This window comes from Azolla caroliniana, unplaced genomic scaffold, assembly GCF_043228905.1.
Source record: "Azolla caroliniana isolate FFs.n. ecotype wild unplaced genomic scaffold, voAzoCaro1.0.p SCAF_14, whole genome shotgun sequence".
Taxonomy (NCBI): Eukaryota; Viridiplantae; Streptophyta; class Polypodiopsida; order Salviniales; family Salviniaceae; genus Azolla; species Azolla caroliniana.
This window is the reverse complement of record NW_028230449.1, coordinates 9,700,946-9,761,893: the sequence shown is the minus strand read 5'-3', so window position 1 is coordinate 9,761,893 and position 60,948 is coordinate 9,700,946. Positions and strand designations below refer to the sequence as shown.

Genomic DNA, 60,948 nt, shown 5'->3' with positions numbered 1-60,948 from the left:
ACGGTTGTTTACCTGGAGAATCAGACTTCTGCAAATGGAGAAGTATCACCACATGAGTCATACTCAGGAAGAAGTTGAACTTGGCACACTTAAGGGTTTTCGGCAGTATAGCGTATGTAGACATGCCGAAGGAGAAACGAATGAAGTTAGATGCGAAAGCCAAAAAGTGTATCTTGTTTGGCTACTCAAACGAACAAAAAGGTTATAAATGTTATAACCCGCGAACAAAAGAGGTCTGAGTGAGCCGAGATGTCATGTTCGACGAGTCAGCTTAGTGGTACTTGCCTTCACCACCTACCCCCATGCACTCCATTCCGAATTCTATGGATGAAGCTAGTGAGGCGAAGATGCCTCCGCATAGTGAGGAAATCGGAGCTCTGAGAGAGAGTCTGATCTCATTTGGCTAAGTTGGCTGAATGAAGGGCTGAACCGAGATGATCAGCCGAGTGAAGAGTCATCGAGTAGTGAAGACTCGACTATATAGCCCCGCGCAAGGAATCGAGGAGACGGTTTACGCGCAAGGAGAAGGGAAAGAAGAAGATGCATGAGTACGATACTGGACGTGCTGAGCAGATCATAGTGAATCTAACTCCAAACCAGTCGAAAAGGAACCTCCGAGGAAGAGGTTGAAATCGGCCGAGAAGGCCGCAAAATCGGCAAATCAAGAATTACACTGATCCACCCACCTAAAGAACCCCGTCAAGAGATACGGGTATAATGAGTATATGGCACATCATTACACGTATATGGGGAAAGTGGCTGACGTGCATGAGCCGAAGAACTATGTAGAAGCAGCAAAAGACGCTAATTGGCGTGCCGCGATGGAGATGGCTGCTACGGCCAATAGTGTCAGCGGCACTATGGACATGGCGTTGCTATATCAGGCAGGAGTAGGCGAGCAGTTAGTCAACTACACGGATGTTGATATGGTTGGAAATGCCGGCGGATCGCAAATCAACATCTGGATATGCATTTTCATTGGGAAGTGTTGCGATCGCATGGAGCAGTAAAAAGCAACTGTCAGTGGCACTGTTGAGCACGGAGGCCGAGTATCGAGGTGTGGTTGTCGCTACATGGGAAGTCATTTGGCTAAAAAGGCTATTACGAGATCTACATGTGGAGGTGTTCGAGCCAACAGTAATCTATTGTGACAACCTCAGTAGTATCCAATTAGTGAAGAACCTTGTCTTCCACGCCCGGACAAAGCACATCAAGGTGCACTATCATTTTGTCCGCGAGCGAGTCCTCTCTAGAGAAGTCGAACTAGTCCATGTTCCGACTAATCGGCAGGTTGCCGATATCTTCACCAAACCTCTCGGTTTCGACATGTTGCGACATTTTTCAGGTATGCTTGGCCTTCAACATATAGAGATGCCGAACTTGAGGGGGAGGAGTGAAGAAGGAGCAGAGAGACACAAAGTCCAAAAGCGCGAGCCTGATGATGAATTCAATTTCGGTCCGACTGAAGAAGTCAGTATGTCCAACTAGGCCAAAGAAGTCGTGGACGTGTGGACAGATGGAAGAAGACCGGCTAATCGTAGGATAGCTAGATGCAGGAGGAGGCCAAAACAAACCGAACCAAGGGGAAGAAAAGTCATGAAGGGCAAGAACTAGCAATGGGCGCGGTTTGGTTTCGATTCGGTTCGATTTCTTGGCCTTGAAACCAAACCAAACCAAACTGTTTAAATTTTATGAAGCCATTTAAACCAAACCAAATCAGTTTATCATAAATCAAAACCAAACCAAACCTATAAACCTTTAAACCTTCAAAACTTTTAAACCTTTTGCTAGCAAGAACGGTGGCAGAGTCGCGGAGGACAGAGGCGACCGAGTGAAGACCAAGAGCAAGACATGGGCAAATGTCGTCAAGGGTCTGGAAGTGGACGAATCGGAGTCACCCGATTCGATAAAGAGACGAAGTGAATCGGAGTCATCCGATTCAATCGAAATGTTCGATTTGGAAGAGCCGAATCGATGGGCCACGCTGGAAGAAGGGTAGTAGAAGTTGACATCAATACGAAGGAGCCAACGTGTCAAGAGGCACCTACACGGCAGTAGCGAAGAAGCAGATAAGGGCCAAGACAGCAAACAAACCGACCATAGAAGTGGAGGTGCACAGAACTAGACGAGTCGAGGAGCGTCAGACCGGAAGAGTCGTGGTATGCAAGATCAAACGGGACGAGGAGCGCGAGCGAGACATAGGAGCGCCAAGAAAGGATGTTGGAGTGATGAACCAGTTGAAGCTGACACGGCGGAACCTCAAGTTCAACTTGAGGGGAAGTGTTGAGCGAGCAAGCTCAACTCGGGTCGAGCGGTTGAAGAAGCCGAGAACCAAATCGGTTGAAGACCGATCGGGGAGACCCAAATTGTCCATAGGATTGAGAACTGAGAACCGTGTGGTGAGCAACTCAGGTAGGCCGTTAATAGACTATATTCCTAGTATAGTAAATAGGAATATTGTACGCAAAATTAGTGCTAGGCTCCCTTATGAGCATTCAAGTACTAACAGTGCTTGTGTCAACCCACTCGTCAGGGCTTGTATAAAAAGTGCTCACCGAGCACGAAGTATGTACAGAACGTTATTCCTCTTAATATAAGTTTGTGTCTGCTCTCTCTCTGTCTCTCTGTCTCTCTCATTCTCTCTGTTCTCTGCATTTACCGAACTGTTGTGTTTCTGAACATCAACTATATACTCTGTGTCTTTTACGCACGCTTCCGCACATCATATTCTTTTACATAGACGCTCGGCCACAACCAAGCTGAACTTAATGGAAGATCTAAATAGAAATGGAGATTAATACACTTACACGAACAACAGAGAGGACGCGGGATGTTAACGTGGAAAACCCTAATAGGGAAAAACCACAAGAGCCCACAGACTCCAACTATCACTATGAGAAGAAAAGGTTACAACACGAGACTCAAAGCAACGACCTCAAGCTCTATGCCTTCGCCAAACAGGCGGTTACAACAAAAAATCCTTTTTGTATCTCTCTCTCTATCTCTCCACGCTCTTTACAACACATAATAACAACATATACAAAGTGATTTCCCTATGTCATATTTATATTGATATGACTTTAGGACTATTTACAAATATACCCATGACAGACACATCATAAACATATTTATAAATATGTCCTCAAATCTAGTTCACACACCGGATCCGTCTGGTCTGGTTCCTTCCTTCGGCATCATCCGATCCTACTCCTCCGATTCTCATCCGATCGAATCTCGAATATATCTGAGCATGTGGTCATGAACGCGTGACGCAATGCAGTACAACACACGGCTCGCGATCTGCTCCCACGCTATGTAGTCGGCGTGTGTCGGGTTGGGTTGCATTTCGTGGGCTCCCTCGATGTAGCTCTAGTAACCTTGTCCAACAAGGTACTGATGCATCTTGTACTCCCAAAATGCAAAGTTTGTTCTATCGAGCTTCTCGGTGGGAAGAGCGCTTCCCATCTGAGTGTTCAATGTTGAACTTCTTCTACTCTTGATGCGAACTATGCAGATCATTGCTACAACGATCAATCGTTTCTCTCTGAATACGAGCCTAAGCACAACACATATAAAGACGATCTTGGATCAAGCTACCACGCGCTCTAATACCATGTAAATAAAGGAAAGTGATTTTGTGCAGCAGAAGAACTTTGTGTGTGTATGTGCACGTGAGACAAGAGATAGATAGATTGATTGATTGATTGATTGATTGATAGATTATATTATCGTCTTCGGAGGTCAAATATGACCTATGAGACCAAAAATATTACATTTCACGTGATACGTGTCAAAGTGAGTAGTGACTCTCGATGTTCAAGAACTTTACCAATGAATGTTGCAATCGAGAGTGCACATTGTGGTTGTGAGAGGAATTCATGCAAAGATTGGGCTTGATCGAAGAGATGTGGAAAGCATGGTCAAATATGATCAAAGGCAGAGTATTGTATCAAAGTGTGATACTCAGACTCGCAAACTTGTTTAGGGCAAAGTGTGCATAGCCGAACACTCTCATCACTTGTGCCCCAACGCCCTGTTTCACATCGCAATGCATGTGAGCTAAGTCGCATGGAAGCAATGGTTTGAATGGAAGATAACGGTATGGGCTCTAACATGTATTGATGTGTACGATTTCCCCGTTTCGTAAAGAATATGGTTTTGTAGTTAGGTGCAACATGTGTAGTATGATGTGTGAAGCGCGAGCCTCCACATTTGTCCCATGTCATGATACATTGGCGTTGCAAAAAGTCCTCATTTACAGAGGAATCTAATGATGCATCATGAAGCAAGTGTCTCGCATCCCATCTACCAAACCATTTTTCTATATCTTGCATCCAACCGGAGCACAAAATTTTGCTTTTATGTGTCTTTTGGATCTTTTTGCTTCTTTCCCACGCAATTCTAGGAAGCCGATGTAAGGGAATCTTTTGAACCGTAAGCATGTATTCAACAACCCTTTCCATGGCCATGATCTCAATGGGAAGCAATCCCGTGTCAAGGAGGAGGAGAGAGAGAGAGAGCTCTAAACAAGAAACTGTATATTACGTCCAACAGTAACTAAGTTACAAAGGGTTGGTTTAAATACCAACTAATCTAGGGAAAGTGCCCTTTCCACTAATTACAAAACTAGCCTAGTATGTTGTCAACTGGCTAGTGTGAACACTGTCTCTATGGGAAGTTGAGTTCGATTCTCAACAATATTATATGAAGAACGATACAAGAACAACTAGGAGGCTTAAGACTGGCGTAGAACCAAATTGGTTCGGAATAATGCCTTATGCCTCTTTTTATAGTGTTGTAAAGATTACTCTTGAAGTTTCTAGAATGTTCCAGAGTGATCTAGAATGTACATGAATTTCCTATAGAAATAATAGATGAAACTAATATCTTTCGTATTACAATTCATGGTTTAATGGTAAGGTTTCATCCCATGTAACACAAGGTCATGGGTTCGAATCCCTTTGAAGCCATATCACACATACCAGAGTTCAAATGGAGTAAGGAAGCCTAGGGAGTGGCGGTAGATTGAATTTTGAATGTAGCAGGTTGTCGCAATGGCTTCTTCCCAGAACTTTGATTCTAGTTTTGCAGCATGTTACATGCTACGAGCAACGTTTAACATGATCTTGTTTTTCCTTTCTACAGTACCGTTTTGTTGGGGTGTGTGTGGGACAGACCTTCGATGGTGGATTCCTTGTGATTTGCAGAAATTTATGAATTCTTTTGAGTGATACTCCCCTCCTCTATCCATTTGTAAGAATTGACGTTTTTGGCTAGTTAGATTTTCAACAAGAGAGAGAGATAATTCTTGAATGCAGATAGAGCTTGGTTTTTAGCTTTTAGGAAGGTAATAATGGTGAATTTACTATAGTCGTCAATAAAACTTACGAAGTATAATGATCCACGAATTGATTTTGTAGGAAAGGGGCCACAGAGATCGTTGTGGACAAGTTGCAATGGTCGACTGCTTGTGGTTTGTCAGTGTGGAAAAGTATGTTGGGGCATTTTTCCAAGAATGCACGCTTCACAGATTTTTAGATTTGTGAGATGGGCTTTTGGAAGGCCTAATGCCATATTATGTAGTTGCATATTTTTTATTGCTTTTAAATGTGTGTGCAAGTCGATGGTGCCACAGATTTGTTAAAAGAAATTGTTCGTTTCTTGATGTATAGTGTGCTTCTAGTGTAGTGGTTGTGGGTATGCATGGAATGCAGTAGAGTCCTTCATCTAGGTGTTTACAGATGTATTTTGTTGTCTGTCCGTCAGGAGTTTTATGCTTAATCTGTGCATATGTTTCTTTGAATTTTATGGATGTGCCGGTTTTGGTTGCTTGACAGACAAATAATAGATTTTTTCTAATTCCAAGAACAAAACAGATATTGCCTACAATGAGGAGTTGATTGTCTTGTAGGAGAAGGTTCACATCCCCTTTTCCTAAAGCATTTAGGCTTCCATTATTGCCAAATACGACAGGAATTGGTGTTGGTAAGGGTTTATAATTTCTAATAGATTGTTTATTATTTGTTATATGATGGGTGGAACCGGTATAGAAGTACCAAGTGTTGTCTAATTTCTGTTTAGCATTGATTCCTGCAGTTAAAGCTTCTGTAAGAAAGGCTTGCATGAGGTTGTCATAGCCATCGTCATCTTTTTCATTGTTTGTTTCGGTTGGGTATGAGTCATCTTCCGAAACTTCTTTAGCTAGATGGACTTCTACTCTAGATAATTTGAATCTTTGATATGATTGTTTATTTCTGGTTGGTCTAAACCTACATTGATTGTTTGTGTGTCCAGATTTCTTGCAAATGATGTAGAAAATTTGTGAGAACTGGAGGCGTCCAATTTGTGGACTAGAGTTTTCAAGATAGTTTCTAGGCCTACATTTTGTTCTTTGGTTTTGATAGGGTTGTTTGCTATTGTATGCTATCATTGCTTATGTGTGTTGTGTCTATTCAGGTCGGCGTGCCTTTTTCATGGCTTCTTCTTGTCGTACACAATTAATCAAGTCAATGAGAGTTGCATTTATATTGAAGTTTTGGGTGGTCACGAAAGTGCTCCAAGATGGTGGTAGTGCACCTAATAAAAGGAGCCTTTGCAACTTTGATTCGATTTCTATTCCTGACATGAGACAACCATCTAATTTTTGTTTCCATGAGTTTATAAATGCATTCATTTCATCTTTCGCTTGCATTTTTAAAACGACTAATGAGTTTAGAGTCATGACGTGGTTCTCGTCTGTAGTTGGTTCGTATTCGTTCTTCAAGTCGATCCACATGGCTTTTGAAGTGCAGCAATTTCTGATCGCATCGGCTTGTTGGCATTCCAAATTCGACATGATTTCTAACTTTGCTGCTAGAGCTTTTTCTTCCCATGCAGGGTAGTTTGGGCCTGACGTTTTGAGTTGTGTCTTTGTGCCCTTAACTACTGCCCATAACTTCAGTTGTTTGAAAAGGAGAGACATTTTGCTACTCCAGACTCTAATTTTTGTTATTCAATTTGCTAATGGTTGTTTTTCTGTACATGAAGTTTTGGGATGAAGATGTTGCCTAAGCCATTGCTACGAAAGATTATTTGCTCAAAAAAAGGACAAGAGTTTGCAAGTCTTAGAAGGGGTAAAAGGTTATGGCCTGTTCTGTGATTTATTGTTTTTGTGCATAAAGTTTTATCTACGGGCCGTTCTGTGATTTTCTATGATTTGTTGTTGTTTCTGTGCAGAAAGTTTGATCTACAAGCCGTTCTTTGATTATTCTATGGTAGAATAGGGAACCTGCTCTGATACCATGTAGAATAATAGAGACATGGAGAGAGAGAGGGAGAGAGAGAGAGAGATATAAATTGTTTTTATTTAGAAATTGATTTTTTTCTCTACTAATCTCTAGAGAGGCGTGCATATCATTTTATAGGACAAGCATGTCCTTTAATTGTTCATGTGTATGAATCTTCATATCATACTTTTGCTTTTACAATTTATTTATTTTATAATATTATTTTCCTTATATTTTCCAACATCATCATGGCCCCAATTATACATAACCGTAATCATTTCAAGAAGTCCTTATAATCATCCGCAAATATCACCACCAATGCTTCTTCATCGTCATCATCTGTGGATATAAACCATGCTACTCTTTTTACAGGTTCCGATCATTCAGGCAACACCCCTGCTTCGCCTTCCTCTGTTTGTGGGCAGATTGAAGCAATCTCGCTTTGCTGAAATAGCAGTTACTACAACAATCAGATAATCAATCGCGCGGAGAAGCATCACCGCCTGATGATGGGGAGGCAGAGAAGATATTGGTGGAGGGAAAGGCTGAGAGCCATAAGAGAAGAGAGAGAGAGGCTAGCGTGGTCGATGGCCTTCCTGCATGGTCTTGTTAATGTGTCCGATCACTATTTTGTTCTTTTTTCTTTTAATGATATTTATTATTAGTGGTAGGTAGTAATATAAAACAAAACGAACGTTTTATTTCTTTAGTAATTATTACCCTTACATTATTTCTTGAAAAGGGTAAATGTAAGTTATGTTTTTAGTGTGTGTAAAGAAAAGAAAGAAGGAAAGGGAAAACAAAACGAAAAACGACCGTTTTGTTTTGAGAGGTATAAAGAGAAGAGAGAGTGGAAAGGAGACATGATGGTGAAGAGGAGAGAATGGAAAAATAGCAAAACTTGGTGCTCAACTCATCTACCTTCCACCTCCACTATTCAACATGAGATCTACACGCTTATTACTTCGACTTGTGGGCTTTTTTATGCGGGTTTCATTCTCTCTTCGCTTTCACTCATATGCTTCAGTAAGTTAGCCTCATTTCTGTGGATTATTGTACCATCTTTGTCAGTACAACATTTTGCTACACATCTCTACTTATCTCTAGTATATCTAGAGGTAGAACTTGTATTTGTGTTGTATCTCTTTGGTGATAGTCCGATTGGTTTTGGACTTTGTCCCGTGGTTGTTTCCCTCATCGAGGGTTTTTCCACGTTAAATCTTGTGTCATCTTTATTGTGTCATTGTGTGTGTTTTGTGGTCTTTTTATTCGATCATTACCTCACTATAACCGATCATATAAACGTGACGCATGGTACACCCTTACGTGTCTATACCTCAACCATGTCATGCACCAAAGGAGGAGGAGGCAAGCATTGGAATCATCATGTGGAGCCAATAATCCTATGAGTCCCCACACCATAGCTCACTACCTTTTCTCGAGTATGGAGGTGTTTGTTAGGGCTCTAGAGGTAAGTATCCATCGCATCTACAAACCCTTACTATCCATGGTCGTCTGTTGTTGGATCAGGATCACCATCGCCATCTCTGCAGTCGCTTTGATCATGTGTTCAGGCAACAATCATCATCATCATCATCATCAATTGTGTGCAGAGAGAGTTGCATCTCTTCCATCGCAATACCTGCGATGGAAGAGACAACGATGACTGTCAACGATTGCTTCTTCTCAACCAAAACATAGGAACAATCGTGTCGTTCTCTGCATAATAGGCGGATAGATCCTTCAAACCACCACACAGAATCTTTGGGTAGATTCTCGATCCATGCTAGTTGCATGGGTCCTCCTCATACATATCGATGTAACGGAGGATGAAAGAAGATTGCGACGACGAAGAAGAAGACAAGAAAAAAGACAAAGACAATGGCGCACACATAAAAATTCCGAAACGTGAGGGCATCCAAAGGAATTTAAAAAACTTGAGGGTAAGTTATGGAAAAAAATAGAAGGGCATCTTCAAAAACTTAAGGGCAGCTGTAGATTTCAAAAACCGAAGGGCATCATCAACACAATTTCAAAAACTCGAGGGCAGCAAGGAATAACATTCCAAAAACACCAAAGGGCATGGACAAAATTTTGTAAACTTACAACTCACATAACATAAAGAAAAACACACACACATATACACGACATCGTTTTAAGACTTAAAAGAAAGTACCGAAGTTCTTATATTCGCCGATGTGTCGACCGAATGAGAGGTTTGTGTCGTTGAAATATAAGATTATTCGTGTTACGCGTGTTTCGATCGAGGGAGTTCCGACCAACATGATGGGAGAAGACCGCGGCAATTTCGGTTGTAAGTTCCGGTCCTTGAGGACCGATGTTCATGTTTATTGACGGCATGTGGGTTCACCCATGCAAGGCACTGTCCCACTGGCATGTCATATGTGTTATCCGTGGGATTGTAAGTGTATGAGTGTATAGGCGATGGTACGTGGATAGATAAGTGAAGTATTTGTATTAAAAGTCATGTTCTAAGGGTATTGTCACAATCTAAACTCAAACCTCTAACTTTTAACACACACAATACATTGTGGTATGTTAACCATATGGAAACTCTTGTGAATTATCCGCATTTAATTGTGAACTTGTATATATTGTATAGTCCAATGTATAGTACATTCGAGAATATTCTAGTCGTTAGTATATTCTAGAATTATTTTGTGGTATATTCTAAACATGTATATTCTCAAGATATTTCTCAAGTATATTCTAGAGATATTCAATCTCGGAAATTGTATAAATACGTGTAATATCCTTGGTCCCTTTCAAGGAATTCAACTCCAGTCATTGACACATCAATCTAGTATTCTCGTTTCGCCTCATCTTTGTTTCCTTGATCTTTATTTCTGTCTTCATGCCCTCATGTCACTCACAACATCTAGAGTTCCTAGCCTCGTCACATCTAGCTCGAAGTTCATCCGTCGCTCGTAGCCCCATAATCTGTACTCCGTCCTAGTCCGCGCTTAGTGTGTCCGTGACAGGTATGTGCAAATGTGCACATAAGTGTGAGTATATTAATATGTGTAAACACATGTACATTTATGTGAATGTGTGCAAAAATGAGAGTGTTGTAAAGTGGGTCTAGGTTGTTAGAAGGTTATGTAACTAACCTAAAAGCCTCATTGGATGTTCTTGGATTATGATCCTCATGTAATGTAACTATATAACCCCACCCAAGGGGACATGAATGTTAGCAAAAGTTTTGCCTCTCAATAATTGTGTCTCTCTCTCTTCCTCACGCTCAACCCTCTTGGGAGAATGGCTCCACCCCCCACCCAACAACATCACCGCCGGACTGTTTGCATCGACCACAGTCGATCCTTCACTCGGATTTGTAAAATACGTTGGTGTCGTGTTGGTTTTGGTGGCACCAATGCCAATTTAAGACCTTCGGTAAAACAGGTCACTAATTGTAGTAATCGGCTAAGCAAAAACATGATGTGGCATTGCGTCAATGCCTGCCACGTTGGGCCCTCTTCTGCTATGCCCATTTCTTCGTCCGACTACTTGGCATGTTCCTGCAACATTTTGTCGATATTCTGTTGATCAGCTTGTTGCACCCATTCCATGGCCTCCCTCCGGACCACTTCCTATGTCTCCCATTTTGTGGTTTTCCCTTTCGACTGGGTCGTAACTTGTTGTACATCGGTGACTTCGGCTATAACCATATTTACCATCGACTGGTTTTCCTTAATCTTGACCGGGCATTGACTATTGTAATGCCCTTCTTATCGGCAATAATAGCAATATACTTTCTGGGCCCCGCTCAATTCGCCTTTATCTTCGCCTGCCGATTGCATATCAGGAGCCATTTGATTGATTTCTTCTGGTCTTCGTTGCTCCGGATGTGCTAGTGCTTTACTTGTTGTGTCAGGCCCCCGACGGTGTTCTTGTCCCATGTCTCGGTGCTCATTTCTCCGATTGTAATGCCCACAACGGTGGTTTTGATTGTGGCATTGGTTATAGTACCCCTGCTTGTCCGAGTACCTTCGTTCCGCTCCTCTTCTCTGGTCATATTCCAGAGAGTAGTCTATATCATATCGGTCCCGGGGGTACTCGTCCCTCCTTCGGTCATCATACTCGTATCGTCCGTCCAGTTTGTATCCATCCTCTCCAAAACCGATCATCTTATGGCCTCCATTCTTCTCGAGGCTCTATCTAACTTACCGGCGTTGCTTGCCGATTCAACAGGTTATATTCGCATCGTTTGATGGTATGTGCCTGTGAGTGGCACAGTGCACATTGCGTTCACATTGTACATTCTAAACTTGAATGTCTCGGATTGCAGCATGTTGTACATTGTATTTCCTGCCGGAACCAGAGGTCCTCTTCTTTGGGCAGTGCTCGTTGTAAGGTTCCTATCGCCATATGATTACCATTCTGGGCCCGATCCATGTCGAGCACCCGATCAATTATTTGATTGATAGTACTGGTTCTAAAATCCAAAACCACCAAAGTAGTCCGAAGTGGCTCTCTTAAAGCCGTTAGAAATATTTCTTTGACCTCATCTTCCGGGGGCGCCCACGTCAACTGTTTGTGAAGATTTTGAAATCGGATGATAAACTACAGTACTGTTTCATGCACCTCTTCATAGGTGGCGTAAAATCTTCTCGTTAATTCCCTTTGGGCGACCTACCGGTGAAATAGCCGTAGGAACTTGTCTTGCATGGCTTGGAATGTCACAAAGTCCTTTGGGTTATGTTGGGAGTACCATCTTGCGGCCTGCCCATTTAGGGATAGCCCAAATTCCACAATTTTTTATTTTTCCACCTCAAGTTCCGCTAGCCGCTAAGAGACATGGTTGGCTTCCCATGTCGTCAAGAATGTACGGATGTGTGCCTCAACGTCCGGCTCATCATTGTACTTTGGATAAGGGTATGACATTGTATCTTCTTCTTCGGCACGTTCTGGTGCCGATATGATTTCTTATGTTGGTAGTGTCGGCACCAAATTGGCTTCCTCTACCGATGGTTGTACCGAGATAACTTCTTCCGTCGACGGTGTTAGAACTAGAATTACTTGTTCTGTCGGGGGTGTCGGTGTTGTAGTGTCCGACTCTAGTGTTGGTGTTTTCTCAGACTCCTCTTCCTCCGGCTCTTTTGGAATATCGTGATTAGATCGATAATTAGAATGGGCACTTCGCTCATCGCCCGTGTCGTTGTCCGATCCCGACTCAAATGCTGAAAAGGCTTTTGAATCACCAAGTCCTATTGCTAAAGTCTATAATACTGAGCCGATGTCGACTAGACTAGTAAGGTTGTTGTCATCATCCAAATGGCATTGGCTCCGTCTATGAATTGTTTCTTCTGCGAGCCTCCATAGCTTTCTAGGGAACGACCGATCCTGCCGGATTTCCTCTGCTGCTTGCTGGTATGCCTCCCATCTCCACAAGCGTTCGACTAATCTCCTCGCTCGCACAGTGACCGATTTGTTCATCTCTCTAGACATCCATCCCCCAATGATCCTTGCTCTGTGCAAAAATTGTGGTCACCAAAACTGTGTTATTCCTAGGCTGGACTCGCCGCAAACACAAGGTATACTTTTGTTGATGGTGTTCATCTCACCTAATACATCACTGACACCACTCAATTATGGTATTATTGTAGTGTTAATAGACACATTTATTAATATGATGACATGTTTTCACATAAGAGATGGGATAGAGAGAGAGAGAATGGAAAGTGGAGGGATTTGAGTTTGGGATAGTGTAGCATTGTATGGGTGATAAATGGACTCTAGCTTCTTGTTTTGTCAATCATCATGGAATGTGCATAATTCTCTCCTCCGCCTTGAATGGCATGGTAGCCTCGATACTCCTACCTCTTCCTCAATCCTTCCTTTCAAAATAACTTCTTTGCATCCCTTACCAACATGCCCTTGCTTGCCATCAAATTTATTTGGTGCTTGTCATTAGGCAGTGAACTTTTCAGTGAATACTCTAACACAAATGAAGTACATTTTAAGTTTTCCCTCTATTAGTCTCTTGACATCTTATTTACAAGTTACAACCATGAATCCGTATATTGACTATTAACTTCCACATAACATACTGAGTCTTTTTTCCTCATTACAATTCCTGTATTACCCATTAGAAAATGGAGTGCATATTACACAATTAATCTTTTAATGTGATGACTGATTGGCCATTGCATAAGTTATGTGATATACTAGACGTTCTCAACCATACAATTAGTGTAAAATAAATTCTTTATTTTCAAAACCTTTCATCAAATGAACAAGGATGAATATTTCTACAGAACTATACAAATATTGTGCATTTTCCGAAGTATTCCAGTTCCGATATTTTGAGCAAAACATCAGTATTTACCGTTGTCAATGATAGTTGGAAAAAATCATTGACATCTAGTAAAGAGTCTTGGTCTTCGTCTTAGCCATAGTTAAGGAAGTTGATTTAAATGTTTCATGTTTTATAATACAACCACCATTTAAGAGAAAACAAAAACATGACAATACCGATCGAGTTAATTGATATCATGCCTTGGAAGATCATCCAACAATATTGCTTCATTGATATTCCTTCTTAGTTTGGTCATATAAATTTGGTTGCTACTTTCTTGCAATTTAAATGCTATGATCCACTGAATATGTACAGGTTGCATCCTGTATTCGTCAGCAAAGAAAATCATCCATTTTAACCTCAGCAAGTTTTTGAAGAAGTAAAAGCGGTTATGTCTTGCCAATCACTTAACTTTTAGGCCTTTGAAGAACGCACATGTATTATGGATGCCAATCAAATAACTGAATTAATGACCAGATGATAACTCAATTGGTAACATATATTACGGAAATCTATGTTTGGATTAATTGAAAACTCAAGTTTTCCATCTTTAAATGGGCATATAGCAAGAATAACCAGATGAAGATCAATTTCTAACCTTGAAATGACCTTATAAAGAATCTTAACATTCATACAAATATGATATTACGAGACTCGCAGAGATCAACAAAGAAAAGATAAAGCACCTCAGTTTCCTTTCTAAATCTGTGACACGACAAGACATGGACATTCAGGCATATACCATGATTTATTTTTTCCAAAAAATCATATACCATGATTAGTTTCTTTACAAATATACGAACAAACATCTTCTTAAGATTTTGGACATACTAAGACTTAATTTCACACCAAGAACTAAATTTCTCTTGAACAAGGAAGTTGATACCCTATTGACCCCAAACACTAGCATTCCTTTTTGGGTATTTCTTTATTGATAATTAATGGAGGAGGAATCAATAAGACACAGCCTAAACCCTAAAAACCCACATCTAGAGCTTCAAAGGTAATCTCCACTGAACGTAGTAGAAAAGACAACAAATCAGTAACAAGACCTACAGACCTCAGCACTTTAAAATGGCTCACCATAGCTCTAAAACTAGATTTCCTGTTCATTATCGAAAGAGGTTTGTTTTGCGTAAGCATGAAGTCTAGCTAATGTTGTTGAAATGTCACACCATCAAAGATAGCTTAGATGTTCTATGGACCACGGACAAGATTTAAACACTCAAGTTTCTTCCTGGATATGATACGTTACAAACCATAACAGATAGAAAACATGCAGACTTAAGAGGAACAAAGACCAGGGTCTGTACTTCCTTGGACATACGAATATGAATAAGCCTAAAGTTTTCTTTGTGGAGACAGACTAATGATGTATATTATCAAACATTTGAGAAACAAAAGGGTACAAAACTGAGAGTGCAAAGACTGGCCTGTGCACTTAATAAAGACAGATATTGTTCTCAGTTTCCATTCTAAACATGCAAAGACATAATACAACAAACTGAGAAAGATGCAATTCTTTCTTTGGAGTACTTACTTACATTATGGAGAGAACATTCAATTTTCTTTTCGGATATGTACTGGTTGCTTCCACATGTCCCAGTAACTGTATCCGTCTTTCTGCAAATCTCCTCCTCTTCCTTTAGATCTCTGAAAGGAACCAAAGAGAGTTGAATTCACTTGAAAAGAGAGTTGAATTCACACGAAAATGGTTTAAAAAACATTTCAAATAGCTTTGTTCAAAAACAAAAGTATCACATGAAATTGAGCACAAATAGTTCGTATAACTGGATACTGGAGATAACCAAAGAAAATTGAAATCGAATGAGAAAAAACATGACAATGGTCTGAAATGCTTCAAATTTTTGTGTTTGGATACCAAAAGAAAGCATATTAAAATGAAACAGAAATATTTTGCATAATTATGTTCAAGATCTCCCCAGTTCAGGATTTTTGCGAGAAGATGGAATGATGTTGTTCAAATAATTGTGATTGGATCTTTGCGAAAAAGGGTGAAGTACCCTCGAGAAATGGAGTGTAAAAATTATTCATCTAAATTTGTTTATATCTGCGAGAAACCATTGAGGCACATGGAAATGGAAAAAAAGATTCGCATAAGTGTACATCAAGATCTCTGAGAAAAAAATCAAAGAAATCAACGGAGACAAATTTCTGAGAAAGCCATAGAAATACAGGAATGATAATGAACAGAACTCTTTCATCTGATTGACCTATGTATCTCCGATGACACATCGAAGAAATTGCAGACAGGAATGGATAGGGAAAAGTTTCTATTTGATTGTGTCGGTATCTCTGAGAAACCACAAGAATCAGAGAGAGAGAGAGAGAAAGAGAGAGACTGTGACAGAAATGAAATCAATTTCATATAAGGAAGCAGAAAGAAGGCTGGAAAACGATGAGTTTAGCATTGAACAGTTTTTTTTATTTTTGAAAGAAAGAAACGGGAAGAAAAGGAGGAGTAATGGAGATGGAGAGGGAGAGGGAGAGGGAGAGGGAGAGGGAGAGATCGGTGGGATTTACCTTGATGATGGCGATGTAGGAGAGGTAGACAGAGACGTTGAAGGCGGCGAGGAGAGAGAGGCGCTTGGGCATGGACAGTCTGGAAGCCGCCATGGATGGATGGATGGAGAAGCAGAGAAGGAAATAGGAGAGAGGAAGGAAAGAAGGAAGGAAAGAAGAGACAATGAAGAGAGAATTTTCTTTTAAGTTTAGGAGGCAATTGCCAATGAATGAGGAAGGAAGATGGGGCCGTGGGATCGTTGTATGTGTCTTTGTCCCGTCTGTCTGTCTGTCTCTGGGCGGCCATCGAGTCATTTTTCCGGGAGGGGGGAAGGAGGGGGGCGGGGGGCATATCAAGTGCCAAGAGATGTGTGGTTCCAAGCACTTTGTGGCTTGGTCTTGTCTCATAGCATAGTAGTAGTAGTAGTAGCAGCACCAGCAATAGCAATAGTAGCAACAAGAGTAGTAATAGTAGTAGCAATAGCAATAGTAGCAAGCAACAGTAGTAGTCGTAGTAGCAACCATGGAGAGCAGTGGCAATAACACCCCATCCTAGAACTCCATGGGACCTACATTTGGTCAATCCGTCATTGTCCGCCCAATGCATGCCATCTCGACATCCATTGTCGTCTCTGTTCATTATACATATCATTATGATTTCATGCGACACACATGCTCAAACCCTCGAACATTCTTATCTCTGTCATCGCGTTCCTTCACTCGTGTCCTTGGGTCTCTCCTCGGTTGAAACTCTTCGGCACCTTTCCCAAGATATATCCCATGTGCACTCTATTTGAAAGCTTGAACTGGGATTTAAAGTCGATGGCCCTACTTTGTTCAATGAGGTTTCAGGGTTGTGCCCTATTGGTGATTCATGTTATGGAACGATTTCGGAAATGTGTTCTTTGATGTTGCACTTGTTTGTTTGTCTCTCCTCTACCATGGTTACTCAAAGATTGTGTAATCGAAAGTATCCTATAAAAATGAAATGGGTGTGCACACACATGGCTATGTCCTCTTGTTAATGGATCTTTGCGGGCGATGTCATGCATCAATGGAGGTCACCATATAAAGAGGCAATGAAGTATGTGGTTGTACCACAAGCGTGCCAACATAGTGGTTGCAAAGAATGGCTACTAATGGATTTGGACATCATGTGAGAATATCTATACATATGCCCATGGATGCAATGGTAGAAAGTCTATGCCAGTATCTCCCTTCTTAGTGCAACTTCTTCTATCCCACCTCTCTTAATACAAAGTGATTACGATATAGAGATTTCCCCCTTTTGGACATCAAGAAACAAACTTGTATTACAATGCAGAGGAGCACACACAAGCAAAGTTGTAGCGGGCACGGGCAAGATACTGGCAGGGTGATAATCGATGATGCACTCATGTTTCTGGATCACAAGTATACATTGGCATCATATATAGAGAAACAATGTTAAGTATAGGGGAGGAAACAAGGACACCATATTATCTTTTGTTGTGAGCACGATGGGTTACTGTTTATTGGCAACTCCCCCTTGTCTCGGGGCCACTCCACTCAACCGTATCCGACTTTGCTGCTAGTCAGTGGTCATGAAGTGGAAAGAGCTTCCTAGAGCGTGTTCCTTAATTTACCGGCTTTTCTACTGGGATTTCAAGCCTTTTTCCAAAAGAAAGACATGGTTGCCGAACTGTGGTGGTAGAAACTCGGGGAACCCCATGTGTCGGGCTTTGGCTTCTTATCTACATATGTATTGAAATTGTGTTCTAAAATATGAACTAGTAAATTAACATGTTTTGTTCCTTGGTGTTCTTGTGTTGTGAATGGCTAAGTGGAATGAAGGGATGAAAATAGCAAAGGCCAAGCATTTAGATTTTATGTGCATTATTATTATTATTAGGGTAGTGCAGGAAACAAACATTCTTCTGTCCAGGCTTTACTTCTTATTCAGCAGCAAATGCAGATGCAGATGCAGGTGCGATGATGATGATTAGAAGAAGAAGTTAGCCTGTTTTGGATATGTATGTGTGGCCGTTTTTGGTTTGATTCTTAGGAGATGGAGAGGTGCGTCGTGCCCTGGTCGATTTGGACGCGTAATCGGTGAGACCCATGTGATCGATTCTGGGTTAGGTTAGGTTAGTGCTAGGGTCAGGGTTTATGGACAGGGAGAAAAGCCAGATCTACGGATCTGTAGCTCATTGAGGGCAGTGGATATTACATTCATCTTCTGAATTTAGGGTTTAGGGTTAGAGGGGTTGTGTTTGAAGATGGGGGAAACTCAAGCTCAAACATGGGTAAGAAGGGGTAGCAACCCAAAACTGGAGGCTTCAGAGAAGGTCATCGACATCCCACCGACACCTCCGAGCCATGGCCATGGTGAGGCCAAGTACTACAAATTTGGTATACTGCCTGTGTCGTACCGATCTGCTCTGGTCCCTCCCCACGTCCGAACTGCCTTTGTCATTGCATCGTGGTACATCTCCAACATTGGTGTCCTACTCCTCAATAAGTACCTGCTCAGCTTCTATGGCTACAAATACCCTATCTTCCTCACAATGCTTCACATGTGTGCTTGCTCGGGCTATAGCTATGCCGCTGTTGCTTGGCTGGGGATTGTCCCACAACAGTACATTTCATCGGCCCGGCAACTTGTCAAGGTCATCTCATTAAGTTTTATCTTCTCATTTTCGGTCGTGTGTGGGAACACATCCTTAAGGTATTTGCCGGTCTCCTTCAACCAAGCAATTGGTGCCACAACACCTTTCTTTACAGCCATCTTTGCGGTGATCATTACATGTAAAAGAGAGTCCAATGTGGTTTACATGGCACTAATCCCAGTTGTTTTGGGCATAGTCGTGGCCAGTAGAAGCGAACCTTTATTTCATCTCTTGGGTTTTTTGGTATGTCTGGGTTCTACTGCTGGGAGAGCTCTCAAATCAGTTGTTCAAGGAATCCTTCTCTCTTCCGAAACTGAAAAGCTTCATTCCATGAACCTCTTACTGTACATGGCACCCATTTCTGGTCTCATTTTGCTACCTTTCACACTAATGTGGGAAGGTAATGTATTGGCCTTGACCATAGACAAGGCTAAAGAGCATCCTTTCATACTCTTATTGTTATTTGCTAATATGACCATTGCATACCTCGTAAATCTCACGAATTTTCTTGTCACTAAGCATACTAGTGCATTGACGTTACAAGTCCTTGGCAATGCCAAGGCCGCAGTTGCTGCTGCAGTGTCGGTTTTGATCTTCCGGAACCCTGTGACAATCATGGGTATGATTGGATTTGTTGTCACTATCATGGGTGTTGTCATGTATAGTGAGGCCAAGAAGAGGTTCAAGCCTAGCCATTAGACCCAATAATAAATTTATTTTCCTTTTGATTTTTCTTGATGAAAACAAATTCGATATGTAGACAAAAAATGTGAATAGTATCTAATGGCTATTTCTTGTTTCCTAATCTATCTCTCAAATTGGGTTAATTGCAAGGTGCAAATTGGGTATGTGCAAATTTTTGGCTCATGAACCTGAAGCCATGCCACTTATGTTGCCCTGGCTCATATGCTCAATTTAAGAGTTGTGCACTAAAAGAATGTGTTATTTATTATCTATGCCACTTGATAAGTGGTCAATCACTAAAAGGATGTGATAACCATTGTCATTATCAGTTAATTGGATTCTGAGTTAAATTCTTAAATTTGAAGTCAATTGCATATTTTGGTGATCCATCAGATTGACTACTGCCCAAATCTGCCTTGCCCACTTCCAGCTTTTCCATGCCCACTTAAGAATGTCTGTGCACCGAAAGGAATGTGCTGATTATTTTGATTATAGCAATATCCTATACAAAGGGTCCCAAGCTGTAAATTTTTTACTTTTGAGGTTCAACTGGATATTTTAGTTTTAATCAATAAAGATTTGGTTGATCAAGTCAGAGCCTTGTGCACTTCAAAGAGTGAGTGGTTAATATCACTATTCTGATTAAGCATTACCATTTCCATTGTATAACAAATTGTCAAATCTTTTACTTTTGACACTCAATTGAAGATTTTGCTCTCCTCAACTTTTGAGTACTTTTTAAAGCGTGTCATTAATTGAATTTGTAAATTCGCAAGTGCCATTGGATTCTAAGTTGTCAAATTCTTATTCTTGAGTTTAAAATTGGAAATTTATATTTTCCTTTAGTGGATTTTAAAATGGCATGATATTTGTTTTTGTTTTCAAGTATGAATCATTCGATAAGCTACTACATAATGGGATATCATTATGAATGAGAATGGATGTAGAATGACACTCATGGAAGATGGCACATGATTGATCACATTGCTTGATCCCAAGTCTACATTGTCTGCTTGAGATTGTACTTTAAGCTTGTCCAATGCATGATTCTTCAAGAGGACTTTCCATTGCTTATCTAGAAGGATCAAGGCCTGTTTGTTCAATTTGCAATCTATGATGAGTACCATTGAAGGTTTGATATATTGGCAAGTGGCATCTATATTGTTTCATTCTCAATGTATATTGATGACTTTGCCAATTGCAGTTGTATGCATGCTTGCATATCCCATTTCCATGTCTTCATATCCATTTGGTGTTTCTTTTCTAGAATGATCAAAACAGTTCAAAGACACTATTGTTTTCCTTATTGTCAAGATAACCAAGAAAGGAGCTTGGCATGATTGGATAATTAAAAATCCATCGCAAGAAATAATGATATAAGTAACGCTATAAAAATGCATGGTTTCATTGCTATATAGGTAGTTACAATGTCAAACTGGAACAATATGTTATCCATTAGGGACATGGAGCCACGAAGTAAAAATTGTTATACCACTTCAACTAATTGACAAATTGTCATATTTGCATGTCCACAATTTTTACGCTCTTTCCATTATTTTACGTGTTCTAGATACTTCCAGCTTTTATCTCACTAAACTTGCTAGTTATCACAATATCCAAATGAGCCCTTTTAAGCTCCTTTAGAACATCTCTTTGTTTTTTCCTTACTTGTAGGATCTTGAACCATAACTATGAATAGATATGAGTGTTCCATGGTGTTTCACCTCTTAGGCCACCTCTTCATTGGTTCATGACATAGAGGTTCACATCATGTAGAAAGTGATGTTGATTACGTATTCCAACTTCTCTACACGAAAGAAAACCCCTTCGATGTACTAGGTATAAAAGAATAAACGATCACAAAGCTCACATGATGCTTAAATATAGGTAACTTGTTCGATCATCAATAAACATGTGACGTAAGCTCTCATGATGCGAAGATGCAAATTGCTTGATCATCCTTGTAAAAAGAAAAATCTTAAAAACAAATGGTTTGTACAATGATATATAACGCGTTTGAATTGTTTACATGCAAAATCATCGTGAATAGGTTTGATTATGGGAACATTACTCTTGGGAACTATGCAAGGAATAATGTTGATGCCGTAGGATTGTAGGATTAAAATCATGTAGAAAGAGTAGGGTAACAAAAAGCAACGCAAAGTAAGCCCAACATGTATATGCTACACAAGATTGTGTATACGACTTGACTCACTACAAGTTGTCTTACCGACATTAGCTCATGTCCTCTATTTGTAGATACAATTGACAAGTCGCCTCTTTGATGGTGGTATTCACATGTTCTCATAAGGACATCATCCTAGTGTGCATGTGTATTTTGCTAGGCAAATAAAGTACCTTTATTTCGATTGTCGCTATCATGACATATTTTTGAAAGAAAAAATAAAATCATACAAACGCAACTTATTTTGGCTATCAAATACACGATTGACTTGATGGGTTATGCAACTTAATTACCAACACAAGAATTTCTTAATTTATTCGTGAGTACCAAAAGAAGTTGTAGTGCATGATCTATGCACATGTCATAATTGAAACTTATGGAAGTGAACTATAAATTTCCCTTTTCCGAATTTGTCTCTTCTTGGCCTAATAACAAGAGATATAATAAAACTATTTCATTTCCAACAACATCGTAGTTTATAGGTGCATGGCGAAAGGGACACAATAATCACATTTATATTGATATTTACAAAAACATTATATTCAAGCACGAGTAACTACTAAATCACTTTCTATTTGTAAAGCTCGACCACATCCTCTATCCAAATTTCCATTTTGATCAAAATTTTGTACATAGGCCTACCACTTTTTCCATGATGCCTTAACCATATCCTCAATACAACACATTTCGACACATGATATCCTTTACAAGAAATTGCATAATCATTGGTACAATTACCTTCAAGCTCATGATGGTTATGACTCTACAACATATGGAGAGAGTGAAATGGAGACTTCAAAAAATCTGAAAATTGAGAATAAAACCAAACATGGTTGAACCTAGAAGTAGTAGATCAACATGTGAGGTTAAACCTTAAAGCTTTACAACAACTAATCAATTGCTCGACCAACCCATTTGTAGCTAAATCCAATAACTTGTAACCTAGAATACAAAGTAGATATCAAGTTCACATGGTGTCAAACAAATATTTTCTCTACCACACCTTGTTAGAGGCCAAAATGGTCTCTACGTTTTTTGGAAAAAAAAATATAAATGGTCTCTACGAGATTACACTTAAATTGTAGTTTGCAACTTGTTGTGTCTTCTTTAAAAAGAATATACCAAAATAACTATATGTAAATGTACTTTATTAAAGAATCTAGCTATCTAAGCACTCGACATCCTAAACTAGATATAACTAAAACTTTTGCCTTCGCCCCAATTAACAGGTATGAACATTAGGAGGGGGGGATGACTTTGGTTATAAAAGCACAATATGTTTTCTTTTCCACCATGGACAATATCCACTCAACTCCTATTAATGCCAAATCTCAAGTTGTGTTGGAATTGGTCAGCCTAATAACTCTTTGGATTCTATGGAAACAAAGGTGTAGATGTGTCTTCTCCAACCAAACTGTGCATCTAGTAATGTTAATGCAAGAGATATGGAGTGAAGTTATAGCCACTCTAAAAAGCCAATATGATGGCCTCACGGGTGGATTTGATGGAGTTGAAAGACAACAACTAGCCATTATCCAACAATGGTCGTCCTCTATCTTTCTTGAGTTAGTGGGCATCCACATAAGATGGAACTATCGCGTCCCTACAAGGATTTATATCTAACACTCTCATTTGTAAAATTTTATAACTAATGGAAGCAGTTTTTTTCGGGAAAAAAAACTTTTGCCTTCGAAAAATCTCCAACATGATTTGGTGCAAAATGGACAGAGGTTTGATGAAAACACCTTTGGTCCTAGGGGTTAACAACTATTATTTGTTGATGACAAGGGTGAGAATGACATGGTCTATATGTTGGCTACATGCACAACACATTTGCTATGCTAGATCTCTAACCACTTTTGAGTGTCTTGGAAGAGATCCCACTTGTTCAATACTTGTTCAACACATTTGTTCAATCCTCAGTTGACCTATAACATGAAGAATGATGGAATTAAAGAAAGTTGTGATTGTTGTTTGTGACAATTTGTTGTGTTTGTATTATTGTTCAACAACTTTTATCCATGTGTTAACAAAAATAGTCCTAAGCACCGTTAGTCTTCACATTCCATTAACTTACATACTAGCCAAAGTCTTGTTTGAAGAAGCCATAATATCCCCATCTTCTCTCATAAAACATAGCACAATGACAAATAGTCTTCTTTTGATTTCACCCACGAGGACAAAATTGACATGTTTACTCTTTCGTAGCTTTGCTCATGTGTGTGCCTATCTCATTTTCTAACTAATGTGAAGAGGTCTTGAGCTACCCTATCACACTATGAGTGCATGAAATAGATGTAATACACATAAGTTCTGCTCATAAATCCATCTTGCAACATGTGTAAAAGGAGTGGTATATTTTGGGCCATCTTCCTAACAATAGATGTGCAACTTATTCATATTATAAATCCATCTTGCAACATGTGTAAAAGGAGTGTTATATTGTGGGCCATCTTCCTACTAGTAGATGTGCAACTTATTCATATTATTTTATTATCGAATTTAATGTTATAAACGTAGATCACTTTATTCTTTTCCACTTATAAGTCATGTTCAAAGTGTGGACAATCCAAGCTCATGGGGGTAGGGAGATGCGATGGGATATGTTCTCGAATTTTTTCCTTGTATTGGGGCCAACATTGGGGGTTAATATTTGCAATGTAATATTCCACTTTTGACATTTTCGCATCTTGTCACTTCATCCTTAGTGCCTCTACTTATCCATCGTCAATGATCACAAATGTCATAACATTACATGATAGTGTCTTAAACCATTTCATAATGTCAAGCACCCAACCACTTGAGGGAATTTGGCTCTTATTTGTTGTTTGTACCTTGTATCCTATGTTCCAAGCTTGTTAGGGCAATCTAACATATATCAATGTCTGTTGTGTCCTCGTTCATCGAAGGATATGGTTTTGTTGCTAGGTGCAACATGTGTAGTAGAATGTGTGAAGCTTGGGTCTCCACATTTCTCCCATATCATGGTAAATTGGGGTTGCAAAAAGACATAATTTACGGAGGAATCTAGTGATACATCATGAAGCAAGTGTATTGCATCCCATTTTCTAAACCATTTTTACATTTCTTGCATTTGATCGGAAGACACAATTTATCTTTTATGTGTCTTTTGGATCTTTTGGCTTGCTTCCCATGTGATGCTAGGAGTTCTATGTGAGGGATATTTTTGAACCTCAAGCATGATTTCGACAATCCTTTCCATGACCATGATCTAATTGGAAATGATATTGTCTCAAGAAGTAAGAGGGTGTCTGATGTTTCTTTCTTGACTTGAAAAAAGTTTGCAAGTAAATGCTTTTGGACATTTTCAAACTCTTTTACTTTGGACTTAGGGATGTTATCACCCCCATATTTCCACACCATAGAGAAGCATGGCTGTCACCAAAGTGTCGAAAACATATTTCTTGAGAACCCAACATTTAATTTCTCAATGATTGCATGTGTTCTCAAATGTATAATATGCTCGTTTTCTTGCCTCTAATTGAGAGGTAGCTTATTCATTCCATCTATGATTTGAAGGAACTTCAAGGCCAAGGTATTTGAAGCTCTTCACAATTTAAGTGGTTAATTATTGCACGTAATGCATAATTTATCATTTTTTTACTCTTCACAAGGATAATCTTTGGTTTAGAGCTAATGACACTAAACTTAGTATGTGTAAAAATTATTTCAATGCCCTCATAAGCTTTTGCGCATCTACCAAAGTATTTGCAAAAAGAATTACATCATCCTATTATAACAAAAACATGATGACTACATTCCTAATGATGACTCTTCAATACCTTCTTCCTTTACAAACTTGGTTACCATTTTTTCTAATTCATCAATTCATAAACCAAATAGAGTTGTGAAAGTGGGTATCCTTGATTATTAACACTTGTAATATTATTTAAAAAATCTGAAATTTTATCGCCTATATGCATGTAAATGTAACATTCTCATAGATTTGGGAAATTACAAGTATATATTCACTTCGCACCCAGGTTCTTCCAATTTGTAGTCCAATCATAGGGCATTCCATGTTGCAATGCATGATTAAACATATCACTTATCCGTGGATGTGCATCCATTCCTGTCGAGTTGAGCAGTTTAGCCTTTATATATATCGAAGATCTCTTGCCTTTCGAGAGGCCAATTTTATAAGTCATATGCCTACATCTTCAATTGTAAAGGGAGACAAATGTGAAAGAGAATCATAGCACATCATCTTTTTGATAATTGATCGATCATATAATTTTTACAATACAAAAAGAAGACCGTAAGAGTTAAGTAACCATAAATCTCAATATGTCTCCTTTAAGATTCCCCCAAAATTAGCATGCATGTGTGTACTTTTTCTTATGTTTGGAGAATTTGTTGAGTAAGTTTCCATATTCTTCTCTTTCTTTGAGTAAGCCTTTTATACACATGCAAATGCTTTTGATAAGTTCCTTTATCCTTCACCATATCCAAACCTATCAAGCATATTTAAGCTTGATGACATTCTTTATCAAACCATTTTTTCTTGAACTACATTTCTTGATGTGTTTCCAAGATATATGCTTGGTAGATACATTTAAGCTTCATGAAATTCTTTATCAAATCATTTTTTCTTTGAAGTACATTTCTTGATGTGTTTCCAAGATGTATGTTTGGTCGAAAAACATTTGTTTGTTCACGAGGAAATGACTTTCTTCAAAACTTCCCATTTGTATTCTAGTGTAGCACCATGTTGGATCTTTGTCATTTGTAACATATCATTAACTATCTTGGAATACATAGAAGGTCCATGCTCAAATTTGATTGTTTATTATCTTCAATCCCCTTTTCACAATCAACCCTATTCGTATGTTTGAAGTCAATAGATAAAGTCCTATAATTGAAATCACACTATTTCATTGTGAATTTTGTATGTAAAACCATTACTATTGAGCCATAAGGATATACCGTTTGCAATTAGCATATTGATATGTTTGCACATTTGTAGGAATAACATCCCAAGATTTGAATCTTTTTCATCAATAAAAGAATGTCTCTAACTTTGTATATCCTTCTATATTCCTAAGATATGTGGTATGAAAGATTGTTGTGCATCAAGTTATAAACTTCTTGTATGAGTATTCATGGCACCAACGAAAATAATGTCCTCATTGGCTTTAAATTTGACAAGATCAAACAAGATGATCTTATGCAAGACAGATATTTTTTAGTGTCCATTGAGAGAAGAGCGAGGGAGGGCGGGAGGGAGGGAGGGAGGGAGTGTAGCAATTTATCACACTTAAAAGCCTGAACACTAGCAACAGTTCCCATTGTTTTCTTTTAACTTGTATCATGAGATGGACTATGATCGTTTCATGAAATCAAATCCGACAATCATATTCAGATTAAGATATCATTCCATTGTACATTCCATTCATTCCTATGTGAAAGCTAAGATTAGTTCAAAAGAGCTTTAAAAACTTTACCGGTTTGATTCTTTTTATACTTCTTTCCTTCTTTTTAGGCTACTTTGGTTCTGCATAGCATACACTACGTGTGTAAGTAACATTCTTAATAAGGAAGCAATCTTTCCTTTTCTGTATTATATTCCATTCATAATACCATCCAGCATGGTATATGCATGACTATACATTCTTCTTTTGCGAGAATAAAGATATGATACAGAAAATAACAAAAGCTACAATGCACACTTAATAAGAATCCAAATAGTATGTGATCAGCAACACTTAGATCTGCTTTTCACCTAGATTGTGCTTCACTCCATATCTTTATGATCATCCGGAAGCTCAAGACCCATAGCCCCTAAGAGGTTGGATGCGGGACCTGGTAAACCATGTTGAGATGAGTATGATTGCAGCAAATTTTGTAACAGATTAATGTCAATATTCACTGGTGGAAGTTCTTCCATATCTTCATCAAACCCCTGCATAATTATGAAACAACATTCATGATTTCCATTATTTTCATGTAGTATTGATTTTAATAAGATTGAAACATGAAATAACATTCATGATATCCATTATTTTCATCTAGAATTGATTTAAATAAAATGATGTAAATTCTTGCAAAGAGATTTTGTAAGAATCCAAAACAATCAAAAGAAGAAAAAGGTGGTGCTGTAGTGGGTGATCAATTAATATTAAGTGTATGTCAGATATTTTCTTGTTGCATGACTAATACACGACACAATTTCATCTAATATTAGTCATCTAATGATTTGTGATCAAGTATGTCCATGGAAAGTTTTAATGCAGAATTATTACTATGGTAGGTTGAGTATTGGAAAAGTTTCCATGGTTAGAATTTGGAGAAACCATAATATGCTGGAAATTATTAAAAGATCTAGAAGAATAAATCATCTTAACAAGGACATCTTTTACAATATAACAGGAGAATAAACATGACTCGAGAAAGACGATAAGTTTCACACACTCTTCAAACCTTACAAAAGTGCAAAATGAATATAAAATACAAGTGATAAATAGCAAGGACGGCAAGTATACTGCATATAGAAGCCAGAATAAACTATAAAAGAAGCATATAGAAGCCAAATTCTGTATATTGTACATTATTGTACACATGGTGGGTAAAGTGCTTCAGATTGGTAATTAAAAAGAAAGAGGCATGTCACTCCTGTTCAAAAATGAGTTGGATTAACAGACCACAATTAGAGATAAATAGTTGACATAACTTCTTTTGGACATATAGCGACATAACTTCTTTTGGACATATAGTGAACTCAAATTTAGTTCAATGTTTCAAATGTACCAAATGACAAGATAAAACCTCATGTAGCCAAATAAACGAAGAAAAATAATCAGTACCTTGACCTTGTCACCGGTTCCTTGACCCGTTTGGCTTCGAACAAAGCTCTTTCCTAGACTAGAGGAATTGATCTCCTTATCAAGTGCCTCTGAATATTCTTCCATAAAAGCAGTTTTCCTTTTATTATCACCATCAGATGCTAGTTTTTCCCTGGCTGGTAATGAAGATGAAGTGCTAGGGATGGCTTCATCCATCTCTCCCTCCATTTCACTGGTATCATTTTCACTATCATCTAGAGATTATGAAAACCAATAAATACAAAAACATCTCTCTATTTCTTTCATACATACACCTCTCTCAACACTATTTCTACTTTTTCGTATTACAGCAGGAACCTAGTGGAAGTTCAAGGTTTCACTAGCCAATGCACCTGGATTCAAATCTCACTATATGCACCACAACTAGAAGCCACTGTAGAATGCATGACCTGGTTTCCGCTAGACAACCTTAGTAACTGAGCTACAAGGCCCTTATTTTGCATAGGACTATAACTCAATGGGTAAACTTCAATACTACTAGATACCTTTCAAAATAGGGGTTCAATGCATGACCTTTTAGTTGCCAACTTGCCACCAAACAATCTTACTGCCTAGCTACCTTACTGAGTTGCAACCATCTGGATAGATCTTTCTCTCTGATTCTATGGAGGTCCAAGTGTTCCTTTATGGAGTGGAAGTGTGGGGTGGCACTATTTCACTTACCGCATGAATGAAATAGAGAAAATCCAAAAATTCTTCTATTGTAGAAGATTGGTAGTTAAATCCAAAAATTCTTCCTATCTGTCATGCTATTAGAGACATGAAAGAGTATACATGTATATCACAAAAGACACAAATATGCCCGATCATTAATTGCCAAAATATTCTTGGAACATAGGATGCCAGGTACAAGAAACTAATAAAAGCAATATCCTCTCATATGGTTGGTGGCTTGACATTATGAAGTATGTGGTCATTAAAAATAGATCACAAGAGGCATTAAGGATGAAATGGCATAATGCCATCAAAATCGAAAAATTACATTGAAAATGTTAACCCCAATACAAGGTAAGAATGCCACTAATTATCCAACCGCATCTTACTACCCCCTTGAACCTTGGATCTTTTAGAGGCCTAACATTCCTCTTTGAACTTGCTCACAAATCAGGTGTTGAGGTCGCATCATAGCATCGTCACCTAAGTACGAAGATATGCAAGGTATGCAATGAAAACCTAGTGCAGGATGAAACCCATTTTCGCCTCTTAAAAGACATCAATTTCTCTCTCTCTCTCTCAGAGACAAAGGTGGCATACACACATAGATATATCTATATAAGTGGATAGAATATCTTGTTTGATTGAAAACTTTAGGAATCTCTCTCTATCTCTTCTCAAAAGATTGAAGTTCTGAATAAATTCCTTAAGTGTGGCTTGTGATCATTGGATGTTTAAGAACAGACACCAAATCTTTATCGAAGATCATGTATTGAATAAAGTTGATAGTCCCCGTGATCAGGACCAAAGGCCTGATTTGTTTGGTAGAATTGGTCAAGGTTGTTATGAACCCCAGAGCAATCCTTAAGTGGTGTATGGAAGTTCTTATGATCAAGTGTTCTTCTTAACTCCTATGGACATTTTTGAATCTCTTACCGTGGGCCTATCTAACCAGTTAGATGGGTGTCCACATTGGCCATTCCTGGCTTGTCTTTGATAATACCTATCCCTATACATACATAGAAGTAACATTCATCATCATTCTTGGCCTCAGTTCTCTGTTGGGAGGCTGCCTGTGCTGCTCTTGAAAGATAACGTGCACATATACAATTTCGAGAGCCACTAACTAAATTATGGAGTAGAAACTTGGGAACCAGATCTTCACAAGGCAAATAACTATAATGATGATTTGTCGAGACCTTTAGTCTCAATTATTGCCTGCATGATAAGGAGCAAAGGATTGGTGCCCAATGATATAATTCGGGCAGAGATAAGAGTAACCAATCATTGAGACACAATTCTGATCAATAATCAGTTCCCAATGGCTTTGGAGCTCCTAAAACGAAGGTACTAAAGGTTGACAATAATGTCGTCAAAACAGCTTGTTGAACATAGAAATAATCATTGTTGGTATAATATAGCACAATAATGGTTTAGGGTCACACATGGCACAAGTATAAATGTGCTATCCCTAATCCAATATAGGTTCAATTGACCCCATCTAAACATAAGAGCATAAATGCGCTACAGCATATCCCTATTCCAATATAGGTTCAATTGCCCCCATCTAAACCTGACCAAAGCAGAAAAGAATCGAGTGATCTGAACAAGTATTATCAAATTGGATACCAAAAGAACATTGATCAGCTCCACATCCATTGATGGGCAGATAACCCACTATAAGACACTTTTTAGACATTCTTGGGGCTCTCACGAACCATTATCTCATCACCCTTTTCAATCACAGGTAAAGGCCACTATCTCCCGCCATTGTAAGCACTTTCCATGCTACAGATCTCTCATTCTAGAAATCGACCACTGCTACAGATCTTTTGAAGAAGAAAAATTACAATCGATCTAACTTGAGAATCTTCCATCTATCAATAGCGAGATTCTTTAATCATTTTTATTTACTTTTTTACTTGGTTACATTTTGGTCTGTTGTTTTCAAAGACAAGACAACATCTTAAGATGTAATCTCTTGTTTAGTCTTATCGATTCTATATAATCCATGGGTGTTTACTACCTTCTGAAAGTTTCAAATGCCAACTCCCTCCACCTCTATGAAAAGCCACCACAGTCGGGTCACATAGAAGTCGCTATAAAGTGATATTGAGTAGTCCCAAAACAAAAATGACACTCAAATAGCTGGGAGTTCGCATTCATCTTCTAAATCTGATATTGAAATATTTGAGAAAGAAGAGTACCATGATCTGCTTCATCTGATGAGTACATGCCCATTTCATCTGATGATGTTTCGCTATTCCACCGGGCATCCGCAGCATTTATGCCCACAGCTGATTCTAACTCTTTCAAAAAGCTTTCCATCCTTATTGTAATAGGTTCATCATTTCCTTGAGGCTCAACTCTGTAGTTACCACAACATAGAAATTTTTATAACATGGGTGAACAAACCATCAGAATTACGAATAAACATGATCCGAAATGATTATTTGATACTATCAACATATATAGAATGTACACATATATACATATATAAACACCTGTAAGTATATATGCACATATGTATAGATTATATATATGTGTGTGTGTGTAAATATATAAAATCGATAAAAAGATAGATATGCAAGTGTCTATGAATAAATATATGTATAAGTACGTATATATAAAACGTATGTATGTATGTGCATATATTTATATCTGTCTATATACATGTCTATAATTTGCATCATACCCATCACTTGGTAACTCAGCTCCTTCATAACTTGAGATCTTGTTGATGAAATCATGCATGCTTTTTGCCACCTCCTCAACAGCAAAATCGCCCTTTGTCATTTTTTTCTTTCTGTTACATTTCTGTTGTGTTTTCCTAAGGCTCGCTCGACATACTCTTTCAGATTCATACATATCGATTTCCCTTTGTCTCTCTTGCATTGCAGTGTTGAGATCCTTTTCTCCACTATAGAGCCATGAATCATCATCACTCTTAACTTCAAGTGACCTTGGGAAATCATCTACTGAATGTGGCAGTGCCACAATTTCTGCAATGCGTTGGACAGGTGCTTTCATGGCTGCACTGAAACAATGATCCACACATAGTTTTTGGAGTAGATTATTACATATTCAAGTTCTGAAAAGCAAGGGTTCATGAGAAGCAGGGAGCTAAGAACATGTGAAATATTACCTCACTTGTGCAAACTATTCATCTATATAATTGTTTTGAAGAAAAAGTGGTAAAGTTACCAATGAATATGTGATAGAGACTACCTCCTAAATGCAAAGAGACTAGTCTTTTGATAGGATTCTTCAAATTGAAAAGGCAAGGGCCCAAATAACCAACGAATATGTGAAAGATAGATTACCTCACTTGTGCAAAAAGAGTAGACTTCCTATAGGATTCCTTGGCATTATCAAGCAGCTCACGATACTCCTTTGATCCCTCAACTAGACCTCTAAAATAGCCTGTCTTTTGCAAACTAGCTAGAAATGCATTCCATCCAATATCCTTCTGATTATGAACTTCTGATGATGATGGCGCTCGTTCCCAATACATCATTTCAAATCCACAAGTAAGCTTCATACCTAATTGTGCCTCAGCATAATGAGAATCTGAAGGCAGTGGCATAGGATATCGCCGAGGAGCTTGGAAAACTTGTTGTATAAGCTGTCCATACATAGCTCTAGACATCCTAACCAACACATCTACCATTTGTACCTCCTTCTCTATAGGTAAGAAATGCCTCATCTGAGATGCAACTTTCATGGAGTCTAGATCACGATCATAGAATGAACTCACAGCAAGTGCGATGAGCTGTGGCTCATGTTTCAAGACCTGTGCAATAGGAAGGGGTACTCTACATATTACATCATGCATATTGTTCTTTGAGTTCGGTCCAAATGCTTCCAAACGGCGCCGAATAGCTTGCAGAACATTCTCATTTGCTCTCGTTGCAAACTTACCACTTCGAAGAACTTCAAGAGATTTTGTAACTGAAGGTAACAAAGGCAATTGATATATCTCGGCAGGGGATGAAGGTAATGGTATGATGTGAAGAGAATCCCCTTTGATAAAAACCCTATTCCAACTATTTTCTGGCTTGAGCCACCGTGGTATGGAATACGCAGCCTCTATAAGGAGGAACTCACCATCCGTGTCCCAAACCCTAATACAAAGTTCAGAAAACTGGCGAGATATGGCAAAGAGAAGACTAACCACAAACCATTCATCCTCAATGTTGTCACCATATTTCAGCTTTCCTTGAAGGTGCCAAAGTGTAGAATCATCAAGATTTACATGAGTATTCAATGATAAATCATCATGCTTTCCATGATTATGCGAAGGAGTACCACGCCCTTCATCATTCACTTCTTCATGAAGATGTGAAATTGAGGAATTGACAGCACAAACTGATGAACCAATTCCACCCGTGTGTGCATCTTCTTCTTCTTCTTGTATAATGTGGTCAAAAGGAACAAAACAATGGCACTTAGAAGAAGTTACCTTGAGATCAAAAGTTTCATGTTGCCATATATATCCTTCTACAAAAGGAGAAACCACAGCCAAGCACTCCGTTCGAAGGCGGTGGAGCTCCTTCTGTAGCCTCTCAGCCTTTTCTGCGTCGCCGGTTTCTCCAATGGTCAAGCTGTGGTAGATGCAGAAGAAGACGGTGTCTTCAGGAATGGGCGGCTTCTTAAAGAACTCCATTGCTCGCCTCGTTCTCTGCCAAACCCTAATTCTGCATCAGACAGCGGAGGAAGGCGTGCTTTAAAACCCTGATTCCCATTTCTCCATGACTTTTGAGAACATTCATTATGTACATTATAGCTTGGGGAATTGTCCAAACCAAACTGGTTAAGCCTTAATCAGCTTGGGAGTTTTCAAACTTGAACCGACCCATCTCCTAAAGCAGTTAGGCCTAAGAACCGGTTTAAGACCTGGTTTATCCTTAACTGGTTTGGGGACCGGTTTAGCTCAAAATGGTTTGGTTCGGCTTAAGGAAACTCAGATTGAATTGAACCAAACCGTTTAAAAACTATTTAACAGCTTCGGTTTAGGGTTGAGTCGAGTTGTTGCCGACCACATACAACATTGGTCACTCCACCCTCAGCTCGGCCCAATAGAAGAAGATGTTGCGTGTGTATGTAAGTATCTTCTTATATTTTGTACATTTTGGAGGGTAGACTCTAGTAACTAAAATATGTATATGTATCTTTTTATTGGTTATCGAAATGTATTTTAGGAACATGAAGTCCATGTATTTTTGTGCAAGATCGCTTCATAATAGAACTCAATTTGTTTTGTCATGGGGCTTCCCATTCATTCCCTCGTGAATTTGTATGGTACTAGGTCACAATTTTGGTGATTTATTTTAATCACGGGCTCCTTGTAATTCAAATGCACCTTACTCAATATCCAACCGGCGTTGCTCAAGTTGGATTGGTAGATTAACAATGACAACACTAATTACGGTTTGTGATGGCTTTAACCATGAGTTTCAAGCATGATTTGGATATATATATAGTGTTAAAATAGCAATCAACATTATCTAAAGATTACAAGAAGGAGATTGACTTACATTAGTGTAGACCACAAATTTTTGTTTTATTGCATGTGTTATCCCATGGGCATTGATGGATTGATTTTGACAAGATCTTCAAAATTATGTAAATGATTTATTGCTTATACATTATGTGTGTCATCAAATATATCTCAATGAAGATTTGATTGAACTAGGTTTCGTTGTCACATATGTAAGAGAATGATCAAAGAATTAGCGAGTGAGCAAGACAAGCGAATGAGTGAGACAAGTGAGCAAGTGAACATGCAAGATTAGTGAACAAGTGGTATGAGAAAGAAGAAAGAAAGAGAAAGAGAAATGAAGAGGAAGATAAGACTAGATAATATTCAATACACCCAATAATTGGTGTTGAACTCCGTGAGAACAACTAGGGTGGGAAGCCCATATTTATACAACCAAGTATGCAAAAGGTAAGAGTCAGGACATGAATGTGTGCCACCTTGCACTTCTCTATGGAAGACATGTATACAAGTCACCTTGTGACCAATCTTTTGACATCATATATGCATAAAGTAGCACACATAAACTATTACATGTTCATCTCGTATCACGTTGGCCATTACATTATTCTCTCCTTGATCATTAACTTCTAGGTGGAGCAAGATTGCTCAAGTCTAGGAACTTCTCTACCTCAAAATCCTCCCCATCTTCAAGAACACCTGATGGGGGCGTGACAAGTTGGCACTCAAGAAGAGAAGATGGGTGGTAAGGGTCCAAGAGCATTGTGTGAAACACATTGTTAGAGCTTAATCCTAATGTAAGCATGAAATAAGGAAATATAAGATGGGTAGAGAGAGAGAGAAGCGTGCCAATCCACCCAACCACCCCCGAGTGAAGGGATTGAGACGGACTCGAGCCTTGATCAATGTCCCATACCACCGCCATGGCATCGAGTCATACTTGGTACTAGCGTGCTCGCAACAAGAGTTTGTTTATCACACGAGCACAATCTTGACGTAGTCAAAATAATGTCCTAATGAGGGTAGGTAGGCCACATATTTATAGCCAAACCTAAGGCTCCCAGGCAAGTTCATGATGTAAAAAAGGGTCATCGGTCACAACCAAGGTTCAAACACAAAATAAAGAAAAACAAAATATTGCACTCACTCGCTCAGAGACAAGACAACACCGGATATTAACGTGGAAACCCTAAATGGGGAAAACCATGGGAGTTCGCTGACTCCTAACTGCTCACTATATGAAAGGTATATAGTGAGCCTCGTAGGTAGCAACCTCGAGCTCGTCTTCTTCATCTGCATGCAGTTACAACAGAGATTAACAATCAACAATGGTTCGGTTTGAGAGGGTCAAAACCAAACCATTAAAAAAATTTCAAATCGTTAAGCCATTAAACTAGTAAAACTGCGGTTTCGTGGTTTGGTATTGGTTTTTAGCTTAGGTCAAAATTTAAAATTTAAAAATCTAAAAAATTTCATTATTTAAAATTTCAAAATTTTAAAGATTTTCCTAAAATGTGAGAATAAGGCATGAAAATGAAAATATTATTTAAAAACAATCTTTTAAAATTTAAAAATAAAATAAAAAATAAAAAACCATTTAAACTGCGATTTCTAACTGTTGAAACCAAACTAAAACCGAAACTGAACCAAACTGTTAAAAAAAACCTGAACCTGAACCAAACCAAACCAAATTGTTTAAACCGTTAATCTGCGGTTTCGCGGTTCTGTTCGGTTCAAACCGAACTGTTACCGATTGTTAACAGAGATGCCACACTTCTCTCTCTCTCTCTCTCTCTCTCACAGACACACACACACACACGCATGCACGCACAATTACACTATATCACACAGTCTCTCTATGTCACAACATAAAGTTTTGTCCTAGTTATCTTTATACTTCTACAACTTAGGACTATTTACAAATTTGACCTAAATAGGCACAATACAAAGAGAAACCTATTTACATATGTGTCCTTTTCCAGATACCTTTTGGGATTCGGATTCAGTCTTTCTCTTCCTTCGAATCCAATTGATCCAGCTCGTGCTCTCCTTCCCATTCAGAGGGACATGTTTTCCCAACAAACCCCCCCTTCACTCTGGCATGGGATGCTTCATCAATCTGACCCGTCTTCAGCATGTGTCCAGCTTCTCTGCCGACAACACCTTCGTCAACATATCCGATCCGTTCTCAGTTGTGTGGATCTTCATCAGAGCATACTCCTTTTTTTCTACCTACTCCCGGAGCCAATGGTATCTCTTGTGAATGTGTTTGGTCCTTGAGTGGTAGGCGACATTCTTCGCAAGGTGGATGACACTTTGGTTGTTGCAGTAGAGTCAGAATCCTTCTTGCTGAATCCCTAACTCTATGATAAACTTCTTTATCCAGATTATCTCCTTGCCAGCTTTCGTTGCGGCCATGTACTTCGCTTCCGTGGTCGACAAAGCCACGGGCGTCTACGGCCTCAACTGCCATGAGACGGCTCCCCCTGCATATGTCATCACATATTCAGACGTGGACCGACTGGTATCAACATCAGCCGACATGTCTGAGTAAGTGAAGCCTTCTAGTATGGGTTTGCGTGAGCCGAATCAGAGGCATACGCTCAAGGTCCCTCTAAGGTACCGAAGTATCCATTTGACTACAAACCAATGTTATTTGCTCGGATTGCTCATGAATCCGCTGACGACTCCGACAACGTATCCGATATCTAGCCTAGTACATATCATCGCGTACATCAGGCTTCTTACTGATGAGGTATAGGGTATCTTCATCATCTCAGCCGTTTCTGTCTTTGTCTTCGAACTTTGTCTTCCGGATAGCTTGCTATTGGTCGGCAGCATCGAACCGGCCGATTTCGTGTTGTCCATGCAAAATCTCTAGAGAACCTTTGTCATGTACTTCTCCTGTGACAACCACAATAACCTCTTTGTGTAATCCGGGACAATGTGCATTCCCAGGATCTGCCTTGCTGGACCCATATCCTTCATTGAGAATGACCTGCTCAAAGCCTTCTTCAAGCTTCCAATTTTATTTAGTTCTTGTCCGACAATCAACATGTCGTCGACGTACACTAGAAGGATAAGGAAGTATCCTCCTTCATATCTCTTCACAAACACGTAGTGGTCGGCTTGCGTCTTGTGGAATTCGTGTTCTACCATGAAGGATTCAAACAGTTGGTACCACTATCGAGGAGCCTACTTAAGTCCATAAAGGCTCTTCCTCAATCGGCACACCAGATTCTCCTTTCCCTTCTTGAAAAATCCTTCTAGTTGTTTCATATGCATCTCTTCTTCGAGATCTCCATGCAGGAACTCTGTCTTGACATCCAATTGTTCGACTTCAAGGTCCATGCTAGCCGCTATGCTCAACATTGTTCGGATGGATGTTATCTTCACGAATGGGGCAAATATCTCATCGAAATCCACTCCTTGCTTTTGTTGAAAGCCCTTCACGACAATTTGCGCTTTGTATCAGGGTGAATTTCTACCATCTCCCAGTTTCAGCTTGTACACCCACTTATTCCGGAGTACCCTCTTTCCTTTCAGCAACTCCGTCAGCTCATATGTGTGTTATTGATAATGCTTGTGTCAACCCACTCGTCAAGGCTTGTATAAAAAGTGCTCTATGAGCACGTTGTACACACACACTAGGTATTATTTTGATAGTAGAAGTTTTTGTTGTCTGCTTACTCTATTTGTTTGTCTCTCTCTCACATTCTCTGTGTTTACCTAACTATTTCTTCTATCTCTGTTGTCTAGCCGAGCTGGCTGTGTTTGCACATAAAGCTTCCACACACACAATCTTTTACATGGTATTAGAGCACGAGGTTTAGAAGAATCCTCTGCAATCAACATGCGAACAAGCATAGAGACAAGCTTTCGTCTTCTAGAGAAGGAAAGATAGGAACATTGACAAAGGAATGGGAAGCTCACTTCTGATAGAAAAGCTCGATAGGAACAACTACGCATCTTGGTCGTACAAGATGCACCAGTATCTACTGGGGCACGAATACTGGAGTTATGTCGAAGGAGATAACGATGTAGCACCGAAGTCGACACACAAAGACTTCCTAGCCTGGGAACTAGCGGCAAATAGAGTTATGTATTGCTTTGCATCATGTGTGAGCGACCAACTATTGAGCTATATTCGGGATGTCAAGACGCCAAAAGATGCGTGGGTGAATCTCAAATGGATTTTTACCACGAGCACAATGCCCAAGAAGTTGTAGCTCAGGTTCACTTGGAAGCGCAGCGGTCGCCTGGAGTAGTAAGAAGCAACCGGCAGTTGCACTGTCGAGCACTGAGACCGAGTACTAAGGAGCAGCTGTCGCGACATGCGAAGCCATATGGCTCAAGATGGTCCTAAAGGATTTGCAAGTGGAGGTATCCGATCCGACGGTGATCTATTGCAATAACCTCGGTAACATCCAGTTGGATAAGAACCCCGTCTTTCTTGCCCGGACTAAGCACATTGAGGTGCACTATCATTTTGTCCGAGAGCGCGTTCTCTCCGGTGAAGTGGAACTTGTGTATGTTCTAACGTATCGGCAGGTGGTCGATATCTTCACCAAACCCCTAGGCTTAGACAAGTTACGACATGTTTTCGGTGCACTAGGTGTGCAATATCTTGATATGCCGAACCTGAGGGGGAGGAACGAAAGGAGGGATGAGAAAGACGACCAAAAAGCCGAGTTAGAAACCGATTTTGACTTCAGCCTGACTGAAGAAGTCGGAGTGCACAAGACGACTGAAGAAGCCGAGACCAGACGTAGGGGGAGCCACCAGAATGGAGAGCCTAAGCCGAAGCCAACCGAAAAAGGGGGAGGCAAAGCTGGAAAGGCCAAGACCAAGACATGGGCAAATGTGGTCAAGGGCCTGGAAGAGGACGAATTGGAGACAACTAATTCGGACAAGACATCGAACGAATTGGAGGCAACCGATTCACTAGAGGAGTTTGATTTAGAGGAGCCGAATCAACTAGAGGCCAAACAGACAAGAAGGCAGTGGAAGTCGACACCGACACGGAGGAACCGACAGGTCAAGAAGCGTCGAAGTCGCAATAGTGAAGGAGCTGAGATGGGCCTGTTGAGTAGACAAGCCGACCGAGGAGGTCGAGGAGTTTAGAACCGAATGGGTCACAAAAGGAGGAACCGGACTGGACGAGGAGCGTGAGTGTGAGCGAGGCGGGAGGGCGCCAGAAGGAGCCGGACGAAAGAACTGGCCGCCCCAGACACTAACACCATGATCCAACCTCAAGTTGAGCTTGAGGAGGAGTGTTGAGCGAGCAAGCTCAACCGGATCCGGATCGGCTAAATAAGCTAGAGCCGGATTGGTATCCCGAACGGAGAACTCGATCAGTGTTCGGATGGTATCGGGAAAAAGGAGCCGGATTAGACTGTAACCGGTAGGCTGTTAGAGGCCTATGAATCTAGCCTAGTACATAGGCAGATTCCTTGGAGTCAGTGTCAGTCGCTCGTATGAGCATTGAAGTACTTGTCAGTACTTCTGTCAGTCTGTATAAGGACTTGTATAAAAGTGCTCTTTGAGCACATTCTATGTACAAAGTGTTAGAAAGTATTATTTTTTAATATAGTTTTTGCTATTCTGCTCTCTTTGTCTTTCCCACTCTCTATCTGTGTCTTGTAAGGTTTCCATTAAACCTGTACTCTCTTTGTTGCTATCCGGCTGAACCGGTTTGTCATAAGCTTCTGCATATTAACTTTTACAAATGGGTTGTTTATAAATGTAGCCACTACGACTGTCATTCCTATTATAACTATAGTAGTTATTCAACCGACTGATTGTCTAGTCAATTTGATTAGTCGACTCTAGTGTTGATTGACCAGTCGACCCAACTAGTTGGTCTTATCTTCGACCATCTGTTCAACCCGACTACTTTGTCATGCCCTCGACTTGGACTCTCCTATTGTCGAATCCCCTAGTTGACTCTCCATGTCTTCGATTGTTGGCACTTAGCCCAACCAGTCGGCTACTCCCATAGGAGGGACATATTCCTAATAGATTGTACACGGAAAGTTTGGGCCTACTCAATTAGGTCGAAAGACGAAGCGCTCACGGTCTTCTCTCAGTGGATAACTGAAGTGGAGAACCGGTCAGGATGCAGAGTGAAGACACTCTGATCCGACAATGGAGTTTGTTGGGAGACAAGTCCCTCCGGATGGGAAGGGAGAAGAACAGTGCGAAACGGTATGAGGAGAACCCGGCTACGGAGAGCCGGACGATGCAGGCCCGGTGAAGACCGGATGAGGAGTACCCGGCTACGGAGAGCCGGATGGTGCAGGCCCGGTGAAGACCGGATGAGGAGTACCCGGCTACGGAGAGCCGGATGGTGCAGGCCCGGTGAAGACCGGATGAGGAGTACCAGGCTACGGAGAGCCGGATGGTGCAGGCCCGGTGAAGACCGGATGAGGAGTACCCGGCTATGGAGAGCCGGATGGTGCAGGCCCGGTGTGAACCGGATGAGGAGTACCCGGCAGATACGGAGAGCCGGACGATGCAGACCCGGTGTGAACCGGATGAGGAGAACCCGGCTACGAAGAACCGGATGGTACAGAACCGGTGAGAACCGGAGGAAGAGACATATTCGTAAATATGTTTCTGAGAGCCCATCGAGGCTATATTTGTAAATAGCCGAAAAGTCATATTAGTATAAATATGACTTAGGGCAAACCTTTTTAAAGGGTTGTCGTTGTCGTTTTTCTTGTTGGTGCAAGAAGAAGAGAGAGTGTGTAACTGTATAGAGAGAGAGAGAGAGAACGAGGTAACTGCCTCTGTTGTAACCGCCGCCTGTGGCGAAGATAGTGAGCACGAGGTCGTTGCCTCCGTGAACTCACTGTTTGTACATTCTTACATAGTGACAGTTTGCAGCCTGTGGGCTGCCATGGTTTTTTTCCCCTAGTTTGAGGTTTTCCACGTAAACCTCCTGTGTATTGTCTGTATCTTCTCTTACTTCGTGTTGTGCATTTGTTTCCCGTTTTCTGCGTATGAAAAGAAGCTCGGTTGTGGCCGAGCGTTGGACATAAGGAGCGTTGAGTTCCCGTCAGAGGAGAATACACTTCCCGAGTCTTCAAATAGTACCTGTCCAACAAAGGGATCTGGCATCAAAAGACCGTTCGATACACACCCATGCAGAATGGATCAACCGAACGATCCAGGTGAGGGTGACGACAATGCTCCAACAAGCTGGACTGAAGCTGGAGTTCTGGGCCGAAGCATTGTAGACGACAATATATTTGATCAAATTGTCGTTGTTGAAAGCAATTAGGCTCGAAATGCCACAGGCACTATGGTCAGGCAAACCACCGACCTACGATAGGCTTTGAGTATTTGGGTGCGAAGCCTACGCATTCATCCCCAAGGAGAAAAGGACCAAGTTTGCACCCCATGCAACAAAATGCATATTTCTCGGTTATGGAACATATGGGGAATTTGGCTACATGCTATGGGACCCAGAGAACCGGAAATTGATCCGGAGTAGTGATGTAGTTTTCAATGAAGACTCTATTCTCTCTGTGAGGAACCAACCCATTGGGCCGAATCAAAGATTAAACAAACAGTTGAACTCGAGCAAGCCATCAATACACCGGTCGACTCTGAATCAGTAGGAGGTCCACTAGTCGAACTTGAAGACAAAGCCATCAAAGACAAAGCCGAATCGACAAGAGGGAAAAAATGCAAAGTCAACAAGGTGTGAGCCAATGTTGAGCAACAAGCTCAACATTCGGTGCGTAATCAGGTGCGTAACCCAGTGCGTAAACTGGGTGCGTAAAACCGTGCGCACAATAGGCCGTAACGGTGCGAACACCGCGAGGCTGTTAGAAAGATATTCCTCGAAAGGAATAATTTTGGGAGTGAGTGTAGCGGCTCATTTATGAGTGTCAAGTACTGTCAGTACTTGTGTCAGCCTGATTGTCAGGGCTTGTATAAAAGGTGCTCACTGAGCATGGTGTATGTACACAGAGAATCACTATTTTGAATTAGATTTTTCTGTTGTCTGCTCTGTCTCTGTCTCTCCCTCTCCCTCTCCATCTCTACGTTTTCTGTGTTTTACCAAACTATCTTATTCCTCCGAATTGTGTACTCTGTGTTTCGCACACGCTATTCTTTTACATGGTATCAGAGCGTGAGGGTTGAAGTCCTCTTCAGCCGACAAGAAAAGCTTGCGACAAAACAGAGTTGAAGTTGTTCTTCGTTTTTTGTTCGGAAAAGAAAAAGACAGCAATATGGACAGAGGTATGGGAAGCTCGCTACCGACCGAGGAGCTCGACAGGAGCAATTACGCATCTTGGTCGTACAAGATGCACCAGTACCTGCTTGGCCATGGCTACTGGAGTTATGTCGAAGGAGCTAATGATGTAGCACCCGATTCGACACACAGAGATTTTCCGGCTTGGGAACAAGCGGCAAGCAGAGTTCTCTACTGCTTTGCATCTTGTGTGAGCGACCAACTATTGAGCTATATTCGGGGTGCTAAGACGCCAAAGGACGCATGGGCGAATCTCAAAAAGATTTTCGCCACAAGCACAACTGCCAGGAAGCTGCAGCTCAGGCAAGAGCTCAACAATGTCCGGTAGAAAGATCTGTTTGTGGCTTATTACACGTCCCGAATCAAGGAAATCTGTGATTCTCTCGCTTCCGTGAACGTGAACGTTGAGGAAGATGAAATGGTGCAAGTTTTCCTTGGTGGGCTAGCATCCAGGTTTGGAGCCTTCCGAACGGCGGTCTGTACGAGGGAGAATACGCCTTTGTTCTTCGAGCTTTAGTCAATGTTGCTTGTGGAGGAAAATCACACGAGTGCTTCGACGAGTATGCACGCCGATGGCAAGATGCTGTACACGGAGGAAGATAGGCCCCGTGGTCGTGATGGACAAGGCGGATTGGCGCGCAATGGAGGCGGCTGACAGAGTAGAATAAGCGGCATAATCGATGTGTCAACAACAATTCCGGACCCTCCACAAGCAGGGGGAGTCTTGGCGGTGCCGGAAGCTGGCAAGAGAAGGTCGTGTCAGAATGCTGGTACTATGGCAAAAAGGGCCACAAGGAGAGCGAGTGCTAGAAGAAACAAGCTGATTCAAACAAAGTTGGATCGGGCGGAAGAGACGCAGGAAGGTGTCAGAAGTTGCACTATACGGAAGGCTCGAAACGAGCCGGAAATGGAATGGGCCCTGCCTTCGTAATGAAGCATAAGGCCAACTCAATGTCCATGAACACCTCGAAATCAAGCGAAGTGTGGTATGTCGATTCCAGAGCATCAAATCATATGACGAGTCACGAAGAATGGTTCTCGTACTTGGAGAAGCCGGAAAAGAAAGAAGTGGTTGAAACGGGAGACGACACTCCTCATACCATCGAACATGTTGGTGAAGTTCCCCTCAGCCACGTTGTGTAGAAAGGGAAGCTAATGAACGTGTTGCACGTTCCGACAATAACCAAGATCCTGGTGTTGGTCGGTCAGATCGTCGACCAAGGTATGCAAGTTCGATTCACGCTGTTAACTCTTCAGGCCGGACAATGGCCTAACACAGGGTGTCTACGGGAGACACTTCACCAAAGGGTGTTACGGCAACCGGATTAGACCTCAACGCTTAATCCGACTTAATTAAGTTACTTATTATGATCGTTTTTCATAACACACGTGTAAGATATAACAATTAAGACAGAACGACAATTAACACAGAAAGATAACAACGCTTAAGCTTTCATTAATTAACCGCTAACAATTACATTGTATCCGGGCCTTTAAATAGGTTTCCGGTTTGTATTACAAAACGGTGCCATCCGCACCTGTTCGGGATCGGTCCGGATCCGGAACGGCATACGATTTCCGGTCCGTCCATCCACACTCATAGCTTAATTACAACCACATTCCTACTACTTAATTAGCTCTCCGTTTCCCACTCTGGACTCTTTTGCCGGCCGGTAACACATGGCACGCCCGTGGGACAGTACCTTGTACGTCGAATCCACAACCGACCCTTGCTATTCTTCGTCCAAAATGTCCAGAATGCTTTGTTCGAGAGGCTCCAATGGTTCATCTGGAAGTGGTTGTTGCTGTTGCTGCTCTGTTGCTGTCTGCTGCGGCGGGTCCGTTGGTGGTTGCTGCGGCTGCTCCTCTGTTTGTGGCTCTGACACCGGCGTCTCTGTCGTTGCTCCCTGCATCGTAGTGGTCTCCGGTTGACTGGTTCCCGGCTGGCCCTCAGCCGGCGACGATTCCTCATCACTAAGGTTAACCGTTGTCGCTTCTCGTGCTTTTTCTTCCCGCACCCGGGACCGCTCGTAGCTTTCAAACTGGATTTGAGCGTCCAACCTATCATCGTCCAGCTGAGCTACGAGCTGCCTGACCTGCGCCAGCTGTTCATCTGCCAGGACTTGGAAGTCGTCGGCCAGCTCGTCCCGTATGGCGGTGAAGTCCTCGGAAGTCAACGTATAACAGTCATCTCCTTCCTTCCGCCGGTTTGCCACATCCGCCCGTAGCAACTGGAGTTCCGCCGCGTTTTGTGCCCACTTTGTCCACCATTTTACGGAGCTTTCATCAATCAAGTGTTTTGTCTGATTCACCATGCCCGGAGGATGGACTGAATCCGGCTCGTTCCCAATTGCGATTTGGTTTCCGTCGCTTGCCGTTCCTCCTTCAGTTGTTTGATGATTTTGACGTTGTCCTCCGCCTGCGCCTTGTAATGCATCAATTGCCTTTGATATGTGCTTTGTAATTTCTGCAATACTGTTGACGCTCTCTCTTTGTCTTCCTGCTGTTGCCTCTGGAGCTCCATCCGGACCCTCTCCGCCTCTTCCAAGCGTCTTGTATTTTCCGCCCGTTCGTCGGCGATCGCCGTCGCGGCCCGATCAACTTCCTGCTGGAGCTCGGCCATCCGTTCTTTATGCTCCGTTTCCAGCCGTTTGTAGTCCCGGTGCAGGTGCTCAAAATCATCCGTCTTTTGCTTGAGCCGTGTGTTGATCTGACGACGGGCCCGGTCCTCGCGGTCCTTCTGCTGGCGGAGCTCTTCCTTTAGCCGTTCAATCTCTGTTTCCGCCGTTTTCCGCAGCTTGTCCTTTTCCTGCAGCACTTTGTCTTTCTCCTTCTTTAGTCGGTCGTACGCTTGATGGCTTTTCCGGAGGCTCTCCTCTGCCCGGCGGAGGTTCTCAGCAGTCTTCTTTAATTCGGCTTCGGCCGCCGTCTTCAATTCTCGTTCACGGCTCCTTAGCGCTTCTTGTGCGGCAAGTTCCTCTCTCAATTCCGCAAGCTCCTGAGCTTGCGCCGCATCTCTCGCCGGAACGGTTTCCGTTGCCGGGGTCTTATTGCTATGTACAGGTCGTTCCGCTTCTTTATTCTGTACACTTACCGGAGTCACCGGTGATTGGATCCGTATTTTGGCCATCTCTATCGTGACCTGATCCAAGTCTTTTTCAAGGCACCGGATTCTGGACTGGGCCGTCTTTAGTCGTTCGGTTGTGACGAGCAACCGTTCGCTTTGCGCTCTTTCTTCCGCCTCTATATACCCCACTGCTCCAGCTATCTGTTCGCCTATCCACCGGAGCCACAGGCTACCGGTGCCTTGTTGTGCTTGCACGGAGGTTTGACAGATGGGCTCACTTGTAGAGGGGTAGTCCCGCCTGGTTGCGCCGATTTGCAATTCCGTTTCTGCCCGTGGACCATCCTGTTGTCCTGGTTCCCCTTGCGCTTCTTCTTGGTTAACCGAGGGAGGCTGCAGTGACCTTTTCGGCTCTGGCGGGATGGGACTTGCCGGTGTTGCCGGTGGTGCTGGGGCTTCTGTTTCCGGTGCCATCTGCACCGGTTCCGGTTCCTTCCTTGGCGTAGGAGTCTCAGTACGGGGAGCCGGTGTTCCCTCTGTTTGAGGGTCCGAATGTTTCCCGGCTGCCTCAACGGTCCTTGCCGACGACCGTTGCTGGAGGTGCTCCGTAGGCTCCTCCTCTATTTCCTCCTCCTGAGCTCCGGCATTGAGTTTTGCCGCCAAGGGGTCCACTTCTCGATTCACCGGTCGGTGGAGTGTGACCTTTACGGGCCGTGCCGATGGTTCCTCCTGCGCCTCCGTTGGGCGCTTCCGGCTGCCGCTTCCTGCTCCCGCCTGTTCTGCATCTGCCGCCTTTCCCTTAGTGGCCTTCGAGGCCAATAGTTGTTGCCGTTTGGAAGCCGTCCTTGGTGTGCCGTCCGGCACTCTTCCTCGCTTCTTGGGCTGGACGGTCTGAACGGGTGGCACTAGCAAGGTGAGCCACTGCGTTACGGCGTGCCATATCCTTCGTCCGTCTCGGCCTTCTTTGTCGTCCTTGCCTCTGACGATCTCGATCGCCGCACACAACCCATCTGCGATCAATATCGGCCAATCCACCTTGATCCCTTCATAGGTGGCGATGATCATCCCTGCCCGGTTCTGCGGCATGACAGGGGGTCTAGGGTACACGTGGCCGTATTCATGGAGCACACGAGCAATTTCGCGGAACAACATATCTCCGCCGCCCTATGTTCGGTAGCCCTTGCTAGCTAGAGAGTACTCACCAAAATACCTGATGAGTTGCTCCGGGGTTGGATTGTCGATCGTGAGTATGCCTCCCTCCGGAAGGCCTGTTAACGCTTGAATTGCCTCTGCCGTTATGACCTCTGTATCGATTTCCTTGATCACTTTGTCGGCTTCTTTGTGTGGCAGTACTTCCATCATCATCAAGAAGCCCTCGAGCCCGTGTTGCTTCAGCCATGTCTTGGCGGCTTCCGACAGCGTTTGCGGGTCCATTTCTGTGTCGGGGTCGGATTGCGGTGGCGAGGATGGATGGTGACGAGAGTGGGGTTGAGAAAGAGAGAGTTCAAAAGGCGGGGGTTCTCTGTGCGCAGGTTCTCATCTGATGATCTTGCAGCGTTTCGGTGCTTCTGTGCTCCTGGGTTCGCGAAAGTAGAGGGTCTCTACGCGCAATGGTTTTTGTCTGTGCATTCTGGCGCCTTTTTCGAGTTTGTGCATGTCGCGTACTTAAAATAGCATTATGTCCTGTGGTGGCGCTTTAAATGTCCACTACGTACCTTTTCACTCCACGCTCTTTCATCCCTTCATTCCTCGCTTTTGCATGATTGTTTTTATTTTTTATTTAGTTATTATTATTATTAGTGTGACGTCACTTGTCCGTTGGTCCTCCCAGACTCTTACCGGCGTCGTTCTCCCCAGTTACCGGCTCGCCTTCTCTACCGTCTTGGTGGTTGCCGTTGCCCTCACTGGTGTCGGTCCTCTGCTCAAATGGGTTCTTAGGCATCGATCCTCTATATGCCTTTAACTGGAATCCGTTGACCCATTTGCCTAGCACTTCGCCGGCAAGTGTCCCCAACTGGTAGGACCCATTATACTCCCGTGTTAGCCAATATGGTCCGGTCCATCTAAACCTTAGTTTACCCGGCATCTTGCCCATCCGGGTTTGGAATACTAACACCGGTTTGCCGATTACGAACATTTTTTCGTTACCTTTCCTGTGTCGGTCGACAAATGCTTTCCGTCTACATTGCTCCAATTCTAAATGTAGGATGCTGGCCAGTCGTTGTTCCTCGAGCGCACACAACGCTGTCAACCTTATTGCCTCCAACTCCTTCTCGGTCAACCTTTCCCGTAGCTGGATCCGTAAGCTAGGTACTTGGAATTCTACCGGCATGACCGCCTCGAGTCCGAACGCCAACCGGAACGGTGTTGTTCAGATGCTCGTTTTGTATGCCGTCCGGTATGCCCAAAGCACACTATGTAGCTTTGTGTCCCAATCCGTCTGGTTCTCGTTGACGATCTTCCGAAGGATATTCTGGAGCGTCTTGTTTGTTGATTCCGCTAATCCGTTCGCCTGTGGATAGTAAGGTGTGCTTCGTTTGTGGACCACGGCATAGAAGGTTGTTAGGCTTTCCACTACTTGTCCGAGAAAGTGCCCCCCTTGGTCACTTATCAATTCAATGGGGCATCCGTAACGGCACCAGATGTACTCATATAGAAACTTTGCCGTTGACGCAGTGGTGTTATCCCGTAAAGCTTTGGCCTCCACCCATTTCGTGCAGTAATCTGTAGCAACGATAACGTACCGATTACCCGTTCTCATTGCCGGTGGCTTGAACGGTCCTACAAAATCCAGCCCCCACTTTTGGAATGGCTCGAGTGGTAGTACCGGCTGGTGTGGCATACGAGCCTGCTCTGTTGGCTGGCCCATTCTCTGGCATAGGTCACATTCTTTTGCGTACCGTACCGCATCTCTTAATGTCGTTGGCCACCATAGGCCACTTTGCCATATTTTTCTGGCCGTCGCATCTCCGGCATAGTGACCTTTGGCAACTCCGCAGTGGGCTTCCCTCAGTATTAGTTCCTTTTCATCGCTGTGCACCGCCTGTCTCCATATGCCGTCATCGCCCTTGTGGTACAGTGTGTCTTGCAGTAAGCAGAAATGTCGGCTTTGTACCGCCAGGCGTTTCCGTTCGTCCTGGTTCAGCTCTTCCGGAGGCAGTCCTATGCTAAGAAACTGGTGCATATTTGTGAGCCACTTGTCTTCCTGGGCTACTGTCTCATCTGTTGCCGTCTCCGTAGTGACTCGAAACAGCTCCGCATCCGGAAACTCATCCGGTACTCCGTCCCCCGTCTCTCCGGACTCTAATCGGCTTAAGTAATCCGCTACAGCATGCTGTATACCAGGTCGGTGGAATATTTCAAACTCGAACTCCTGTAACAATAAGGTCCACCGGGCCAATTTGCCGGTGAGTGACGCCTTGGACACCAGGTAAAGGAGTGGCGAATGATCTACATGGAAGGAAAACTTCCTTCCCAATAAATAGTGCCGAAACTTTGTCACACTGTAGATCATTCCTAGAGCTTCCCGTTCCGTAGTAGAGTAGTTCCGTTCTGCTTGGGATAGCTTCTGGTTGGCATAGTACACTGGCTGGTACCACTTTAGTTCCGTAAGCTGCATCAGTACGCTTCCGATTGCGATGTCGGAGGCGTCCACGAACACGTGAAATTCTTTACTCCAATCCGGAGGTTGTACTACCGGTGCCTGCGACAATAGTACCTTGAGGGCCTTATACGCCCTATCCTCAGTATCGGTCCACTGGAATGGTGTCCGATGTACGGCGGCATGCAACGGTGTAGCCAGGTCGGCCAAGTATCGGAGCATCCGGCTGTGCCACCGGATCTGGCCTAAGAACCGGCTTAATGCCTTTGCCGTTGCTGGCGCCGGTGCTTCTAATATGGCTTTCACTTTGTCCGGGTCGATTGCAATACCTTCCTGGCTCACGATATGTCCTAATAAAGTTCCATTGGACACGCCAAATACACACTTTGCCGGATTCAAGCTTAGCCGGTACGCTCTACACTTTTCTAGACAAAGACGGAGGTGCTGAAAATGGTCCTCCTCCCGGCTATAGACGGCGAAATCGTCAAGGAAAACCTGCATAAAAGCCGGTATATATTCACCAAAGATTTCCATGATGATTCGTTGAAATGTTGCCGGTGCCGTTTTGAGTCCGAACATCATCACCACGGCCACAAACACCCCCCCCCATTCGGTGACGAATGCTGTTTTCTCTTGGTCGTCGGGGTGCATCCGGATCTGATTATACCCGCTGAATCCGTCTAGGAAGCTATAGACCTCATGGCCGGCGACGGCATCCAACACTCCATCTGTGAACGGAAGTGGAAATGCATCCGTTACCGTAGCCGCATTGAGTTTCCGGTAGTCCACGCAAACTTGAATTTTTCCGTTCTTCTTCGGTATGACTACGATCGGGCTCAGCCATGTCGCTTTCTTTCCCGGACGGATAAAGCCAACTCTTAGCAGTTTGTCGATTTCTTCCTTGACCTTGGCGGCGTAATTGGGATTCATCCGGTACCGTCTTTGTGCCACTGGTTTTGCGTCCTTGCTCAAGTGCACTTGATGCTGGTATAACTGAGGGTCGAGTCCTCACATGTCTTCGTATGACCAGGCGAATACGTTGCGAAATTCCGTGAGAAGTGTTATCATCGCCGTTTTGTCTCCGGACTTCATCTCCTTGGCGATGTGCACCGTTTTTGCTTCGTCCGTGGTGCCTAAATTCACCTCTTCTAGTTGCGATGCTTTTACGCACTGTGAAACGGCCATTTCCCGTTCCAACGTTTCCTGCGCTTGCCGTAACTCCCGGATTGCGTCTTTATCCGGTTCTGCTTCCTCCTCTTCCGGTTGCGGTAAGTATGGTGCTACAGCTTCGGCAATGTCAATTTCGAAGAGGGGTATGATCTTCGGGTTTTCCTGCAGGTATTGAGCTTCTTCTTCATCCGCTAACCCTTCTAGCATGTTGACGCATTCCGCATACAACGGTGTACATTCCTTGCCAGTGCTCGTCCTTGGCTGTGTTGGTACCCGTACCTTGGCTTTTCCTCGTCGGAAGGTAATTATATTTTTTCGCCAATTCTGTTTGATATGTGCCGTTTTCAACCATGGCCGCCCCAGCAATAGCGGGTATGCGCCTTGTGGCTGTAATTGTAGCACTACGGCCGAGATGTGAAATGTATGACCGCTGACGGTGACTTTTAATTTCCGTATTAATCCTGTCGGCCGCACTGAGCTTGTATCAGCCATCCACAACCAAAACGGACACGGCTCCCACTCGTGGATTCCTAGGTCATCACACGTCCGGAGGCTTATTACATTTACCCCAGAGCCTCCGTCTATAACTGTGCCGGGGAGTTCTTTCCCTTTTACAATGGCAGTGATTACAGGATTGCTGGTGTCTACCACTGTTGGTCCCTCCTCCGGATTCGAGAAGAGTACCGGTGCCGGTGATGGTTCTCCTGCCGTCATGGCCGTCTTCAGTCCTTCTGTGAATCTTGGCACGAGTTGTAGGAGTCTTCCTAGTGGTAACGTAATCTGGCATTCTTGCAACGCCTGCCATGTCTCGTTCTCGGAGTGACTACCGCCGGCAAGCCTTGCGGTGTTCTCCTTTTGCTGCTGTAAGTCTGTGACATTCTGCTCGTTTGCTTTCTTTACCCATTCCGTTGCTTGTTTCCGGATGGTCTCCTGTGTCTCCCATTCTTTGGCCATGCCCTTCGACCTTGTGGTCACCTGCTACAGGTCTGCCACCTCAAGGACTACCATATTTACCGCCGGTCGTTTTTCATAGCTCTTCACCGGGCATTGGTTACTATAATGGCCTTCCTGTCGGCAGTAGTAGCAGTAGACTTTCCGGGCATTGCTAGATTCGACATTGTCTGTTGTACCCGGGGCAGGTCCTATGGTACGCGCGGGGTTTTGTACCGGTTGGCTACTTGGAGCTCCTTGTTCCGGATCCCGGGGGTAGCCGCCTTTTTTAAAATGCCGTTTTTTGTTATAGCTCTTCTTATTACGGTACTCTTGACGGGGTTGCCTGTTATATCTGCCGTATTCCTCCCGTTGCTGACGATACCCGGGGGAGTGCTCCCGGTCGTACTATTCGTATCGTCTATTGTAATCCTGGTACCGATCATGCCGGTCATAGTTCTCTCGCCGATCACCGTACCGGACATCATTTTCCCGTTGATCGCCATACCGGACATCATTTTCCCGTCGCTCGCCATACCGGACATCATTTTCCCGTCGCTCGCCATACCGGACATCCTGTGCCGGTCGGTCACGGTCCATTCGCCGCCAGCGTTCGTCTTCTTCATCCCGGCTGCTGCGTGGCTCAATTTGTCGGACGGGCGGTGCTTGCCGATTCAACAGATTATACTCGCACCTATCCGTCGTATGGCTCTTGGATTGACAGATTACACATTGCGTCCTCATAGTGCATTCTAGAGCCGAGTGTCCGGAATTCAAGCAGGTTGTGCACTGAATTGCTTGCCGAAACCGGAGGTCTTCATCGGACGGTAACGCCCGTTGAAGTGCTCCCAGTGTGAGCCAGGAGCTTGTCTTTTCCATCTCTTTCACCCGGTCAATGACCTGGTCGATGGTACTTGTGCGGAAATCGATTACCGTGCAAACCGTGCGTAGGGGTTCCTGGAGCGCGTTTAGGAATATCGTCCGTAATTCCTCCTCCGGGGGTGCACGGGCAAGCTGACTATGCATCCGTTGAAACCGGATGACAAATTGGGGAATGCTCTCCCCTGCCTCTTGCCGGATGGTATAAAATAAGCCTACCATTACGGTTTGGTCCACCTCCTTTTGAAAAAAATGCATGAATTTAGCTTTTAAATCTGCAAAGGTGTTGATGGTAGACGGGTCCTGCGTCTAGCGCCATCTTGCTGCTGGTCCCTCCAATGTGACGCCAAATTCCGCTATCTTAGAGTGTTCTTCTTCTGGGGTCAATCGCTGGGACACATGGTTGGCTTCCCATGTCTGTTCAAAGGCGTGCACATGAGCTTCCGCGTCCGGATCATCTCTATACTTGGAGTACTGGAACGGCATGTCGTCGTCTGGTATCGGTGCGCGGGCTGGTAGTGTTGGTGCTCGTTCCGGAATTTTCCCCGGTGTCGGTGGTCTTTCCCAATTTGATTCCGGTGTCGGTTGTTTCTCTTCCTTTGGTGACGGAGGCCTCTCCTCTTCGACTTCTGGTGTCGGAGGTCGTTCTTCTTCTGTTGGTTCCGGGGGTTCCAACGTTAGCACTTATGGTTCCGGTTCCGGTGTCGGTAAGGTATCCGATCCTTCGTCCTCCGGTCCGCTTGGGGTTTCGTTGCTGCTACGGTAGTTCGTGTGCACGCTGTATTCCCCTTTGGAGTCCGATTCATATGCTGAAAAGGACTCTGCTTCGCCTTCTCCGTTTGCCAACGCGTGGAGAAGGGATTCGGTTTCCCGAAGGCTGCTTAGGCTACTGCCGTCGTCCGGGTGCGATGTTTGCTGTAACCAGAGGGAGTCCTCCGCTACTCTCCGGATTACGTTGGAAAACGAGCGATCCGCTCTAATTTCCTGCGCCGCTTGCTGGAAAGCCTCGCGTCTCCTTTGCCTTTTGGCAAGGCGTCGAGTTCGATCTGTAACCAGGTTGTGCGTTGATCTAGACATCCATCCGTGCCGTCGTTCACTGCAAAAACAGGAATCGTGGTCGCCAAAAACTGTGTTAACTCTTCGAGCCGGACAATGGCCTAACACAGGGTGTTTACGGGAGACACTTCACCAAAGGGTGTTACGGCAACCGGATTAGACCTCAACACTTAATTCGACTTAATTAAGTTACTTATTATGATCGTCTTTCATAACACACGCGTAAGATATAACAATTAAGACAGAACGGCAATTAACACAGAAAGATAACAACGCTTAAGCTTTCATTAATTAACCGCTAACTATTACATTGTATCCGGGCCTTTAAATAGGTTTTCGGTCTGTATTACAAAACGGAGCCATCCGCACCTGTTCGGGATCGGTCCGGATCCGGAACGGCATACCGTTTCTGGTCCATCCGTCCACACTCATAGCTTAATTACAACCACATTCCTACTACTTAATTAGCTCTCCGTTTCCCACTCTGGACTCTTTTGCCGACCGGTAACACACGCACCTCGGCTGCTTCATAGAAGAGGAAGGCAAAGTGATCGCGCAAGGGCGCCGTGAAGGGAGGATGTTTATCCTCGACACAAATCAAGCTAGAACTGCGTTGTACGCGAAAGGACAAAAGGTGGAATTGGATATTGACCTGTGGCACAAGCGGTTTGGCCACGTAAATTTCCCATGGCTTCGTGAAATGCAGACGGAGAACATTGTATTTGGATTGCCGAAATTTCGGGGCCGTAATGCCCAAGTCTGCGAAGCCTGTCAGATGGGAAAACAACAACGATTTCCATTCCCCAATGAGCGTAATCATAGTCAAAGTTCGCTGGATTTGATCCATTCGGATGTGTGGGGTTCGGCACAGAACGTGAATCTCGATGGATCCCGTTACTTTGTAACCTTCATCGAGGACTTCACTCGGCACACATGGGCATGCATGATTGAGAAGAAGAGCGAAGTCTTCGCATGTTTCCTGAAGGTGAAGAGCCTTGCGGAAAGGGAAACAGGGCGTAAGATCAAATGCCTACGGTCCGATGGCAGGAAGGAGTACTTCTCCGACCAGTTCACATGTTACCTACGGAAGGAGGGAATTTGACGCGAATTCTCATGTAGATACACACCGTAGCAGAACGACGTGGCCGAGCGGAATAATCGGACGATTGAAGAAGCGGCCAGGTCAATGCTTGAAGAGAAGCATATGCCAAAATTCTATTGGGCTGAAGCCGTGAAGACGATTGTCTACCTACAGAATTGGACTTCTGCTAATGGAGGAGTGTCACCACATGAGCTGTATTTCGGGAAGAAGCTGAACTTGGCACACTTGAGGATCTTCGGTAGCATTGCATATGTGCATGTGCCGAAGGAAAAGAGGAGGAAGCTGGACGCCAAAGCCAAAGAGTGCATCTTAATCGGCTATCCAGACGAACAAAAGGGGTATAAATGTTATAACCCCCGAACAAAGGAAGTACGCGTAAGTCGAGATGTTGTGTTCGACGAATCCGCTTTGTAGTACTTGCCTTCACCTCCAGTACCTCAAGACTCCATTCCGATTTCTGAAGAAGAGATCAGCGAGGCTGAAATGCCTCCACATGATGAGGACGTCGGAGCTCTAAGAGAGAGTCCGATCTCATTTCGCCTTAGCGGGCCGAATGAAAGGTTGGGCCAAGATACCCAACCAGATGATGAGACGGCAAGTAGTGGAGACTCAGCCGTGATGTCCTCGCGTAAAGAACCGAGGAAACGGTTTACGCTCAAGGAGAAGGGCAAGAAGAAAATGCCGGAGTACGATTTCGGCAGCGCCGAGTCAGTTCGAAGCGAATCTGACATCGAGCCAATCGTAAAGAAACCTCCACAGAAGAGGTCAAAATCGGCCGACAAGGTCGTTAAATCGGGTAATCACGATTTACACCGATCTACCCGCCAGAAGAACCCCGTAAAGAGATACGGGTATAATGAGTACATGGTGCACCATTATGCATACATGACACGAGTGGTAGAAGTGCGTGAGCCGGAGAGCTACACAGAAGTGGCAAAAGACGCAAACTGGCGTGCCGCAATGGAGGAAGAGATGCGTGCATTATCGGAGAATGAAACCTGGGACCTAGTTGACAAACCGAAGGGTGTAAAGCCGATCGGATGCAGATGGGTGTATAAGGTGAAATACAACACCGATGGCTCTATCAACCGTGACAAGGCCCGTTTAGTAGTGAAAGGCTACACGCAGATGCACGACGTGGACTATGACGAGACCTTCGCACTTGTCGCGAAGATGACTACCATGCGAGTCCTACTAGCTGCAGCAGCGGCAAAGGGGTGGCACTTACATTAGATGGATGTAAAGAATGCGTTCCTGCAAGGTGACCTTGAGTAGAAGGTGTACATGGTACAACCCCCCGGATTTCTATCTGAACAAAACACCTCGGCAATTTGCCGATTGAAGAAGTCCTTATAGGACTAAAGCAAGCCCCATGAGCTTGGAACGCAAAGATTACGCAATAGTTGCGTAGGATGGGGTTTGCGTTGTCGAAATCAGACTCTTCTCTATTTGTTTGGCAAGGTCAATATGAACCGGTCAGCTTGCTCTTGTACGTTGATGATTTAGTCATCGCCGGTGCCGACCTTGGCGAAATCCGCCATGTGAAGTCTTAGCCTGCGACATCATTTGAAATGAAGGATCTCGGAGACCTTCATTACTTCCTTGGGATCGAAGTGATCCGTACCCCTGAAGGCATATTGATCAACCAGCGTCATTATGCGTTGAATATGCTCTTCAAGTTTGGGATGGCAAACTGTAAGCCCATCTCAACCCCTCTGGATAGAAACGCAAAGCTTCGCCGAGATTCGGGGAAGGCAAACGACCTGATACTATTTCGACAGATTGTCGGAAGCCTTATCTATCTGACAATTACTCGGCCAGATCTTAGTTATCCAGTCCGCCTAATCAGTCAATTCATGTCGCAGCCTATAGTCGAACACTTTCTGTGCGTGCAATGGATATTGCGTTATGTCAGCGGCACGAAAGACATGGTGTTGCTATATCGAGCAGGCATAGCCGAACAGTTAGTCAGCTACACGGATGCCGATTGGGCCGGAAACGCCAGTGATCGTAAATCCACATCCACATATGCCTTCTCGTTAGGAAGTGTGGCGATCGCGTGGAGCAGCAAAAAGTAGCCGATAGTAGCACTATCGAGCACGGAGGCCGAATATCGAGGGGCAACTGTCGCTACGTGCGAAGTCATTTGGCTGAAACTGCTATTACGGGATCTGCAAGTAGAGGTGTCTGATCCGACGACGATCTATTGCGACAACCTCAGCAGTATCCACCTTGCGAAAAACCCCGTGTTCCACGCCCAGACTAAGCACATTGAGGTGAATTACCATTTTGTCTGCGAGCGGGTCCTTTCAAGAGACGTCAAATTGGTGCATGTTTCGACTGATCGACAGATTGCCGACATCTTCACAAAACCTCTTGGTCTCGACAAGTTACGATGTTTCTCGGGTGTGCTTGGGTTGCGTCACCTCGACACGCCGAACTTGAGGGGGAGAAAGGAAGAACAGGGACAAGAGCGTGAAAGGAGCAGAGGTAAGCATCACGACAGAAGTGATCGAGATGCGGAGTTGGATGGAGAATTTGACTTCGAACTGGCTGAAGAAGCCGAAGACGGAAGCAAGGGCTGTAAGCATAAGAAGGAGCCGAGGACAGCCGAATCATGGGAAGATAAGGCCAAGACGAAGACGTCGTCGGAAGTTTTGAAAGGCCTAAAGACAGGAGACGAATTGGAGACAACCAATTCGGATGAGAGCGGAATTGAATCAGAAGCGTTCGATTCAATCGGAATGTTTGATTTTGATACGCCGAATCAACTGAAGGCCATGCGGAGAAAAGGGCAGCGAAGGACGTGCCGACACCGCGACAGCAAGGGAGTTGAAAAGGGCCGAACGAGCAAACACGCCGACTGAAAGGGTTGAACCGCGCGGAATCGAACGGGTCGAGAAGCGCGAGCGAGGCGTGAAGCCAAGCCAGAAGGAACTAGAGCGTAGATCTGGCGGAGCAAGTGGAACCTCAAGTTGAGCTTGAGGGGGAGTGTTGAGAGACAAGCTCAACATTTAGTGCGTAATCGGGTGTGTAACCCAGTGCGTAAATTGGGTGCATAAAACCGTGCGCACAATAGGCTGTAACGGTGCGAACACCGCGAGGCCGTTAGAAAGATATTCCTCGAAAGGAATAATTTTGGGAGTGAGTGTAGCGGCTCATTTATGAGCGTCAAGTATTGTCAGTACTTGTGTCAGCCCGATTGTTAGGGCTTGTATAAAAGGTGCTCACTGAGCATGGTGTATGTACACAGAGAGTCACTATTTTGAATTAGAGTTTTCTGTTGTCTGCTCTGTCTCTGTCTCTGTCTCTCCCTCTCCATCTCTGCGTTTTCTGTGTTTTTTCGAACTGTCTTATTCCTCCGAATTGTGTACTCTGTGTTTCGCATACGCTTCCGCACACGCTATTCTTTTACAGCCAACAACGACAGATTCGATCCGATTGGCACACCCAACACCAAAGGGAAAAATAGACCCGAGTCGGCTAAGTCTTCTACCTCTATGTCAACTTATCCCGAAGAAGGGGAGGATGCCATGACATCACCGAAATCCTACGACAAGGTTGAGTCATCTAACTGGACTCCTGAAGACGGTTCAAGTAATACCGATCAACGGGATGAGCCGATTGAAGGGTTGGAACCGACAAAATCAACACTCAGGAGATCAGGACGAGTAAGAAGGCCTACATAGTTTTATCAACTGGGCCCCGACTACGTCAACTACACAGATGCAGGTGAACCAAGTACTTATGAAGAAGCTATATCCACACTAGACACCGATACATGGCTACAATCCATGCAATCCCAAATGGACTCGATTCGATAGAATCAAACATGGGAGCTGCTCGAACTACCAACAGGAAGAAAGCCGTTACCTTGCAAATGGGTATTCTGATACAAATATGTATATGATTCTGAGACACCCAAGTACAAAGCTCGGCTCGTTGCAAAGGGATTCAAATAGGAACACAGGGTCAACTACGACGAGATATTTTCCCCAATAGTCAAGATGACCACCCTTTACGACTCCTACTCGGGGTCGTGGCGACAGAGGACCTAGAGCTAGAGCAAATGGATGTAAAGATAGCTCTCCTACACGGAGATCTTGAAGAAGAGATTTACATGTCTCAACCGGCAGGCTTCACGGTGACGGGGGAGGAAATTCACCTTTGAAGAAAAGCCTTTATGGCTTAAAACAAGTGCTGAGGATATGGTACCAGAAGTTTGATTCCTACATCAGGCAACTTGGATACTGCCGATCCAACTCCGACCCATGTCTATATGTTCGGCAACTAGCCAACAAGTCCCAAATAGATATCTAATCCTTTATGTCGATGACATGTTGATTTCAGGCTGCAATCAAACTGAAATCGGAAAGTTAAAGTGGAGCCTTCACGACAAGTTTACAATCAAGGAATTTGGACAAGCCCGACACAGACTGGGCATGAGGATAGAACGAAATCGGAAGACAAAGACTCTTCGACTCTCCCAGTCTGACTACATCCGCAAAGTACTGAAACGCTTCAACATGGAAAATTCCAAGCCAACATCAACACTGCTTCCGACGTCGATTCGACTATTGGACAAAGACTCTCCTTTGACAGACGAGGAGAAAGAGCATAATAAAAAGATACCCTACTCATCAGTTGTAGGAAGTATCATGTACGCAATGGTGGCGATTCGACCCGACCTTGCCTATGCCGTAGGGTTCATCAGCCGGTACATGTCAAACCCAAGACAAAAGCATTGGGAGGCTATCAAGCACATCTTCAAGTGCTTAAGAGGGACTAAAGATGCACAACTGACTTTCAGATCAACAAACTCAACCGAAGTCGAAGGTTACACTAACTCTGACTACGTCGGGAATTCAGACACTCAGAAGTCAACATCATGCTATGTTTTCACCTATGGCAGTGGTGCCATATCATGGAGGTCGAAACTGCAAGAGTGCACGGCCCTGTCGACCATAGAGGCTGAGTACATAGCAGCATCAGAGGCAGTGAAGGAAGAAATTGGGCTGCACCAACTATCAGCTGACTTCTCAGCAACAAATCGAATCGACCACCCAACGCCAACCATCTACTACGACTCACAGAGTGCAATACACCTCATCAATAATCATGTGTATGACCATCTATTGTGAAGATAAAACATATTGAGGTGCGGTATCATCATATCCGAGAGCTTATAACCGAGAAGAAGCTCAAACTCCGGAAGATCGACACCAAGGTGAACATCTCCGATTGCCTGACAAAGTCACTCCCAGATCAATGCTTTGGAGCACTAAGGACAAAGATGGGACTACAACAAGTGACCGAGCAGAAGATAGCCAAACACAAAGAAGGAGGTTAGGCAGAATACCAACATTATCCCCGCTGACTCGGCTAGATGTCGACTGACTTGTAACTATAGCTTTAGATTAAAATTGCAATCTAGGTTTACAAGAGAGATAACCCCATACAATTGTAATTAGAAAGAGTAGCCCTTTTACGGGGGAGTTTGTTGGCATAAAAGGCCGACTCCTTCCACTTTGTATCCTTACTAGTGTGAACACGTCCAATAGTTAGGGCTTGAGTACATTAGCCCTAATCTAACGTTGTAATATTAGTTGCTTGATCATCTTGTATCCCAAGTTTCTAAGAGAGAGAGAGAGAGAAAGAGAGAGAGATAGATAGATAGATAGATAGATAGATTATATTATCGTCTTCGGAGGTCAAATATGACCTATGAGACCAAAAATATTACATTTCACGTGATACGTGTGAAAGTGAGTAGTGACTCTCGATGTTCAAGAACTTTACCAATGAATGTTGCAATCGAGAGTGCACATTGTGGTTGTGAGAGGAATTCATGCAAAGATTGGGCTCGATCGAAGAGATGTGGAAAGCATGGTCGAATATGATCAAAGGCAGAGCATTGTATCAAAGTGTGATACTTAGACTCGCGAACTTGTTTAGGGCAAAGTGTGCATAGCTGACCACTCTCATCACTTGTACCCCAACGCCTTGTTTCACATCGCAATCCATGTGAGCTAAGTCGCATGGAAGCAATGGTTCGAATGGCAGATAACGGTATGGGCTCTAACATGTATGGATGTGTACGATTTCCCCGTTCCGTAAAGAATATGGTTTTGTAGTTAGGTGCAACATGTGTAGTATAATGTGTGAAGCGTGAGCCTCCACATTTGTCCCATGTCATGATACATTGGCGTTGCAAAAATGCTTCATTTACAGAGGAATCT

General features: G+C 43.1%; 2 protein-coding genes and 2 long non-coding RNA genes across 5 annotated transcripts; 2 read left to right on the top strand and 2 right to left on the bottom strand.

The window, feature by feature from the left end:
- Nucleotides 1–13,477: 13,477 nt before the first annotated feature.
- On the bottom strand, nucleotides 13,478–16,261 carry LOC147855419 (uncharacterized). 2 transcript variants are annotated; one of them, XR_015530773.1, is made up of 3 exons: nucleotides 16,129–16,261; nucleotides 15,125–15,237; nucleotides 13,478–13,907 (listed from the first exon to the last, which is right to left on the bottom strand). It is a non-coding gene; the product is annotated as an uncharacterized LOC147855419 (long non-coding RNA). The 2 variants fall into 2 exon arrangements; XR_015530774.1 differs by having other exon boundaries at nucleotides 15,129–15,237.
- Nucleotides 15,839–16,214, top strand: LOC147855420 (uncharacterized). The gene is made up of 2 exons (XR_015530775.1): nucleotides 15,839–16,007; nucleotides 16,114–16,214. It is a non-coding gene; the product is annotated as an uncharacterized LOC147855420 (long non-coding RNA).
- A 1,693-nt stretch (nucleotides 16,262–17,954) lies between the features above and the next one.
- Nucleotides 17,955–19,558, top strand: LOC147855418 (putative sugar phosphate/phosphate translocator At1g12500). The gene has a single exon (XM_087330703.1). It carries the CDS (start codon nucleotides 18,366–18,368, stop codon nucleotides 19,452–19,454), a length of 1,089 nt encoding a protein of 362 aa, XP_087186829.1. The 5' UTR covers nucleotides 17,955–18,365; the 3' UTR covers nucleotides 19,455–19,558.
- A 7,601-nt stretch (nucleotides 19,559–27,159) lies between these two features.
- On the bottom strand, nucleotides 27,160–33,903 carry LOC147855417 (suppressor-like protein). The gene is made up of 5 exons (XM_087330360.1): nucleotides 32,465–33,903; nucleotides 31,837–32,178; nucleotides 31,349–31,509; nucleotides 28,449–28,681; nucleotides 27,160–27,547 (listed from the first exon to the last, which is right to left on the bottom strand). The coding sequence occupies exons 1-5, from the start codon at nucleotides 33,805–33,807 to the stop codon at nucleotides 27,380–27,382; spliced, it is 2,247 nt and encodes a 748-aa protein (XP_087186486.1). The 5' UTR covers nucleotides 33,808–33,903; the 3' UTR covers nucleotides 27,160–27,379.
- Nucleotides 33,904–60,948: the final 27,045 nt, after the last annotated feature.

Excerpts from the sequence above, each read along its gene's own strand:
- LOC147855418 (XM_087330703.1), top strand. The coding sequence starts at position 18,366 with ATGGGGGAAACTCAAGCTCAAACATGGGTAAGAAGGGGTAGCAACCCA.
- LOC147855417 (XM_087330360.1), bottom strand. The coding sequence starts at position 33,807 with ATGGAGTTCTTTAAGAAGCCGCCCATTCCTGAAGACACCGTCTTCTTC. Across the intron at positions 31,510-31,836 it reads GCTGAGTTACCAAGTGATGG|AGTTGAGCCTCAAGGAAATG; the intron begins GTATGATGCAAA and ends TGGTAACTACAG. Across the intron at positions 28,682-31,348 it reads ATCAGATGAAGCAGATCATG|ATGATAGTGAAAATGATACC; the intron begins GTACTCTTCTTT and ends CATAATCTCTAG.